Source organism: Aphis gossypii, unplaced genomic scaffold, assembly GCF_020184175.1.
Source record: "Aphis gossypii isolate Hap1 unplaced genomic scaffold, ASM2018417v2 Contig00626, whole genome shotgun sequence".
NCBI lineage: Eukaryota > Metazoa > Arthropoda > Insecta > Hemiptera > Aphididae > Aphis > Aphis gossypii.
The window spans coordinates 1-57,316 of record NW_026083199.1 but is presented as its reverse complement, the minus strand read 5'-3'; the positions used below and the strand labels follow the sequence as shown (position 1 = coordinate 57,316).

The 57,316-nt window shown below is 29.0% G+C and overlaps 3 protein-coding genes, 2 long non-coding RNA genes and 2 pseudogenes across 5 annotated transcripts; 3 read left to right on the top strand and 4 right to left on the bottom strand.

Moving 5' to 3' along the window:
• Positions 1 to 12,805: 12,805 nt before the first annotated feature.
• On the bottom strand, positions 12,806 to 34,804 carry LOC126554850 (uncharacterized; annotated as a pseudogene).
• On the top strand, positions 31,143 to 32,029 carry LOC126554845 (uncharacterized). Its single transcript, XR_007606739.1, has 3 exons — positions 31,143 to 31,334; positions 31,498 to 31,750; positions 31,889 to 32,029. It is a non-coding gene; the product is annotated as an uncharacterized LOC126554845 (long non-coding RNA).
• LOC126554844 (uncharacterized) lies at positions 32,456 to 33,105 on the bottom strand. The gene is made up of 3 exons (XR_007606738.1): positions 32,780 to 33,105; positions 32,588 to 32,693; positions 32,456 to 32,474 (listed from the first exon to the last, which is right to left on the bottom strand). It is a non-coding gene; the product is annotated as an uncharacterized LOC126554844 (long non-coding RNA).
• A 538-nt stretch (positions 34,805 to 35,342) lies between the features above and the next one.
• Positions 35,343 to 43,218, bottom strand: LOC126554849 (uncharacterized; annotated as a pseudogene).
• A 4,243-nt stretch (positions 43,219 to 47,461) lies between these two features.
• Positions 47,462 to 48,996, top strand: LOC126554848 (putative nuclease HARBI1). The gene is made up of 5 exons (XM_050209865.1): positions 47,462 to 47,592; positions 47,689 to 47,827; positions 47,898 to 48,144; positions 48,350 to 48,471; positions 48,709 to 48,996. Exons 1-5 carry the CDS (start codon positions 47,462 to 47,464, stop codon positions 48,994 to 48,996), a joined length of 927 nt encoding a protein of 308 aa, XP_050065822.1.
• Positions 48,997 to 49,155: 159 nt separating this feature from the next.
• LOC126554847 (myb/SANT-like DNA-binding domain-containing protein 3) lies at positions 49,156 to 51,166 on the bottom strand. The gene is made up of 5 exons (XM_050209864.1): positions 51,065 to 51,166; positions 50,250 to 50,408; positions 50,043 to 50,175; positions 49,462 to 49,960; positions 49,156 to 49,171 (listed from the first exon to the last, which is right to left on the bottom strand). The coding sequence occupies exons 1-5, from the start codon at positions 51,164 to 51,166 to the stop codon at positions 49,156 to 49,158; spliced, it is 909 nt and encodes a 302-aa protein (XP_050065821.1).
• A 465-nt stretch (positions 51,167 to 51,631) lies between these two features.
• Positions 51,632 to 52,317, top strand: LOC126554846 (uncharacterized). Its single transcript, XM_050209863.1, has 2 exons — positions 51,632 to 51,921; positions 51,982 to 52,317. Exons 1-2 carry the CDS (start codon positions 51,690 to 51,692, stop codon positions 52,227 to 52,229), a joined length of 480 nt encoding a protein of 159 aa, XP_050065820.1. The 5' UTR covers positions 51,632 to 51,689; the 3' UTR covers positions 52,230 to 52,317.
• The last annotated feature ends 4,999 nt before the right edge of the window (positions 52,318 to 57,316 follow it).

Here is a 57,316-nt window from a genome sequence, read left to right as displayed (position 1 = left end):
TAATAAATGTTGCTCCCGAATGAGTTCGGTCGTCTGCCAGCCACTACGAGTAGTGGGCGTAGCTTAAACGCCGCGCGCTTGCGGATCGCGAAAACACTTAACAGCGCGTTCTATCGGCCGTTGTATACGTTTCACTTTCGGTGTAGCGTCCTCTTAATGAAAACGGATGTCTGGTTTAATTCACTATAGTAGAAAAAAATCTAAGGGAAGGAGGAATAAACAAGTTATCAGTATATATTAGTTATATTTTCAAATGTGTATTTTTGCATTTGCCTTATAATAGTAAAATTAAAAATATAACAAATAAATGTAGGTACATCAGTATTTTGTATCCTTTAGGACTGTATAAAAATTGCCTAAATTTTAGTTCCAACATTAACAATAAATATAAAAAAAATTGCACTTTTTGAAATACTTATAAATAAGATATAACAATAAAACAAGAGGTTACCTTACTACCTATGTCCTATAGGCTATAATAATAAAATCAAAAATTAAAAATACATTAAATAATAAGAATCCCTATTTTTTTTTTTGTAGCTGAGATATTTAGTAATACCTGTGATTGTAATCACACTCTATTTGTTATTTAAATATAATATATACATTAATATTTTGTTGACACAATTTTATTGATACAATGTGATGTTTGTAACATTATTGGTACAACAGATTTGACCTGAGTAGATTAGATCTTGATCCAAACTTGTCTATTGCATCATCCATATTTATGTCAATGTCTGGGTTGCACGATATTACCATGAGATGATCTAGTCTTGCCTCACTCATAGTAGAACGTAAGTTAGTTTTTATAAATTTTAATTTAAAAAAACAACGTTCAGCACTAGCGGATGTTGGAGGCAATGTACAAATCGATTTGTAAGCCACACTTAAATTAGGAAATGCTGATACCATGCCCATTTTACTTAATTTTTGTAAAATATTTGATACTTGCAGTATGTCTCTAAAATTGTCTTCATCTGAAGTTTCTGAATCACTTTCACTATTTTCATCAAAAATTCCAGATAATGAACATTTTTCTTCGATATCTTCAGGGCCATCTTTCATTAAATTTTTAAAATTTGAAGCAAATAAAAGGTATTCTGTAGTTAATTTTCTTTCTCAATTTTAAATGCTGATAACCAATTACAAATGTAGTCGAATGAATCAGGTATAGCTGTGGTTTGATTTTGTAAATGTTCAGGAGAAAAAAAATATATATCATTAAAATTTTTTTCTGCATTAATGTATCGGTCTTCAATTTTGTTTATAGCAATGTCTAGTCACTAGTGTGACATTGTATACTTCACTAATGTAACGTTCTTTTGCTGAACTAAGTCTTTCATCGTTTTGGTTTTCACCAGACATTTTTTTTTTTTAATGAAACTCGTTTTTCCTGCAGGTATTTTTCTTCTAAATCATGTTCTATAGAAAATGTTTTTGAGCTACTGAATATATTTCCGTAGGTTTTGTCAATACGCATTTCTTGTAATTGTTGTTTTGTGGCCTTAACAAGTTTCATAGCTTGGATGAAGTCCATGTCTGGAGCTCGCAAATATTTAGAAAGCGGTGGTGTTGTGATTGAAAATAATTTTTTCATTAAGTGAATGGTAAGAACAAAATTGAACTTATTTAAGTTTTTAAAAAACTTTTAACTGTATCGCGTGTTTTTTTGTCAGTTTCATCAGTTCTACTTCTAATTTGTTTTAATGTTTCAATAACTGCTTTGTAAGTTTTTAAAATGACATCAATTGACCGTTCATGATAAATCCATCGAGTATTAGAAAAGTGTTTTAGTCGGCGTGAACGTTCCTTCGGATAATATTTTTTTTGTAAATCAACGTAAGTAGCAGTTCTTTTTCTTGCTCCAATAAAAGTAACCAAACTACCTATTACACTAAAAAAATCTCGTACTTGAGTATTAGCCTGGCAAGAATCACAGACAACAAGATTAAGGCAATGTGCAAAACACCAAACATGTAAAGCATTTGGGTTGTCTTTTTGGATAATGGTTCGTAGTCCTTTAATAGCACCTTGCATATTTGATCCATCAAATGCTTGACCAATTAATTTTTCTTTCCAGTTCAATGAATAACGATCACAAATTTTAGAAAATAAAGCAAACATTCCATTACCTGTTGAATCTGCAGTTTCATCTGTACACAAAAATCGTTCATAAACAGTTCCTTCACTTGAACAATATCTGAATACAAATGCAAATTGATCAAGCTTTGCTACATCGGTTGTCGAATCCAAAATTAGTGAATACATATCAGCTGTTTTAATTTCATCTAAATTTTTATCTCTTATAGTTTCTGCAACACTTTCAATCATAGCATTTTGTGAAGTCTTTGATAAAAATGTGAGTGATGACCGTTTAGAATTAGAATTGATCCGGTCTAAATGTGATGCCAATATTGGATGGTATTTAGCAAATACTGTAACCCAATCACGAAATTTCCCTTGAATAAGTGCTTTATTTGTTTCCAAATGGCCTCTGTATGCATCATTATGCTTTTCCAAACATAAACCAATGTCCATTAGTACTTTAACTACTTCTCTATTTGTAGCTAAACGGGTATTTGATGATTTGACTGTCAGAATATCAATTCGATTATTTCTCATATACATGGCACGACTGAGTTCAGATTCTAAGTGATCTTTACATGACTCATGCTTATGCATTCGCCCATATACACCACTAAGGTGACCCCAAGCATTACAGCCTGAACTGACTAATCCATTTTTTTATGCACCAGGTGTCCCAAAAAGCCTACATGTCCAACAGTAAATTTTGTCAGTTGAAGGAGAATATGCTAACCAATTACGATGTACAGTTTTTCCGTTCACTAATTTAAAATAATATATCGAATAAAATGAACGTGAAGGACTTGAGGTGTCTTTTGGAAAAGCAGAGTTTGCCAATTCTGATGCAGTAGGTTGGCAAGGACCCATTTCAAATAGTGTTTTTCAAACAATGCGATATAGTCTTGTCAAATATATAATACAGGATCATTACGAAATTTGTTAGGAGATTGTTCTGAATCATATATTGTGTTAGTCGATTCCAAAAGTATAGGATCAACTATATTTCCATCATTAATCATATTTTCATTTGAATCTAGAACAAACATAAAGTTTATGGCGATTCATAAGACATAGAAAATCATTATCAATATCTTATATTTTATTTGTCAGTAAACTGTTTAATATTTAATAGTAAAATATTAAAAAATACTGAACTATACCTATTGTATCTTCACTTTCACCAACAAGATTAATAGTTTCTTCACTAACTGTTGTGCTTGCAACCACTAAAATACAAAAATAACATGGATAAGTAAATAAGTAATATAAAAATAAATCACAAAGTAATAAAATTTATCTCAATTATAAACTATCAATATAATAGTAATGTTGCTCACTGAGAATAAACTTTTATATATAAACAGTATCAGTGCAAGTGCCCTCCCCTCCCCTGCTAGTTGAGCTTTTTCTAAGCTCTATAAAAATTAGGGAAAAACATTTTAAGGGCCCCCAAATTTTTTTCTATGGCAAAGCACTATGGTACTAACCTATTATTTAAATAAGTTTAATTTTATATTTGGCATAGAAAAAAATATGTTTTCTTACATATTTTTTTTATGAGTAATTTAATTTAAATTTAAAAATTAGGTTATAAAATAATAGATATACATAAGAGAATAATTGGATATATTTAAAATAAATAAGTTCTAAGATATTAAGTTATACCTAGTTAATTAATACTTTTATAATAGAAAAATTATTTTCACTCAGAGATTAAACATTTTTTCATGATTTTTCATATCACATTTAATTTGCCAAATAATTAGCTAGTAAGAAAATTATTAGAATATATTTTTCTATTTTTTTTTATAGATATAGAAAGAAAAAATAGTTAATTTATTAACAGTGTATAAAATATGTATACTTTTAGCTATATATGCTTTTAACAAAGAACCTATGTATAATTCTTCAAACATATATCAATAAGTGAAGTAATATTTGATCTATGAAATCATTTTAATGTGAAACACTCATATTTTAAACATGATCCTGCATAGACTCAGACTCAGATTTAGTATGCATATGCAAATGCACATAATTCCGGTCTCTTATAAAAATATAATAAATAATATTAAAAAAAAAAATAAAATACCTGAATAATTATTAGTGTTCATCACTTCAAATACATTGTCAGTAGAGGAAGTAGAAACAGACTCGGCCATTGAAGTCGAGGTTGTAGTAGTAACAGACTCACAATTATTAGTAATAGTATAAGAATCACTTCTGTATGAGTTTTCTTCTATAATTTAAAAAAAATATTATTTTAAAATTGTATGAATAATGCAATTATTATTAATTTAATATATATTACCTGGATTATTATTTGATTTTGGTTTATTCTTACTGATGGCCATAAAACTACTTTTCTTACTACCTTGTCCTAAAATGACAAATTTTAAATTAATTTCTATTATATAGTTATTTTAATTTATAAATTATTTAAATGATTTCACCACATTACTAAATACTAAATAAAGATCATTAATAATTATTAGGTACATAATGTAGGTATACCTCATTATTTTATTTAAAGTAGAGAATGCTCTCTATATTTATAATTTAACAATAAAGAAAATTAGTAAACTTACCAAATGAAATAGAATCACCTAATTCCAGCTTGGGCTTTTTAGGATTACCGAAAAAATATTCCATCGACCTAGATTCATCTCTAGATTTCCTGATTTTACACGAAGATGTATGTCGAATCCAATTAGTAGGGTTCATATCACTTTTATTTTTTCCACAAGCACATGTTTGAGGTTTTGTCATTGTAAATAATATTGTAATTTATATTTTAAGTAATCACTATTTAAACAAGTAATATACTATTTAAAATTAAAGTCTTCATACGAACAGTAAATAAAATACAGACAAATTTTATAATATGAAACACTGATCTTATCTAGACCACCATAAATGTTCAATTGGCCGAAATAAAAGCAGAATGCATATTATGATTATTGAGATAATACAATTTGGAAGCTATTTATAAAACATTTTCCCATTGCTGCCTAATGACCGACGCCGCTCGCTATGGCTACTAATAGAATGATAACATTTTATTTATAAAAGTTAATACACGTATCACAAAGTCACAACTCAAACGGCAATATAATAAATAGTAATATATTGTTTATAGGAAAAAGTAAAATAATACCACGAACTAAGATAATCTTTGTCTGTGAATAATACTAATATAATATTGGTATTTTGATATCGAATATACAAATACAACAACGTTCATTCTATTTATGACAATATTCTGTCAATAGGTACTCATTACTCATGAATTAAAATATAATACAGTATTATAGTAGGTACACGAATTATGTAATTAGGTATTGGTGACATTGTGATTTGTGACAATTATTTGCATGTTGTAAATTGTAATTGATTTTTACTCCAAAATATACGGTGTTCGCGCCAAGACGATTCGTGCGACTAAATTTATTACTGTTATATAGCGATATGCCAAATCGGCGGGTTAGCGCGAGATGCTAATGACCACGACGCCGGCAATCTCCTTGTTATCTCCCTTTTTTTCTAATCATTTGCGATATCATTATTATTATAGTATTGCTATTGTCGTTGATTATCGTATTGGTTAATCATCTGTTCTTATATCTCTCTATATTGTTATTATTTTATTTTGTTTTTATCATTATTGTCTTGCGGCCAACGCCCTTATTATTATTATTATTGTTATTGTCGTCGTTCGATTAAAAAAAAACCGTTGTTCGTTGTGCTCGCTATTGCAGCGTTTTGTTTGTTCTATATACTTTATATTAAAGTCGCATTGAGCGCATCTTCATCTGATCATTCATTGTTATTAATTTTTCGTACCCTTCTATGAACTTTCTTAGTCCGCTATTGCGGTGAAAATACAAGTTTTTGGGATCTGTGTGTATGGTGCACAGTATCGTCGTCAGGTAGGCCATATAAATCTTTGTAAAACCGCCAGCACCCGCCGTGGTTTGTGAGAGGCCGTCCAGATCACCAAATCGACCGACACGGCCCGTTGCGTAAGACCGCCAGCACCCGCCGTGGTGTGTGAGAGGCCACCCAGGTCTTCTAGTCAGCGCCATTCTAGTGACCAGTTCCAGTTTTTCATCGTCTCGAGTCATCGGTAGTTTATAAGTTAGTTTAAGGCCCCTATGTTGTGAGCTCTTTGGTCATTGCACCAAATCGATTCGACCACAGAGCATCCCTCCCCATAAATAACCTGTTACCTCCTCATTCCCGTGTAGTCCGTTTCCCTTCTTTGTCGTCGTTATCATAGTGCCCATTTAGTTGCCTATCCAGGGTTGCTCTAAGGCTGAGTCAATTAAGTTGCCTATCCATCGCTCCGTCTAAACCATATTGACATTGTTGGTTTCGGATCATACCGAGTGATTCTTTGAAAGCCCCACAGTGTTGGTCGCATACATACGGTTTAATATTATATTATTCTAGCACTTACCTTACCCAGTAAAATATATACAACTTCCAGTCCGCGTAGTGAGTAATAATTATGACAAAAATTGATCTTCAATAGCCAAAAATAATTTACAAAAATAAACACTTAACAAAAAAACCCAATGTTGTGTTAAATGTAAATAATTCGTTAATTATACAACAATATATACCTCATAGTTGTAAAATAAGTGTGTCGTTTAACGTATTTTACTCAGTCTCGTTTATAATTTTACAATTTAGTATTTACCTATTGGTGAATAATAAATAATTTGTTTTTTAAAATAGTGATTTTTAGGACTTAAAATGGAAGTTTCAAAAATTAAGATTTTAATGGAACAGATATACCTCTCCTCTACAATTTTGTTCATAGATGTTTTTACGATGAAACCACTCAGTAACCCATAGGCCATATTCTTGAAGTTGGAACGCGCAAACATGTTTTTTAAGGAATTTTCGAGTAATTTTTTCCATGACGACTGAGTACTGACACGTCCTCTTAACATATTTTAATAATACCATCTTTAGACTGTAATCATATAATCATTAATCAGCTATAACAATGGACTATACTACTATAGCATTCTATAAGTATAATATCAATATCATCATAGTCCGCATAAACAAGGTAGTAATATTAACGATAAGTCGATAACAGTTTCCTAAAAATGTACAAAAATACACCCACCCCATATTTTTGGAAGTGCAGTGCACCTCTTGTAATTACGTCCAAGCCGCCTCTGTTCACCATCATTCGTGACACATTGCATTTATCTATACCTAATGCTGGTATTAAAAAAAAAAAATGAATTTTTTACATATAATATAGGTACTTAAAATTTGAATGTTATATTTTTATATGATTAATGACAAATTACAAATTACAATAAGTAAGACAAAAACTAAGTTCTCCGAAATGTTTCCATAATTCCATAATAATAATATTACCTATACGCATATATTTAATTTGGACTATTGTTTATATATACATTATATAGCATATAAGTACCACAATTGCGTAGATATACCTACTAGGAGTATTGATGTATACACGAATACGATAAAGACATTTTAGATACTTTTTGAAATCTATACTTAATTTTAATATGTGAATAAATTTAATTGTAAGCTACCTACTAATATAATTATCACGCTAATATTGCTAATATGCTATACCATTTTGTCATACCTAATAATATATTTGGTTGGGGAAGAAATTACGCAAATGTAACAATTCACATTACCCTGCGCCATGCTTTCCTATCTTTAGAAGGGCCTATCATAGTGTTCAATGCTTCACCTAGTTCAATCCATTGTTTGGATACAGTCGAATGTGTGAAATTGTTTGTTAATTTTCCTCTCGAGAGCTCTGGGTGACTGTTTAAGTAATCAACCATTGCTTGTTTTTGTTTATTAGTCACTGACTGGCTTTTGGTCTTTTTGTAGTTGCCTTTGTATATTATTAGGATATTAGAAAATTTTTTAATGTACCTATATTAGTTATATTATGGAAATTGAAAAGAGAAAACTACAAATAATTACCTTACAATTTAAAAAAAAAAATTAAATACGAAATATTTAATTAACAGATGGCGCGCTTTTTCTATTTTGCTATGAAATTTACAATAATATTGTACATTTTAGTAGTGTTACCATCCTAATTTATAATAAATAATAATTCGTGTGGAAATATTTCCGTGTAAGTGAAAATTTTTCCAAATACGGATAGTTTTATTGAAAGAATACAATTTTTCGTCCGTATACGAAAATCAACCATTTGGAACGTTCGTATACGAATTTGAACCGTATGATTTCAAGAATAACCCCCCTAATCCGATTTTTCCCTGTGACAGGACAGCGCCTATTGCGATTTTGCTCACATCTATCATAATTTTGAACGGTAGTTCAAAATTTGGATACTGCAAAAGAAAAGGAATGGGTCTTGGCTGCTATCTGACCAGATGAATGGTTGATTTTGCTTTAATAGATTAGTTAGTGGTTTAGCCTTTTTGCTAAAATCCTTAATGAACTTTCTATAATATCCCACTAACCCTAAGAATGATTTGAGTTTCTTTGCATTATCGAGTACCGGATAGTTAACTATACATTCAGTTTTGTTTGGATCTGGCTTAACGCCATTTTCCGTGATAACATGTCCTAGATAATTTACTTCTTTCCTCAAAAATTCACATTTTGGAGGTTGGAGTTGTAAATTGTACTTTCTTAGTCTATTGAACACTTCCCGTAATTGAATTATATGTTTGACTAGTGTAGTACTATTAACTATGATGTCATCTAGATAAACAAAAGCTTTGAACCCGTTTATTCCTTGAAGTACTCAATTCATTAGCCTCTGAAATGTCGCTGGTGCGCCTTTGAGACCAAAACACATTCGTTGGAATTCGTAATGACCTGAATAACAGTACTAAAGGCTGTTTTTGTCTATCTCGCGGGTGAATCGGTACTTGGTGGTATCCGCTAGCCATGTCGAAACAAGTAAAATATTTTGCTTTACCGAGTTGATCCAAAATGGTTGTGACATCCGGCATAGGAAATGCGTCTCCAATTGTAATATTATTTAGATTTCTAAAATCTACTACTACTCGATATTTATTCTCACCTGACGCGTCTGCTTTCTTTGGAATAACAAAAATAGGAGCATTCCATGGGTCGTCACTTGGCGTTATTATACCATCTTGTTCTAACTGTTCTACTTGCTTCTCAATCACTGTTTTCTGAGAGTATGAAAGACGATATAGTCTTTGGAAAATTGGTTGTGCGCTCTCTAGAGTTTTTATTTCGTGTTGAACTACTCTTGTGCCCTATATTTTGTCTATGTCAAGGTAAAATATATCTAAGAATTTGAAACAAAATTCTTTGATTGCCTTTTTCTATTCCAAATTCATGTGGTCACATCACAATGTTTCCTTTAATAGGTTTATACGATTTTGAGGATTTTTGAAGATTTCAGAAATTTTTGGTGTCCTGATTGTTTGGATTTCTTCAGTAGGATTTATTACGCTTATTAGGATTTGTACATTTTTTTACATTATTTGTATTACCGCATAATATATTTTTACCGAGTTCTTGTGCATGAATCAGTATAATTTGCTTATCCAATAGGTCTTGGCTATCAATCTGAATTTGAATGATGACCTCACTACGGTCTGGGATAGTGTTATCTTGGTTCTTCGCAGAGGTTAATTCACTTTTATTGACATCGATAATTATATGGTTTTCTTTTAAGAAAATTATTCCCAATATTCCATCACCAGTGATTGGAAAAGATGTATCCATTATTTGAAATTAAGTGTCATACGTTTTATCGTTTATCTCTACCGTTAATATTGTACTACCCAGTGTATTAACGAGTTGATCATTGATGCCTTGCTTATGGTAGATTTTCTTTTCTGATATAAGAATGTCATTTTGTAATGAGTCTAATTTAATTAGATTGAATTCTGCTTCTGTATCAATTAATAAATTGGCATTGCCGGAGATACACTGCGGTATGTTGTATTTGGTGTAATTATCTGTTAATTGAGTTTTGAAAGCAATTTTTTTTTTTAATTTAGGGCCATTGTTTTTAATTCTTAGACCGAACAAATGCCCGACAAGCTCAGTACCGTTCCATTTCCCGAAGTAGATGGTTGATTTTGTGTATCGGATTTCATTTTCCTTCTATCTGCATTCTTCTACTGTGTGCCCAGTTTTTTTGCAATACACACACCTTGGTTGCTTGCCATCTGTAGTTTTATTATTGTTCTCTTTGTTTTGCTTATTTTGTTGGCCCGTGTCATTATACCTGCATTTATTGGTGTTGTGATTATTTTCTTTACAGTTTTTACAATATTTGTTGCCATTGTTTCTATTGAATTTGTTATATAATAAACGCTGTGTCCCTTTATTAGATTGGTATATTCTGTCCTCTTTTAGACTATCTTTAATAGCTTCTTACAACGACGTGTGATTTTTTGCTTTTATCACTCCACGAATAGGGGATGGTAAACTTTCCCCATATGTGGTCAAAGTAGTCTCTTTTATATATTCATGAACTGCTTTAGCGTCCGTGGGAGACCTTTTGGTAGTGCTGACATTACACAGTTCGTGTAAAAGTGCTTCAACCCTTGAAGTATATTATTGAATTGTTTCTCCAGTCTTGTGTTTAGTTGTGGTTAATTCCAATTGCAAATATCTTGGAGTTCTCTTCGCACAGAATGTTATCTCCAATAGTCCTCTTAATGCGTCCCATGACTTCACCTCTCGGTGTTGTGTCGTTGCGAAAGCATATCCTGATAGTTAAGTTAAAATTTCCTGTAAAATTAAGGGATGATAGTTTTCATTAACTGCTTATTACGATGTCGCATGAATAAAAATGGATACACTTTTTTTGAACATTCCCCATTAAATTTAGGTATGAGGTTTCAAAAGATAACGCTACTGATGTCATTATGGTTTCTGGTTTTAAAAAAGGAGTATTGTCTTTTAATTGTATTAAAGAAATAATGGTATCTAAGCTATTGGAACGCCTACGTAAGTTTTGTGTTTTGGATCTCGTTTCCCTATTAGAAATTTCTGGTGAATTTGCTATAACATTATGGGATTGAATATAATCAGGATCTGACTCAGAATGACCGGTATTGCTATCGTCATTACTACCTGTGTACGTTGACATGCAATTTTATATTTATATGATTTAATATAAACAGAATGTATAATGTTTTCGTTTTATATATATATATAATATGTGTGTGTGTGTGTGTGTTTAGTTATTTAAAGTATTTATTTTATACAAAAAGAAATTCGCTTATGCTTCTTTTGACTTATTGAAAAAAGAAATTAATTACTTACAGTAACATCCATATCATATTTGTATTTGTACCTCACATATTGTATGTGCTCTTCTGATTGACGCTGCTCGACACTGTGACCCACTTACGCTTGTAGTCAATGTCAAGGTCGATCAAATTAATGAAGTTGGTGGCGATTCTGAAGATGATGATAATGCTAAAGTAAAAATCTTTATAATCTTACGGTGTAACGTATATGGAACGAAAGTTGGTGCCGTCCTCGCTGGAAATGTTTAAAGTGCCCCTGAGTGCAGTGGTTATTAGATGCCACAATCCATAATTTGGTGAAATCAGCTGTGCTTGTCGTCATACAATTCGACGAATTATGCTGCGTACATACGCGTGCGATGTATAGACGTATTTGAAAAACACTATTGTGTGTCGATTTATAAAGAAATATTTATACGAAGATATCTATTCAACGTGTTTTGAAGACACCTAGCGGTGTATGAACGTGTGTTTTATTAAAATATATTAATGTTTATGGTGAATTAGACATCTCACTTTTGATGACTGTGTAGTGTTGAAATTTTCCAAAAGAGTACCGCTACCACCACTAGTTGTGAACTTATATACGTATTTTATTCTTGTAAATGGAAAATATGGGTACCTACGTAATCTTGTCTAATACTTACGTTATTCAATATTCATTATGATTTTTCATTTTACATCTATTAATAAATTTAGATAAGAATTATGTACATTATATATTTTACGTATTACGCATTAACGCGCATATACTGGTGTTCATTTATTTCGGATATAATCTTAACTCAAATAATTTTCTCCAAAAAAAAAATTGGTAAAATTTCATATTTTATAGGTACCCATATTTTCCATTTACAAGAATAAAATACGTATATAAGTTTTCTGTAACTACTAATTATTGATTAATAATTACCCTACTAATAACCTACTAAGTAACCTACAATTTACAAATAATTGCTGTATATATTAAACTAAAATAACTTACCTTGTATAAAAATTTATTTTGAGAAGACGTGTACAGTGCCGAAGTTTTCCTTATTCTTAAAGACAATAGTCACAATAAAAATAAATAATAATTTATTATGGTTTGACAATCGAGTAAGGTGCGTGGTGTTTGATCTGATATCAATGACTATAATATTATTATGTCTTATTCGTATTAAAAATAAATTAACGCAATCTAACCTAATAATATCGTGTTTTCTACGTTATTTTTTATCGTTGTTTCAATCCATAGAATAATAGTAATTACTCTATGTTCCGATCGACGGTCGAGCGTGCAGGGAAACGGTTGGGTGACAGTTTCTTTGAAATGGTGACCGTAATAATATCTTCAAAATCCCCATAAAAATGTATAATTTTTTATAATACAAATTCTAATTTTTAATACATCAATTATTAGTATTGATTATTAAAGGTTCATATTATTATATTTTACTTATACACAAGTTTCGAGGCTCTCATAAAAGCGCGAGACCCCGAGCAAGGGCCATGCTCTCCCTTATCACACATTAATTTGTAATGGGCTCGTCCCAACTCATGGTTTTCTTGAGTTCTCAATTCATCAGCATTGTGTTTCTCTTGAGCACTTTAATCTTCATTTTCAAAATATTGTATTTTTCTTATCAAATATAGCTTTTTCAATGAATATTTTTTCACACTGTCCCCTAAAGTGGTCTTAATATTTTTTTTAGTAGCAAGAGGGGTCATTAACTCCGCACTTTTATTATTTTTTAAAACTTCCGGATTCCACTTTGCCCACATGTGTTGTTGTTGCTCTGTATCAGATGTGACAACATCCTTAGGGTGATCCATAGGTTCTACTACCTATAAAAAATGTAAAAACATTATGACCAATTAAGAAAAATGGTAATTTTAATAAAGAACTTACTGTATCAGATGTGATAACTGCCACAGGATTATCCATTACAGTTGCATGATGACCCATATGTACTACCTGTAAAAAATGTAAACAAATTAAAGCCAATCAAGATAAATGGTCATCATAATAAATATCTCACTGAATTATCATTATATGAATATAAAAATTCATCTTCCAAACTATTTATTCCAACAATTTCTATCTTCTTCTCTGTATTAACTAATGGTTTTCCTAAAATAAACAACAATTAATAAGCTAGATAATTCTAATGTATTTGGTATGAAAATTGTATAGAAACCAGTAATAGTTACCTGTTTTGTCTTCATTAAAAATGTTCACTAGCACTACTGCCTCTGTCCCTATGATACAAGCAACATATTATGTGTTGGCGAGGGTGTTGTAGTGGAACGTGCAGTTCCGCCTCCTGTTCTAAAAATTTCCCTTTTCCTATCCACTTCTGTATTCTTGGCTTTTCTTTTTAAATTTTCATACTTATCTTTTAAATTTCGTACCTGTAAATAGAAATCAATATTTTAGCACTCCAATATTAACTTAAATATTCCAATTTAAAATTAATCATCTGTGAACTGTGTACATTTTTATACACCTGTTATGGACCACGTAGGTACTGTCCGTACTGATACTAAATATAAGGTGGTGTGATGACACGTTTACATTTAATAATTAATACAAATATTCGTGAACAAGAGAGTATGGAATATCTTATTAATAAAATAATTTAACAATTAAAGTAGAAACCTGAAACACACGTGCATAGACAAGCATACATGTATTTTTGCTAAAAATAAAACTCCATGTTTCTTCGATAAGAGTCGTGTATAAGAATACACAAGCAGTCTTTTCGGCACCCATTCCTATATGACAAATCATATAAAAGCGAAACCGAGACAAGAGCTCAGCAGACGGTTAGACAGTTAGGGATATTGCTGACACCACGGCTATACTAATATCTATTCTAGTATCTATCTATAGCCGTGGATGACATTCAGAGGCAGATCGTAATACTACTCACACTCTATTATATACAGAGTGATTCTTTTATCATTGAACACTCATTATTTCATTATGTGTTGACTTTATTCAATTTTAAATTCTGAACGAAGTGATGAATGTATTGATTTTACAATGATGTGTGTTTTTTTTGTGTCTGTGTACAGCATAACTAGTCGAAATAATGCTTCAATTTCAAACTTCGGGGGTGGTTTCCGATGGAAAAGTGAATATTCTTGGTGCATTATAGAGGTAAACATTTACCAACAGTTTTCAAAAAAATCGAGAAAAACAAAAAAAAATGACGGAAAAACGGGAATTTTTACGCAAAACCAGTTTTTGACCGAATCGATTTTTTTTATGGTTGTAATTCAAAAACTAATCACTGAAAATACTTGAAATTTTCACCAAATGTTAATATCAGTGGTATCTGTATATAGTTAAATTTTCAAAAAATTTTGACTTTTTTTGAATTATTTATAGACCACTGAAATTTTCGATTTCTTTGAGAAATTTTTTTTAAAGTGTCGATAAAAAATTTTTGGACGACCAAAAAGTTTTGAAAATTTGGTACAAGGTTCTCCATAAATTTTTCTTCAAATATCTGTAAAAAGAACTCTACCGGATTCAGACAAAAATTTTTATGAGTGTTTGAAATTTAAATTTTTACAAAACCGCGTTAAATAACGGTTTAGCCTCAAATGATTTTTGATATTTGTTATTATTCAAAAAGTATAAGTCGTAGATACTTGAAAATTTTACCAGTTATTTAGATTGGCATTTTCTTTACATGATTTAATTTTCAAAATATTTTGAGTTTTTTTGAGCTATTTATAGACAACTGAAATTTTCAACTTTTCTGAAAAAGTATTTTTGAAGTATTGATCAAATTTTTTTGGTCCTATAAAAATACTTGTAAATTTTATACAAAGTTCCTCATATGTTATTCTTATAGTGATTAAAAAATTATAAGAATACATAGGCACAATTTTTTTTATTAGCATTTGAAGTTTAAATTTTGACGAAAATTCGTCAAAATCATGAATATTTGCAAATAATTTTGTAGTTCAAAATTCATAAAATTGTTTGTATTTATATCTAATGTTAAAAAATTCGACACTATGTTTTCCATAAGTTTTGCTTCAAAAAGCTATAGAGAAAATTTTAAGAGTCATTATAGGAAAAATGTTTTGAGCGTTTGAGTTTTAAATTTTTATGAAATCGGAATATTTGTTTCAAAATAGAATATATGACAATATTTAATTATAATATATTATAGACTGACAAATCATCTCCGTTCAGAATCGTTTTTCGTATACAATGATACATATCATTGCATTCAAATTTAATCTACCCTAGTCCGAGGTCCACCCCACCCCCTAATGTACAGCAGAGCGGTACCCACTTGCCGACTTTTTTTTTTTCAAAATGTTTAGTTTTATGCTTTTCTAGAATTATATAAAAATTTTATTTTTTTCACGCTTATATTTAATAGTGAAACCACCATCAACTTTTGATTTTCAAATGGCAACTTAAATTAATAATTACATCAATGAATAAAGACATTTTTTTCATGAATTTTCATTGATCCGTCGGCGAGTTATAGCTGCTCAAAGTTGATTGGTTTTAGAAAGTTTTTAGGTGTTATACATCAGTACTAATTAATCAGAACTGGGATTTTTATTTGTTAAATCCAGTAGCTATTATAGTAATGAATTCGATATCATTGATCCATGGTGTAGCGGAGAGTGGTGATAATATTAATTTTATACCTATTATTACCTGCTATAGCTTATTATAAATTGTCATTTAATTTATTATAATTAATTGGACTAAAATTACTACTATAAATACTATTATTCGCTTATCGCTTTCGATTAACGACACCGACAACGATGCATAATAAGTTATTCTAATAATACCGATTAGTGTTTATGAAAAGCCAAAAGTTAAGAATACCCCTGTATTCTGTAACTCCGCCCAACCTATAACATTCAATTTATGAAGCAAAATAATAATCTTGCGTCCTGTATAATCACAAATTAATAATACCAATACCATAGACCTTATACTTATTACCTAGTATTAGATTCATGTTTATGTACATATCCGAGATCGGCAATTACTGGCAAGCTATCATTCAGATTTCAGTTATATAATGTTTTATGATTACACGAACCTCGTGACAACTGACAACTTTACTTAATTACTAGTAACTAGTAACGTCTGACAATACGCCATATTGTACTATATAGTATGACTATTGTAGTAATCTAGTGATGTATAGTACATCTGACATCAGCATTATAATAAAATAACATGACATAATAGTTAATATTATATTATAGTAATATGTCATGGTGCGTTGTTTATAATATATTTTATTTTATTTGTTAATTTAATTAAACATAGAAGTAGGTACCTATTTAAATTGAGATAACGCGTGTGAATTGGATACTTGGAAAGTCCTATTAAATATTAGTAAGTATTACTTATTTTGTATTTATATGTATGGTGACCAGATACAAAAATTTAAAAAAAGTTCTTTTTAAAATTTAGCTTCTCCTCTGTCATAATTGCCAATTGTAGTAACCCGTCGCTCTCACCGCTGGGTTGGTGCTCGCTTCTTTTACGACGAGTGCACGTTCGCTGCTACTTGGAGTGGAAGAGGTTGAAAAGATGTATATAATAAATATTAAGACTTTTTTTGATTTATAAACGTTAAGTTACAACTGTTTATTGAACTGTATCAAATTAATTAATATATTTATTATAACTAGAAGTTTTACGACAGAATAGTATTCTACCGGAGAATAAGTGTTGTGAGAACGTCTCCCTAGAGGCTTCGGATAAACATAGGTGAGACGTTGTGTGTAAGACTTGTAAGACTTCTCTGACTTCTCTGATCAGAGCTTGTGAATGGCTCCTATTTATATGGAGACATTGCCCTGATTAGGAGAGGAAGTATGTATAAAAAAAAGGTTATATAAAAAAAACAACAATACAATAATAATTATAATAATTTACAATAATTTAATCAGTGGCCTGTTTCTGGTGACGGAATGTTGTTTTGCCCTATACGTTTCCCGTACCTACGTCAGCTTACTACACAATGCATATACCCATTTTGCAAATATCACAGACCATAAGTCATATATAAAAATTGTATTTTTTTTTAAATTATTATTACTAAAAAACTAATTATTTAAAATAATTATGTCAACTCATTAAATGTGTGTCTTTATGATAACAATTCTATGCAATTTAAGTACACTTAAACTAAAGTATCTAGCTATAAATATTTTAGTTATTTTTAAAGGTAAAATACCAAGTGTAAAATTTGAATAAATTAATACAAAACTTTGTTAAAATGTAGATTACAATTTCATATAATTAATACTATTTCATTTTTAATGACATTAGGACTTGTTTCAAAAAATAGTATTTCTGGTCACCATATTGTTATATGTAAAAACTATAATAAATAATTCTTGTTATCATTATTTTTAAACATTTTGATTTCAGTTAATACATCAGCTCTATACAATTTTTGTTGCAATATATGGACTATTGACTTGTTAATTATTATTTCGGTCAATATGATTAATATTTTGATAATACAATCTAGTAGGACTATAACATTGCTAGTTGCTCTATAGTCAAAGTCATTTCAGAAAATCTATACCATACTAAAATTCTTCATAATAATATTCTAAGATTATATGTATTCACTAAAAATAACCAGATGATTTGAATGATAAATATTAAAACAATATTTCAATTTGTAACTGAAAACAATAAAAATAAAAATATTGGATTTTAATATTTCAACAGACAACAAAATTAAAAATATGGTTTGTACACTTAGTACCTACAAAGTTTAAGTGAAATATTATTCAAGTTACCTATTAGGTTTTTATTGTAATTTTTTAGATATCTTATCAACTAATTTGAAAGAAGTGTAAACAATTGAGTCCAACCAACATTCCAGAGGAAATCTATTACCAATCATTATGTATATAAAACTAAAAATTGAAAATGAAAAATATGTATTGTAATTTGTATGATATTTCATACTTGAATTTAAATAAGGTTACAACATCAATCATTTAAGTTTTAAACCTAAAAGATAAATATGAAATATTATAGCTTGCTGGTGTATTGATTAGCAAAAATAAAAATTTAGGTATTGTTAAATTATTTAAGTGAATATTTGTAACGAGGCAAGATAGGTTAGTATTTATTTTTATGATGTATGATTAATCATTAATGTTAATATAAAGTATTAAAAGAACATAACATATTGTATTTTAATTTTAAATTGTATTGTTTTACATAGCAAGATGCCAAATACTGATATTAGACATTTTGTAAAGGCAGATGCAGATTAGAGAAATGGGGGAGACAATGATATTTATTAAGTAAAAAAAAAAAAGATTGTCTATCAGCAACTGTTGCATTGCCTCCTTTGCCCTCGGCTTGTATCTGCCTTTTGGTAAATTATGGTATTGAAGCCTATTTATTGTTAAATATTAGAAATAGTTTCTATTAAAGTAATAAATTCAAGTAATAACATTTTTTAGTAAGTAATTACATACTTGCATATAATACATTTTTGATGCACAAATAAATTTTCCTAAAAACTGGGAACTTTGTGAATTTCTAATTTGTATTAATATTATTAGAGCCACTTTTAAATTTTACTATTGTTTTAGATCTGGGGTTATTGGAAAATAATTTCTAATTTCTTGAATACATAAATCATTACTCATATTTTGCATAACTGCATAACGAAAATTTTGGTTTAACTGTATCATCAAGTTAGAAATAAATTATCCATAGTCCTGGACTTAAAATGATGGTACAATTTTATAGCGGCTCATAATAATATTAATAGAAATTATGAATTCATAACGGGCCTGGTTTTTATGAAAAATTTATTATATATGAACTTATTTGTGCATCAAAAATACATTATATTATGCAAGTATATTATTTAACTAAAAAGTGTATCAGGTATTTTATAAAGGAAATTATAAATGTATAAATGTATGATTGAAAATCTGATCAAAATTTAAATAATTCTGCTTCAGCAATATTGTAACTATTTTAAAAATGTAGAACATATTATATTAAATTTTTCTAAAAGATGAAAAAAAACATTAACTAGAATTAATAAACTTTGCATTAAAAATATTAATAGATATTCAATTAAAAATATGACATGTATGCAAAATATAAATTTTGAAAAAAGCTTGGCCTTAGTGACATTAAAATAAGTTGTTTTCTTAAGATGTAATTGTGTTTAAAATAATTTTAACAAACTTACTTTATTCAAAGTGTATGTGCTTGTTGTTATTTTTTCTGTAATCCTACAATGTTTTGTTATGTATAAAACAAAATAAAAAAAAAAATTGCAATAAAAAAATAAAAAATTCCAACACATGCTCATTAAAAAGTAGACTAGTTTTGTAAAAGTATACCGGTTTTATTTATAATTAAAAAAAATGATTTGACAGGTTTTTTTTTTTCAACTCCTCTGCATATTTTAAAGCAAATAAATATTTGTGACTTCAACCTGTATTAATGTATATTATATTTTTAGTAAGTATGAACATGTTACAAATTCTTGTTAATTTCCACGTTAAAAATTAAACTGAATTAACAGCCATGTATATGCATTCTTAACTCCAAATGGATAGGTTACTTAGTTTGTATTGAAGTAAATCGTTATACATAAAAGTAAACTATTTTTATTTTTTCTATATGTCATTTAAGACATTAGACCTTAGTTTACTCAGTCTACTCAATCCATATTCTATAAGTGTATAGGTTAGGTTATTATTTATAATAATAATAAGATACAGACTGTCTACTACAGTAACAATAACAAGTTTTTATCTGTAACATATATTAACAGTTACTACCACGGCTATAGATACTATGGTTGCGTGACGGCATAGTGGGTTGCAGAAAATAACGGCGTTAAATGTTCTTATCAAAAACCTCCAGATTACTAGCGCTTTTAGCGGAATTTGTGATATACCATACAGTCATATTATTTTTCAAATCCCGTTTTTTTTTTTTTAAATTACGTTGATGTATAAAAAATTAATCATAATTATTGTTTGTTGATTACTGGTATTGTTTGTCGCAAATAAATGAGTATTTATGATTTAGTGGACTATTTATAACCACTTATCAGTCATTACTATCTATTATGTTCTGGCTTCTTTTGTTATTTTATTATTTTTATAGTAATAGACTATAGAGTACTACATATTTGCATTGTATATTAGTTTATTTCGTATTTTAAAAAAACAAATATTTTTTTTTCAAACATAAATATGCCAAACTATTGTTGTGTGCGAGAATTTCATACCATCTCCAAAACTATTTTTAAAGTACCACAAAATGAGGAAAATATGAAGAAAAAATGGGAAGAAGTGTTAGGATTTACTATTAAAAAAAGTTACCATTTTTGTGCTACCCATTTTCAAGACTCTGATATCATCAGTAAATGGGAGTCTGGTCAAGAGTCTAATAAGTACACGATAAACTAATTTTTAATATTATTTTCACTTTTCATCAGTCGTTAAAATTACAATATTTTTGTAATATTATCAATATTTAGATATTTTTGAAAAGATTTAATTTAAAAAAGGAGCAATTCCTGATTCTTGTAAAAAAAGATTTATGCCTCTTTGGAAAGTATAAAAGTTAGTTAAGTTTTAAATATAGTAATATAATTATAAATATAATACAGCATTAATATAAAATACAATTACTTAATTTATCATAGGATAGTGAATTAAATAAGGCATGCACATCTAGCTTGGATAGTACATTAGATCTTCCTCATACGGATACCTTAAATTCATTTAATTTAAGTTCTCCAAATATTGATTTAATAAAACATGATCACTTGTACTGTATTCAGACATCATCACCTAAGAAGAGAAAGGTAAAATAACTAACTACATTTTGTTATAAGCAAATCATAATTTGTACTTAAATTTTTAACTTTATTTTAAAACTATGTTTCTTGTTGGATAGAAAATTATTTTTATTTTACTAAAATTAAATTGTAGGTATAAATTAGAAAGTTGTATTATTATTTTTGTTATATATATGTAAGAGACGCGCTCTGGCGGACTGTGCCATAGAGACGCGATCGTAATAAAAATGTGCGTTACGTTACTGTGGAGCTAACCACGTTATTCTAGATGTAGACGTCATGTTAATATTATAATAAAAAGTTTATATAATTATTATTATGTGTCGTCTACCAGTTTATTTTATTAATGCGATACATAACAGTGGTTTAAAACACGCACGCGTAGTGAAATTGACACGGCGTCAATAACGTCCAGGATTAAAACGGATGAAAATCGGTGACGTTTTGTCCATTTTTTTTTATACAAATAATGGTGAAAAAGGGAAATTCAAACATGGCCAACAACCAAGGCGGTTCATAAGAAATAGCTACTGTTAACGAAGTATACATGTATGGTACAATTGGTGTTCTTTCAGAATTTAAACCAGACGGTGATTGGACAGTATATCAAGAACGCATGGAACAGTATTTTCTTGCAAATATGATTCCCGAAGAACGCAAGGTACCACTTTTAATTACTTGCATGGGGGAAAAGGCATATATTATGTTAAAAGATTTATGCGATCCTTTACCACCAGCCCAGTGTACTTACGCTCAATTATGTACATTATTAACCAGACAATTTGCACCAAAAATTTCATTTTTTCGTAAACGCGAAGAATTTTATTCATTACGTAAGGATTCACACGATTCGGTAAACGATTGGTACATTAAAATTAAAAATGCTGCAGCACAATGCAAATTCGGAAAAAATTTAAATTTTGCTTTAAAAGACAAGTTTATCACTGGTCTAAATGATGGTATCATAAAAGACCGACTTTGTGAAGAAGATTTAGATAAAGAATTAAATGAAATTGTTGAACTTGCGTTAAAAAAAGAAGCGACAATTAAGACAACGCATATTACGGCTGACATACATAAGATTGAAAAAAAATTCAAGAGAACCAGCAACTTCAAATCAAAAGGCGGAGGCGGTCAAGGAGGCACGACGCAAAACAGTCAAGCAGGTACATCAAAGAAGTCAAGTCAAGGTAAGACAGATTCAAATTTAGCTTGTTACTACGCTAATGTGGACTGTATGGTATATATAGGTATATGGAATAATAATGAACAACTATGTGCTGGTTGACTCTATGCCGGGTGGCGGCCTACTATTTTAAGTAAACAATATTATAAAATAATTACAGGGGCACAAAGGTGCCGGCCGGCGTAGGGCTCTTAATAATAATACACAAATAATAAAACATAAGAAAGGGAAAAAAACTAAGTATAATAAACCGTGATAATATGGTGTTGGTGGCTGGACAACTGCAACAGGGCAACGACGTTCCTGGTGAGCGATGGTGTTTAGCGGATAGTGGAAAAAACGGCAGACGTGATGGTGAAACTCGGTGATTGCACGGTGCCGGTGATCGTTACGAAGTGCGCTGCGCGGTGACGGTAAATTGACGGTGACAACACAATATAACATTAAAACGATGGGTGAAAAAAAATGGTTCGCATCACACGCGCGCCAACAGGTAACAGTCCGAGGTATCAGGTATGGCTTTTGGACGGTATCTTTATCCACGCTATCATAACTAGTTGCATAACGCCCAAACAAGCTTGTTTCCACTGTGGAAAAAAGAATTATGATTTTTCTAAGTGTAAATATAAAAATTACAAATGCAAACAATGTTCTAAAGTTGGTCATTTAGCAATTATATGTAAAAGTAGTATCGATGTTAAGAATATTGACATTAAGTCAGATAATGTATTTAAAGAATTTGATTTATTTAATGTTAATAGTTATATTAGTTTTGTACCTCCAGAAATTATTAAAGTTAAAGTTAATGGTATAGACATTGAAATGGAATTAGACTCAGGGGCAACCAGTTCTTTTTTCACTGAAGAGATTTTTAATAAAAAATTAGGACATCTTTGTTTAGAGTCATCCAATGTTAATTTAACCTTTTTTGACGGTTCAACATCTGAGCCAAGTAGCCAACAGGTAAATTTAAGGCATTAGTTGAGTACAAGGATAAGGTTGTGGAAACAGAATTTATAGTTTTAAAAAGTATTAGAAATTTTATGCTATTGTTTGGTAGAGATTTAATGAAAGCATTCAACATCACATGGTCACAAACAAATTTTGTTAAAGGCGATTATGAGTTATCGGGTTTATTAAATGAATATAGTGAGTTATTCGATGGTGGTCTTGGTGAAATAAGGGTTATAATGTTAGTTTGGAATTGAGTGAAGAAACTAAACCAATATTTTGTAAGCATCGCACTATTCCGTTTGCACATAAAATGGCAGTAGAGAAAGAATTAATAAAATTAGAGGAAGCAGGTGTTATTAAGAAAAATGATGATTGCCAGTGGGGCACACCTTTAGTCCCAGTTTTAAAACCAGATGGTTCTATTAGGCTGTGCGCTGATTACAAAACAACAATAAATAAATACATTAAAGATATTCATTACCCTTTTCCTAGGATTGAGGAACTATTTGCTATAATACAAGGTGGTGAGACATTTTCAAAGCTAGATTTCAGTAATGCTTACAATCAATTAAAATTAGATGATAATACTAGTAAACTTTTAGCATGGAGCACACACAAGGGGACTTATGAAGTGTTACGTATGCCGTATGGCATAAAGCCTGCAACAGCAATTTTTCAAAGGGAAGTTGAAAAAGTTTTTAAAGATTGTCCCTATACTGCAAACCTATTAGATGATATCATTGTTACAGGAAAAAATCTCAGTGAACATTATCATAACTTAAAAAATGTGCAAGAACGTTGCAAAAAAGCAGGGTTTAAATTAAACCGCAGTAAGTGTTCATTTTTCCAAAAGCAAATTAAATATTTAGGGCACATAATTAATAAAGATGGTTTACAAACTGACCTAGATAAAGTAGAATGTATTCAACATACTAAAATTCCAACTAATGTTACTGAATTAAAATCGTTTTTAGGTATGATAAACTATTATGGCAATTTTATTCAGAATTTATCAACTATAGCAGGTCCATTACATAATCTTTTAAAAAAAGATGTGGTCTTTAAATGGAACAATTCATGTATGGAAGCATTTAATGAAATTAAAAACATTCTAAGTTCAAATCAAGTCTTAACTCATTTTAACCCAGATCTTCCAATTGTTTTATCTACTGACACATCAAATATTGGCATAGGTGCAGTATTAGCTCATAGATTTGCAAACAATGTTGAAAAACCTATTTCATATGCGTCACGTTCCCTTACAACAACAGAAAAAAATTACTCATCTATACACAGGGAAGCACTTGCTATAGTGTGGGCTGTTACTAAATTTCATCAATATCTGCTAGGGAGACAATTTATAATTAAGTCAGATCACAAACCTTTATTAGCACTTTTATTATCCCAAAGATGGCCGCTGGTCGCATCCAAAGGTGGGCATTTTTTTTGTCAGGTTTCAACTATACAATTGAATTTATTAAAGGTGTAGATAATCTTGTTGCAGACAGTTTATCTAGATTAATATTAGAAACTAAAAATATTTCACATAATAATGAAAATTCAGATGTAGTGAATTGGGTAATAAAACATTTACCAATTGATTTTCTTCAAATTAGAACTGAAACTGCTAAAGACTTAGTTTTAAAAAAAATTGTTACTTATGTTTTAAGTAATTGGCCTCACGTTATAACTGATCACATAAAACCATTTTATAACCGTAAGTTAGAATTACATGTTGAAGACAAAGTTTTATTTTGGGGGTATAGAGTAGTAATTTCCACAAAATTCACTAAACTTCTATTAACTGAATTACACAGTACGCATCTAGGTATTGTTAAAATGAAAAGTCTAGCTCGATCATATTTTTGGTGGCCCAATATTGACAAGGACATTGAATTAATTGCAAAAAGTTGTGACATTTGTATTATGCATAAACCTGAACCTTTAAAAGTAGTTTTAACTAAATGGCCTAGAACTTATAAATGTTTTAATAGAATTCACATTGACTATGCTGGTCCAATTATGAATAAAATGTTTCTAATTATATCTGATTCATTTTCAAAATGGCCAGAAATATTTAAAGTTAAAAAGGCTGATACTAGTAATACATTAATTAAATTAAAAAAGGTTTTTGCCAGGTTTGGTTTACCTAATACTATTGTAACAGACAATGGTACGCCTTTTACATCCACTGAATTTAGTAATTTTTGTCAATTAAATGGTATTAAACATCTAACTAGCCCTCCATATCATCCATCAAGTAATGGTGCAGCAGAAAACGCTGTAAAAATATTTAAGTTGGGTTTTAAAAAAATTATAGCTGATAACAAAAATATATCTATACAGTCAGCACTATGCAAATATTTATTCTTTTACAGGAATACTACCCATATTAGCACAAATCAAACTCCAACTAAAATGATGTTCGGGAGAGATGTTATAACACAGTTTGACAGATTAAAACAAAATACATTAAATTCTAACAATGAGATGAAGTGTAATAATGAAATGAAAAATTATAAGGGTAAAATTAAAAAAAAAAATTTTGACATTGGAGAGGAGGTATTTATAAGAGATTATACTAAACCTAACCAGAGAGGATGGAAATTTTGTAGGGTAGTTGAGAGCTTAGGTAGATCAGTTTACTTGTGTAAAGATCAAACTAATGATAGTATACACAAAAGACATGTAGATCAGATTATTAAAAGTGGTAATTTTTACAATGAAATTTTTAATGAGAGTTTAAATGAAACATTTGATGACGAGGACTTTAATAATGTAAAAGATAATGTAACCGATAGTAACAAGGAAACAGACCATAGTGAAACTCCTGAGCCTAGTTCCACTCGCATAAAAAGGAAATGCATTTTACCTGCAAGGTACAGATCTAACTAATCTATATTATAAATGTATTTTAAATATTTATAAATTTGAAATTTAAATCAATTATCAGTTGCGATTTGCACCTTACCCGTTACACACGTATGTTATACGCTCCTATAATTGTTGCGATCCCGTTATCATTTCGTGTTCGAATTCGACAAGTTTACTACCAAAAAATTCACAATCGCCTAGTTTATAATAATACTTAACTTAAAAAAAAGCGCAAGTGCGCTCAATGCACGTCGTTTTTCAAAATGTTAAAATAAAAATTGTGCGTTTAAAACCAATCAATTACTGCTTATACAACAACATTCGTCGCGTATCGCTCCAACGTGCACGACGACCTTTACTCTCAAGATAATATGTCGCGGCCTCCTAATCTGCCATTGAAACAGAAAAGCAAAAATAAAAATAGTGATAATACACAATCTACACATTTAAACACAACTAATGATCATGAAGACGTTGTCGAAAACATAGATGACGACTCGATGAATTGGACTTTGGTCCAATCAACAAAGGATGGTAAACGTTATCATTCTAGTTCGTCTGAACAAAACTCTCCACAAACTCCGGTGAATAAAAATAAAAAGTTTTTTTTTTCCGCAAATCGTTACGAAGTTTTATCATCAAATGATCACGAGCCAATACTCCCAACGACTGACTCAACTAATAATAATAATAAAAAACCTGAGGCTTCCCTTAACGTTGAACCTAAGACCGCCTTACCCCCACCAATATTCTCAAGACTACTACATGTTACTTTTACTGATCTGTGCACTAAGCTCATTGAGATAATTGGTGTCGACAATTTTCACTGCAAAGCTCTGGCAGACCGCCTCAAAATAATAACAACCAATCCAAACTCATACAGAACGCTGGTCCGCTTCTTAAGAGAAGAAAAAGCTGAATTTCATACCTTTCAGCTTAAAGAAGATAAACCAACTCGTGTTGTCATTCGTAATCTTCATCCAACTACTCCACTGGAGTTAATCAAATCAGAGCTCGAACAACGTCTTTTTGAAGTCAGACAGGTATCAGCCGTCCTACACAAAGTAAATAAAAATCCACTACCACTGTTCTTTGTGGACCTTGAACCAACCAGCCAATCCAACGACATCTTTCAACTCACGTCACTTCTCCACACAAAAATAAAGGTGGAGGAACCATACAAGCCTAAAATTATTAGCCAATGCACTAATTGCCAAGTATACGGACATACTAAATCCTATTGTGGCTATCCAGCTAGCTGCGTTCGCTGCGGTGGTCATCATTCATCATCAGATTGTCCGAACTCCCGTGATGCCCCATCCAAGTGCGCTCTCTGCTCTGGCGATTATCCATCTAATTACAAAGGCTGCACCATCTATAAAGATCTACAACGAAGAAAAAATCCAAAATCAAGTAATCACTTATCAAATAAATTTAGCTATAAAAATACCAATGTACAAGATACCCACACAGTGAAAGCCTCCACAACACACCCTTCAGAGTCGACTCCTACCTACGCCCAAGCTACTTCCAATTCTCATTCCAATCATACGGTACCTTCACCTGCTCCAGACATAAACAAAATAATGTCAACCTTCATTGACGAGTTTAAACAATTAATTAATCCTCTAATTGCCCTACTAACCAAAGTAATCACAAAACTTCTAGACTAAAAAAAAAAAAACATGTCATCCCCTACAAGTAACTCACTTCTAATTCTCCTATTTAATGCTAACGGCCTAAAAAATCACCAAAATGAACTACAGGTAGTACTACAAGAAAAACGTATTGATATTGCTCTAATATCTGAAATGCACTTCACCAAATATTCCCATATTCCCATACCTGGGTATAATCTCCTAAAAACCAACCACCCAGATAATACTGCGCACGGAGGTGCTGCAATTTATATCAAAACCTCCCTGGTATACCAAGCCCTTCCTAACTTCTGCCAACCAAATTTACAGTCTTGTGCCATATTAATGTACCTCAACAACGTACCGACCACAATAGCAGCAATATATTCTCCACCACGACATAATATGAACTTTCAAAATTACGTTGAATACTTTACCACACTTAGCCATAATTGTATTATAGGCGGCGACTATAATGCCAAACATCACAGCTGGGGCTGCCGCACAAATAACCCTAGAGGTAATGTACTTCACAATTTCATAACACAGAAAGGCTTCAAAGCTCTTGCTCCCCCTGGACCAACTTATTGGCCAACCTCACTTCGCAAAAAACCCGATATACTTGACATTTTCGTTTCTAACACACCGAGCAACATTTACTATACAACTAGCAACCTACTTGAACCTAGTTCGGACCATTCCGCTTTCCTTTTAACTGTTAGTGCTGCTCCTCCAATTCGTTCCTGTCCACCAAAGCTTTTCCACTCGACCACTGATAAGCAAAAATTCCATGACTTGGTTAATCGAAACATTAACCTTAAAATTAGCCTTAAAACCACCCAAGAAATTGATGATGCCATTAATAGTTTCACGAATGTTATTCAAACTGCAGCATGGGATGCTAGCACTTCACACAGACAACACTTTAACCACTCCCCCTCGATCCCTGAATATATTCGCATATTAATATCTAACAAACGCAGAGCAAGGGCCCTATATCAACGATATCGCCTCCCATCCCTCAAGCGTAATTTCAAAAATCTGGCAAACTCTCTAAAAAAAATTCTTTCGAGCCACAAAAATCAAACACAAGCCAACTACCTTGCAAATTTGTCATCGAAAGACGGTAGTCTTTGGTTAGCCACTAAAAAGTCTCTGCAACAACACACTCCAAAGACTCCGCTAATAAACCCATCCGGTGGATTAGCATTTTCAGATGTTGACAAAGCAGAACTGTTAAAAAGTCACCTAACAAAAATTTTCACGCCACATTCTGATATACAAATTCCTCAACACACAGCTTTATTTAATAGATCTTTCAATAACCCCCTACCACCTACTCTTCTGTCGAAATATTTTACTCCTAATGATATTAAAATGCAATTCAAAACTATAGCCTTAAGAAATCCTTGGTTATAATCTAATCACAGCGAAAGTAGCCAAATGACTTCCAAAAAGAGCAATTGTCCTGTTAACGGTTTTGATAAATGCCTCTCTAAGATTAGCTTACTTTCCACAACTTTGGAAATTTTCGACAATAATTGTATTTCCAAAACCAAAAAAACCATCCGATATTCCCTCTTCATATCGACCTATAAATCTTTTGCCATTTTTTGCAAAAATTTTTGAAAGGCTTATTCTTAAAAGAATTCTGCCATACATTTCTTCAAGTAACATACTTCCGAACACTCAATTTGGCTTTCGTGCCTTTCATTCTACAACTCATCAACTACATAAATTAGTGGGTACCATTTCGTTCTTACTTGAAAAGAAAAAATACTGCTCGTGCGTGTTCCTTGATGTCTTCAATACAAGCCTTCGATAGGGTTTGGCATGAGGGGCTACTATTTAAGATAAAAGCTTTTCTTCCCTCAACATATTTCTTACTCATTAAATATTACCTTACGGATCGTCACTTCCAAGTCAAGTTTGGCTCTTCCTTTTCTAATATTGAAAAAATTAGCGCAGGAGTCCCTCAAGGTGGCATTCTCTCACCTATACTCTACAATGTATATGCAGCAGACCAACCTACCTCTCCAACAACATCTGTAGCTGAATTTGCGGATGATAAGGCAATTATATCAGTACATGAAGACCCTCACATTGCTTCTTTAAACCTTCAAAACCACCTTGACCTAATTTCTGTATGGTATGATAAATGGCGAGTTAAAGTCAATCAATCAAAATCCATTCATACTACATTCACTCTTCGTCTCCCTCCCTGCCCAGAAGTCTTTCTTAATAACATACCGATCCCTTCATCCCAATCGGTTAAGTACTTCGGCCTAATCTTTGACCGTCGCCTGACCTGGGGACCTCATATCAAAGCTAAAAAACTCGCCCTAAATGAACGACTACGCTCAGTTAAACCACTAATATCTAACAAGCACACTAAATTAAACACCAAACTTCTCATATACAAATCATTAATCAAGCCCATGTGGACTTATGGCCTACAATTGTGGGGCAATGCGAAAGTAACTAATGTAAATAAAATCCAAACCGTTCAAAATAAAATTTTAAGATTAATCACTAAAGCCCCACCATATGTCTCCAACTACTCTCTGCACACAGATCTAAACATAAAAACTGTTCATGCTGAAGCCATAACATATTACAAAAGATTTCACAACAGACTTCCATATCATCCTAATCCCCTTATATCCAACTTAGCTTCTCGCACAATTCCAGGCAACCCAACACGTCGACTAAAAAGAAATTGGTGTCGTGATTTACTAAATGAATAATCCGAATAATTAAAATATATATATATACAATTAGGTAGTGCCTTCACTGGTTGGCTTCTTCCCTCATGATTTCATGTACAAAATATTATATCACATATTCTTATTGTGCCTAACGGGTACAGATTGTATATATCTTATAAAATTAAAAAAAAAAAAAAAAATCAATTATAATAATTAAATTATGATTTACTTTATATTCATTTTGTTTGTTATTATTTTATGTATAATAATTTTGTAATGTTAATTTATTATTTATTTTTTAATATTCTTTATTATTCTTGTTATAAACTAAAAGGGAGGTAGTGTTATATATATGTAAGAGACGCGCTCTGGCGGACTGTGCCATAGAGACGCGATCGTAATAAAAATGTGCGTTACGTTACTGTGGAGCTAACCACGTTATTCTAGATGTAGACGTCATGTTAATATTATAATAAAAAGTTTATATAATTATTATTATGTGTCGTCTACCAGTTTATTTTATTAATGCGATACATAACAATTTTTATAGATTGATGTAATGATGGTAAATTCTGTTTTTCAACTTATTTACCAAAATATTCAAACAATACATTTACCAAATAACAGGTACTGCAATAAAAGTATAGAATACATAGGATATGAGCCAGTTATTGTATTTCATAAATTAAGTGCTTTCAAACCTAACTATAAAAGGCATATTGAAAAACAACTTGTTTTAAACGAAGGTATAAATAACAATATTGTTTGATTTGATATATAATAAATGTATATTTAATATATAACTAATCTTAAGAAGAAATTAGTTAAGGAAGAGTATTTTATGGACTTATAAGGATGATGAAGCGATCACTCTTCTTAAACAATAACAATGTAATTTTACTTAATTAGGTTGAAAAGTAATTCTACATATCAATGATAAAGAGATTACACCATCAGATATTGGACTACCAGATACTGTCATAAAAAATATTGAAGATTTAAAATTATATTTGTACACTCTGGATGAAATTAAGTTTTGTCAAGGAGCTGTTTCTTCCATAAACTATCCTGATATAAGAGCATCATTTGGAACTCAGTATATAGAATCTAATGGTTATTGGCGACATAATAAATGTTTAATAGTACTGAACGATGACAATAGGTAGTATAATATACCTAAATATTTAATACTTTAATATATTGTATTTATTTATAAAAAAGTACATACAATATAATTATAAAATTAATCTTATATAATAGTTTATATTATAAAATATTACCATTAAATTTAATATTTTAGTAAATGCAATGTTTGTTCTTGGTGTAAACGTTTGGTATACTCAATACAAAAGAAACATACAAATTTACTTAATAAAAAAACAATTAGAACATTTTACTCTCCTAATAAAAACAAAATTTACTAACGACTTTTAAAATCAACCAACATCATAAGGAAAAAAAAATAAACGTACACAAATAAAAAAAGAAGTATTGCAAAATCAATTAAACCAAATGAAAAATGAAATGAAAAATATAACCGAAAAGAATCTTGATGAATTGTTGATGAAATCAAATATTTCCCCGGGTCAATGTGAAATGGTAAAGGAAATTTATTCAGCATCTAAAGTCAAAAATCCTAAGAACAGACGTTACAATGAAAATTGGATGCTTTTATGCTTGTTGTTTCAGATTAGGTAAACAAAATAATATTAATTTAAATAAAACATCATAATAATATAAAATAACACGTTTACCCATCATAGCTTCCAGGAGGGTATAAGTTTCTCAGAGAACAGAATTTGCTACTTAGCCTTGCGTAACAACCCTTAGAAAACATCTATTAGCTGTTAAGATTGAATGTGGGTTTGATGAAGTTTTTCAAACTTCTAAAAAAAAAAATTTGATGTGAAAAATAAATATGAAAAAAAGGTTATACTGGTATACGATGAAATTTTTTTTAAAAGAAAATATAAGTGTCAACTCAAAAACCTTAACATACCATGGCTTAGAAGACTTGGGAGATGATTTTGAAAATAAATCATTGGAAAAAGCTAATCACGCTCTTGTGTTGATGATTCAAGGTTTAGCTGAGAATTTACATCAACCTATTGCAGTTTTTACATCAAGAGGATCAGTGAAAGGTATCTAATTATAATTGTAATTAATACAAATAAACATTATGATTAATTACCCAATTATATAGGAATCGATCTTGCTAAAATAGTCACAAAAGCCATACTGCTTCTTGAAAATGCAGGTGTAGAAGTATTAGGGATAACGAGCGATGGTGCATGTACCAACAGAACATTGTGGAATGTTTTGGGTGTAAGTGGGAAACTAAATCAACTTCAAAATTCATTTGTGAATCCATTTGACAACACCTGAAGAGTGTTTGTGTTTTCTGATGTGCCACATTTACTAAAAACAATAAGAAATCGGTTACATGCTAAAAAAACTCTCCAAGTAAATTATACAACATGCATTAATTTAATAATATTGTGCTTGTTATAACTTTATATTATGGTTTTATATTTACTTATTATTACATTTTATATACCTAGGTGTATAATAATAATTGTTTTATCAAATACAAAATATTAATAATTACTCACCTGTTACCTATTATTACTAATCATAAAATTAATAACTTTTTGGGCTTGGCTTTAGTATCTAAATCTAATATTTATAGCCGACTGGCGAGTGGCGCACACAGTTGACTACAAGTTCCACTAAAAGCTCTAGCAGTCTGGAGGTTTTTGATAAGAACATTGCACGGTCAAAAAATTGTCATCGTCGTGCAACCATTAATATCTATAGCCGTGGTTACTACTAATATTTATTTTTTTAATAATAGGCAGTATTGCAGTACCTAGTGATAAACCAGCAACCACGGACAACGGGTTATAAGATAATTTTGTGAGTTTAATTGGGATCGTAAGCGATAATCGACAGTAGCAGTTCAATTGGGAGTTTATCTATAGCTAAAGTATTATCTTTTGTTACGTGGTTGTTTAGGAGGTACTTTCATAATATCATGAAGACATGTTTCATATTATGATATTGTAATCACTAAACTATGATATCAAAAAATTGTAAAATATGTTAATGATCAAACTTTGATTATAATTTGACTGTGATATCATATATATCAAAGTCCACTACAACTGTCTAAAGTCCATAATCCGTATTCGTGTTGTAAGTACCTTTTAGTAGTAGTGGCAGGTACAAAACTATAAAGATATTATTACCTGGGTCGAACAAACAATAATTGTGTTTTAAATTTTAATCAATGTAATTAGCCGTTATAACCTGTGAGACACTGAGACGAACACCTGAAAACCTAAAACCATCTAATTTTGAGCAGCTATAACTCGTTAACGATTAAATGGAAAATAATAATTAATATGTTAAAATTCATAAAAAAAATAGCCCTATTATTATATGACGTTTAAAATATAGGTTGCCATTTGAAAATCAATAGTTGATAGAGGTTTCACTATTAAATATAAGTGTGAAAAAAATAAAAAAAATTATAATCCTAGAAAAGCATAAAACTAAACATTTTGAAAAAAAAAATTGAAAAAAGTCAACAAATTTTGAAATAATGAGTGTTCAATGATAAAAGAATCACCCTGTATATAAGCTTATATTATTTTATTCGTGCGAGTTTTTACTTTAATAAATATTTTAAATATACACTTAAATACACGACATATTTATTCCGCACGTTGATGTATATATCGACCGATCGGGACGCAACACACCTTTAAACCAAAGTAAAACTTATTAATTTCTACTTACGTCTCTTGAACTGCCTATTGTGTCAGTAAATTATTCTTGGATTTTCAACTATATAGAAATCATGGACTGCCAAACACTGTGATCCGATTTCTTACATTCCAACACGTTTGAATATTTTGCGACCAATTCGACCAATTTACTTTCTTCCGTTGCAGAAACATTACTACAACGAGGTCTTTCATTGTTATTCTTGAACACCTATCTTTTTTAACACAACATTTAAAGAACGAAACAAACAAAATATAACAATGTTATAATATCGTACCCAGACAGAAAAAGAATATTCTTATAATGTTATATAAATGTTGTTTACAAAACAGTAACATTTAGTAAAATATTTTATTATTGTTACAATAATATTTAAGAATGTTACCTACTGTAACATTACTAAAAATTATTTGGCCGCTATTTTCATGTTATCTTAACAACATATTATCAATATTATCATAATATTTATTACATAATATTCAGTTAATAATAATTTTAAATATTTGATAAACAATTTAACCCAATAGTATTGTAAATTATAATTTAAACATTATAACAACAATAAAAAAATTCTTTTTAATTCTTTTTTTAAATAAGTGTGATTTTTGTAATTAAATAAACAAATTCATCTAAAATGTTAATTTATTGACTCGTATATCATACAATTTTTAAATAATAATAAGATAATATTATTAGCATTGATCTATATATAATATATTATAATATAATTGAAATATCAATATTTTTGTTTATATTTATATATATATTATAATCCAATACATATAAATACAATAAAAAAAATAATAATAACTAGTGAGTATTAATTATAATATATAATATTATTATAACTATATTATAATAACTAATAAAACATTAGGTATATTATAAACTGTTAACTTCAAAATATATACAAATTTAAGAATTTAAAAAAAATGTAAATAATATAATAATAATGATTATAAACTTTATAAAAGGCTTTTCGAGAATTTTTCTTGTTTTTGTGATACCTTTTTGATACGGAAGGGAGCATGGGATATCCAAATTCTTAATGAATTATCTATTTCTTTTTCAGGAACAACACTGAACTTCACGTTAACTCGTATAGCATCTAGAATATTCAATATACAATAATAATAAGATATTAGATTAATAATATAAGAAATATCACATTTGATAAAATGCAGCATATTTCAATATTTAATTATAATAACTATCAACTATCTATACTGATTATTTGTTTTAGTTATATTGTACCAAACAAGTCAAAGTTTAATGTTTTACCTATAATAACTCGATAGGTATGTAAGCCTGAAAAACATAGCTTTGATTTAAATCCATGTAACGAATAGTTGGAGAGTAAAACATCATTTAACATTCTTGAAACAATTCTTCGAACACTATTTCCAAGATCATTAACATCTATTAGCACCGATAACTGAGTTACCTAAAAAATAAACACATTTTACAAGATAATTGTATAATAGAGGAAAATTATAAGAATTAAACAAAATATAATACCAATGTATTTCTAAAGATTTCATCAGTCTTAATTTTGGTTTCCAATGACTAATTCATCGTGATTTTTAATAGGAAATATTTTGTCAAGATTTATGATATTTTTGGGCACGCATAATTTCCCAGAAAATAAATGAACAGAACGTTAGTAATCCAGAAATTAAATTTAACAGAAAAATAACATGACAGAAAATAAAAATTATAGAAAATAAAATTACAGAAAAATAAATAACTGAAAATTAATGTTCCAGAATTGATTTTATATTTAAAATAAAATGAACATAAAATATGTCCCAGAAATATAATCCCAGAAAGTTGAAAACCTGAAACTACAATCACAGAACATAGTTTTACAGAAATTGATAACGTAGACCATAATTTTCCAGAAAATTAAATTCCATAGTTTAAACTTTTAAAGATGAAATTATAATCACAGAATGTACTTTTATAGAAAGCACGTGATAGAAAGTGATACCGTAGGGCGTAGACCCTAATTTTTCAAATTCCAGATAGATAATTAAATCCCAAAAAGTTTAAATTCTGGAATTAAATTACACAATAATTAATTATTTATTAATTATTATATAATTATAATATGTATAATATGTCATATTATATTTATTATAATATAATCACCAACAATTCAAGAATAACTACCTAAATGTATTACAGCTGTGTGCAGTGTGACTGTGTTGTTTATAACTTTTATTATTTAGTTTGTGGCCCGATCACAAAATAGAGCTGTATGATCTAATAATAATAGTTTACAAGTTATGAACGATTGATTTTTTTACGTTAAAGACAAAAACCCGACGTTTATTATGTAAAATGAAAAAGTATTTCAAAAGTATTTATATACATGCCAATTATTTGTATTAATTGTTCTTAAATACTTTCTGAATAGATTTATTTGTATTTGTACTTAAATACAATTTTGAAATCAAGGAAAAAATTAATATAAGTTGAATTAATTTTAATTATTTAATTTACTGTTTTTAGTTTTTAATTTTAATTCACAATTAATTAAATGAATATTTAATAAATTATGTGTTTAAAAAAAAATTCTTTCATGTGTATGTAACAACTAACAAGTAGGTAGCTAATTAAGAAATTATTAATTATTACATGAGTCCTGTGTGCATCTGGAGCAAGCCGACCAGTAATTACCGACACCCCGCCCAACCCTTTGGAGAAACTGGACTTGTCTATTAAACCAAAAACTATCTTCGACACCTTGGACATGTAAAATGGGGCCAGTCCCTAAAAGTAGCATGTCGCTTAGAATTACTTATTTGTAATTCTGTTATTAAGCCCATATTATTATGTTCTGCCGTTTTGTGGGTGGATCCGATATTCGATGTCTTTATATCTTCTATGGAAAACACGCGAATAATATTGTAATGAATCTTGATTTAAATTTTATAAAATAATTTCTTCAAACAACGTTTACTGTATTAGTAGATTAGATGATTAATGAAGTATTTAATACTTCAATTAAAATACAAATTTTTGGAGGGGCTAATCCTCCCAAGTCCCCCCCCCCCAAATTGCGCCTTCAATACTACTACATACAGCAGAAAAAGGTTCACCAGTATTTTGTATGATAACTATTTTTTTTAAAAAAATAATGTAATTTATAATTGTTTTATAAATATTAATTATACCTCCTTTAACAGCCCTGCACAAATTAAAAATTATTCGGAGATATTGTATATTATGCTTCTATACCCTTGTTCACCGAAATCCTAAACGCCTATGTTACGTTTCAAACAACGTAGGTACCTATAGGTAATTATTATAAATTACAAAATAAGAACATTGTTAAAATTAAGCATAAGTCAACATTTAGTTAACTTCGCAGAAAGTTTAAACAGAGGTAATGAATAATGATATACTTATATTTTATATTAATAATAATAAATAAATAATTTTAATTTGACTAAACTTCTTGTTAAGTATTAACTACTGTTTAATTTTACAAATCATGTTTATTTTGTTGATTTAGATATTGAAATTTATAATTATGTGCATCGGTACTAGGTATATATACCCAGTACTTACCTACCTACATTTTAAATGTTAATTCAGTTTTCATTTTTTATATTTATAAAGATTAAGTAATGACAAGACTTTTATATCTTAGTTACCTACACATAGTGTTAAAAGTTAAAACGATGTGTTTTTGGTGATGTATCCTATAATTTTACTAGTATATAGATACCTTTTTTTTTTGCTGTTTAAATCGACGACCGCGAGGGGACTGCTTTCGCATTACTTCCTCCTACTAGTAGATACCTAAGTGGCTAATAAGCTACACTATTTGAACAAAACTTATACTTATAAGTAGGGCGCGGAACTTGATGCATTTGCCTAATGCTATGTAATTGAGCATTACCTAACCTAACCTATGCTCGTCTATACAGAAATGTTATTCATGAAGTATAAAATTTAATGGCACAATTTTTTATTGCATTTTTAGGGAATTTTATGCTTTCTGGTTATTTTATAGTATTTGTGTTGCATTTTATTCATTTTTGTACTTATAGATTCTGAACGGAGTGATGAATGTATTGATTATACAATGATGTATGTTTTTTTTAAACTTCGGGGGTGGTTTCCGATGGAAAAATGAATATCCTTGATGCATTATAGAGGTAAAAAGTAAACATTTTCCAACAGTTTTCAAAAAAAATCAAGAAAAACAAAAAAAAATGACGGGAAAACGGGAATTTTTACGCAAAACCAGTTTTTGACCGAATCGATTTTTTTATATGGTTGTAACTCAAAAACTAATCACTGTATATACTTGAAATTTTCACCAAATGTTTATGTTAGTGTTATCTATATACAGTTAAATTTTCAATAATTTTTGACTTTTTTTGAGTTATTTATAGACCACTAAAATTTTCGATTTTTATGCGAATTTTTTTTTTGAAGTGTCGGTAAAAATTTTTGGATGACCAAAAAAAAATTAGTACAAGGTTCTTTATGAGTTGTTCTTATTGTAGCTAAAAAAAATTAAAAATCGTTAGTCACAATTTTTTTTTATAAGCGTTTAGTTCAAATTTTTACGAAATCTGTCGAAAACGCGAAAATTTGCAAGTAATTTTGAAGTTGAAAAATCATAAAATTTTTTTCTTTTATAACTAAGGATTAAAAATACAACACCAAGTTTTTCATAAGTTTTCCTTCAAGTATCTATAGAGCAAACTCGAAGCATCATTATAGGAAAAATTTTAAGTGCGTTTGAATTTTAAATTTTTACGAAATATCGTAACGATAACGATTTATCCTCAAACGATTTTAAATATTTGTTATTATTCGAAAAATATGTCATAGATACTTGAAAATTTCACCAGTTATTTAGATTGGCAGTTTCTTTACATGATTTAATTTTCAAAATATTTTCAGTTTTTTGAGCTATTTATAGACAACTGAAATTTTCAATTTTTCTGAAAAATTTTTTTTGAAGTGTCGATAATATTTTTTTGACCCTCTCAAAATACTTGAAAATTGTATACAAAGTTCCTCATATGTTATTCTTATAGTGATTAAAAATTATAAGAATACATGGCCACAATTTTTTTTTATTAGCATTTGAAGTTCAAATTTTGACAAAAATTCGTCAAAATCATGAGTATATTTTGCAAATTAATTTGTGGTTCAAAATTCATAAAATTGATTGTATTTATATCTAACGTTAAATATTCTAGACTGACAAATCATCTCCGTTCAGAATCGTTTTTCGTATACAATGATACCCATCATTGCATTCAAATTTAACCTACCCTAGTCCGAGGTCCACCCCACCTCCTAATGTACAGCAGAGCGGTACCCACTTGCCGACTTTTTTTACATGTATTTGCATTTTTCTTACTGAAAGATACATTTTAATGTAACACATGCAGTTTCCATTAGCTTGTCGATTATCAACGTTCATTATCTTTTTTTGTTGTTATCACGATCTTCATATTTTATTTAATAATCTGTAGTATTTTTTAATACATAGTTTTATTTAGTTAAATAAAAATAATTTGTAATAAATAATAGAATAATAATATAATATAATAATTTTAATATTTTAATTTTTGTATCAAAACAATACCTATTTAACAATTTTTACAGTAAAATATACATTTTTAATATCATTTTTTAACATTTATGCATTTTTTATATATTTTTAGATCATCAAGTCCCGGGCCTTATAAGTTGTATAATCTTAGATCATATTATTTACCTTATGATACGTCGTATAGGTATCATATTTGTGATCTAGTATAGTTCACCTATGTAATAAATAATAACAATATTGTACACCAAAATTGTATAAAAAAATGAAGTTAGGTATTATATTATATTATCGTTTTAACGCTTAATATATTTAATAAAAAGCGGTTAAGTGGTTCTGTGGATGTCGCACTGTTGTACAGTAAATTACAAGTGGGTCACTGTTTATTGGATGGTATAAATCTGAATTTAATGATTTAATATCATTGTATACGAAAAACGAAACGTTTGATAGCTATCGTAAAAAAATAATTTTTCAAAGTATCACATAAAAGTATTGAGTATTTTTTTACAAAATTATTTTATGAAATATTCGATACATTTTCTAAAAATATACCTATCACAGTATCACGATACACGATATTAGATACTTCATAAAATTGTATCGAGATATTTGTATCGACGATACTGTCCAGTGTCTAACCTTGACCAGGGGTAGATCCAGAAATAGTGGATGGATGAGGTTTTGGCTGTATGTTACTTGCGTCCCAAAAAAAAAATATATTTTTCAGGTAGTAAATTTGACCGGTAAGTTGCGTCCCGTTTTGGGGGACGCAAGTCAGCCATATTATTATCATCGATATTATCTTCAAAAATCATTAAAATCGATAATATCGTGTCACTAAAATCGATAATTCATAAATTGTAATGTAATAGTATATTATATTAATAACTTAATTAATACATATGTCTTAATTAATAGCGTTAATACTCAAAAGAAAGATTATAGAAAAAAAAACATTTAAAATTAGATTACTTAAATAAACAAATTGAAAGTTTTAAAATAACGATATTTCACCATTAAATTTTATAATTAACGTTTCATTTAAATTTCAACCAATATAATAATTTATAACATATGATTTTTTTATTATATTATACTATATTTATTATGACAAAATGTATAACATGAATTTTTATATTATTATTATTGCAATTGAATTGAACTGATAATTTATTATAACCATTTTTATTTGTATTAAATTTGTATCATCAATGTACATTTTTATATCGATTATATCGATATTTTCGGGACGCAATTAGGTCATAGAAAAAGGTATACCGGGACGCAAATACGCTATGACCTTTTTGAATCTTTTTTTTGCGGGACGCAACTCACCTACTGATAATAATTTCGGACGCAAGTAGTATGGTCCCGAGGTTTTTGCACCCTCTATCACTGTATACCCCACTACTATCCCCTGTGTAATAGAGCCTGTCATGTACATTGATTTTACGAGCATTTAATCATGATAGTAGGGGCACATTTTATCAGTCGCAATGCCGCATATTATCCTGCGCAGTGGCGTCATTTCAGGTTTTAAAAGGGGGGGGCAAAAGTTTTTACCGGCCCATAATTAAAAAAAAAACTTATTACATAAAAAGTAATCCGGAAATGAATAAATTATAAAACTGAAAGGAACGTCAAGTATGAATAAGGGCTAGTCGAACAGTGAACCAATAAACAATAAACAAGGAAGGTTCTTATTACTCTGTTTAATATCCACTATGATAACATAAAATAATTATTTTCAATTCTATTTTTAAACTTATAACAATGAGTTGTCAACAAGCCCGGACCGGACGAACACAAGCCGGTCACGCATTTTAAATTAATAAGAAATCTGGGTTTTTATGCTGAATAATATTATATACTTATAACTTATTAGTTATTCGATAACATTTTAATTAATAATTTCACAATAATATTAATAAATATAAATTTTATACGAACAGCGGCCCACAGGGAAGGCGGGAAACCCGGTATCCCGCTCGTCCAGTCCACAACTGCACATACACAATACAGATGTCAGATACCTTATAATTATTTACGTAAAAAGTTCGAACCACGAATCGTGGTTATATTTTATTTAGCAATGACATGAATGTCATGAATCATGTTTGGGGGCTTGCGACCCAAAACTAGCACCATATACCCGGCCCAGGCCAGCCGGGTCGACCGACCCGTTAGTAGGCCACCAGCGGCCCGCTGATGACAAGGGGGGGAGGCAAATGCCCACCTTGCCCCCCTACCAAATGACGCCACTGAATTCCTGTGTCCCTGCTAACAAAATCTTTGCACAATTGTACGCCTATGCACTATGCTGTAGGTACTCACTACTCAGTTTACCTACATGAAAATATTTCATCCGATAATTATTTTAAAGAAAATATTTTAGAATGTTAGGTTATACTTTTTGGATAAACTACGTTTTGGGGACATTATTTTCCAACAATTTATTTTCGGCTGCTGTATCATTTTCGGACATAATGTTTTCGAATAAAATATTTTTCGTGTTTTATTTCCATACAAATTAAATTTCGGATATTATACATTTGTATTGAAATATTTTATTTAAATAATGAATGAATGATTAATGATATATTATTGCGAATTAAAATTTAACAAATATATTACAGTGACCCCTACTCAGTAGTATAAGTATGCGGAGATGAAAAAAGTTTGAGGGGGTATTGTCCCCTTGCAATGCAAGAAATTCCCGCTGTAAAATGAAGCCAGTCGCCCCACGTTGTTTCAGGGAAACCATGAGGCGTTTGGCTCCATTTTTATAAGGACACGAAAAATGTTTAAAGCGGAATGTCCTTCTTCAGTATAAAAATCTTCCTATTACTTTTACTGAAAATAAAACATGATTAGTTATTAGTTAAACGAATCATTTTCGTTTACATTTCTGAAATAAATAAAATCATTTTTTTTATTATCATTTTGTTTATTTATTTTAAATTAATTAATAGTATTTAACATCAAGTATTTTAAATAAATCAGATTTTTAATATTATTCACACTAGTTTTCTTACTTCTCTAGTAAAAGGTACATATTCAACAATGCGATCATGAATTAATAAACAATAAGCAGTTACACCTGTAAGAGATTCCGATGCTTCAATTTCCAATTGCACATCTACTGATGATGCTGTAGCCGAATCGTTCTGTTTTGAAGTATCGATAACTACAATTGGAGCGTTCGATAGAAAAGTAGAGGGACTTAATAAGGGGTTTCGTATATTTTTTTTCATAGTACCATTCTTGAAACGATGTATACATATCATATAATAAGGTGAAATTATTTTTCGTAAAATCTAAATTCAAATTATCATATGGATAAGCTATTGAGTTAAGAAATACTTGAACGTTTGTTATATTACAGTGATCAAATATACTACAATCTTTTTCTAACGAATTTTTACGTCCTTTTTGTAATCCAATTATGATAAATCGTGGTTTTTCTAATTTTGATGCTGTCTTCAAGTTCCACACTACTTTTTTTGTGGTTCCGAGTTCAGGATATTCAAAAGTTTCAAAAGATCTGAACGGGATAAACAAACTTTTTTCTTTTTCAATAAGTTTTAATAATTTTAACCTTTCTTCATCATCAACAGTAATATGTGGAACCTTCCAAACTATTTTATTCAAATCAACTTTTCCAGAATTTGTACTTGCACTGGTTATTACCTTTAGAGCGTTTAAATCGTTATGACATCGAGTTAATATTAGTTCTAATCTAGAATTAACTAATATCTTTTTAAAGTCTTCAAATAGACCTAACCAATATTTCAACGGAATGCATGCACTAAATTCTCCATTATTATTTGCTGGGTTTGAACTATTTTTAAAAATCCAACCAGCATTTTCATAACAATTATAATTATCAGGTGTACCTGATAGATAACCTTTTAACGAACTGGTAATACCAAGTACACGTGTTCTATCTACTTCTATTCCATTGATTTCAAGTCATATTTGATCAAAGAGATAGGAAAAACCGTTATTAGTAAGTTTTACTTTTCCAGCATCTGATACTTGACCTTCTAAATATATAAAGCTTTCATTCAGATATGGATAAACATCTGTTTGTTGAATTGATATACGTATTTCATCGCTATTATTAAATGAAGTTGTATACGGTGTATATGAATGATATTCGATTTTCGTAATTTTAGAATCGGTTTCAAACGGCGAACTTATATCTAAAATATCACTTTCAGGCATTCTGCTTTAATTTATAACCTAAAGCCTTTAAAATTGTTTTATTTTTCGTTGTTATTTTTTTACTTTATTCGATGTTACCGGTACCGCTTTAGTCTTTTGACTAACAAGATTTATTTTATGTAATGGGCTTATATTAAATTTTAATCCCATATTAAGATCCGTAACGTTTAATATGTAGATTGATTATTAATTTCTCACCTAAATTGTTTATTGGATTATGATCTTGATCAACTAATTGTATAGTTATTGAATCGATATTTGTTTTATTTAATTTGTAATATATTAGGTTATTTGGTGTTTGAATCAGCTTAGACCCTATTTTCTCACTAGGGGAAAACTCATAAATTGAATGACTTGACATGTGGTTGTTGAATGAACCTTGAGCTATATTACACATTACTTTTATTGAGTTAACACTGATTAAATTTGTCACTTTCTGTGATCGATGACCCTCAATGTGCATATTGTGTGGTTCATAATTTTTTTTTTCAAACCCCAAAAAAGTCCTATACTGTTCTTTACGTTAAAACGTATTATACCATTACTGAATATGGTTGTTCTAAAATCTATTTGATCAATCCCGATATCAAAAGTTATTTTCTCTGTCGATTTTATTCCAAAGTAATCTTTATCAAAATTTGATTTTTGATATCCTTAATATCGTAACACCCCTTTTTCAGTGTGATAGAACAGATTGGAAATTTATTATTATTTAGTAAACTAAACGATTGGAGTTTTCTAAATATATTTCAAAGTTGTTATTAGTTTCGTTTATGTTTGCAAATGTATTATATGTTTGCAAAATAAACAAAGCAATTTCCGAGTCATCGTATACATCAATTGGTGGACAATAACCTATAGATAATGTGGTTTTATTACCAGATAAACTTAAAGTAACTGATTCTTGCATTGTAAAAAATTAAGACATAAGTGTCCACAATTAAATGAATTAAAATCTTGATAATTTGTGTAGTTATATTTAATTTTGTTTCCTTTAAAATAAATTTGTAGTTAAATCGGTGGAGGTAAATCACCGAAGCTATCAAAATATTCAACCTTATCTTTAATTTTATAAAACGCTACCCAATGACTTCCATTACCGGAAGATACGTCTAAGTTTAATATACCACATTCGATTGCGAGAGGTTTTTTAGGTAGGTTATCACGTGAAAATACTCCGCGGAAATGACTGATATTAAACTTTGCAACATATTTTATAATATCTCTAGAAGTTAGTGGTCTGTTAGGTAGCGTATTCATCAGTTTTTTTTCCTTGATCCATTATTATTTAAATATAATCCATTACCTTTCTTTCTTTTTGAATTTTGTATTGCATTATACACACTGGCACTTCCAGACATTAAACTACCAAGTGCTAATAATCCTGCAAAAATAGGTATTAAGGGAATTGCACCTCCTGACTGACCTGGTGTTAAAATCAACCTTTTACCAACATTTTTTTTAACGTATTTTTTTTTTCGTTAACAGTATACCATTTCTTTTTCTTTTTGTAGTACGTTTCCGTTTACGTTTACAACCCATTCCTATTTTTCTTTTAGCTTTCATTGCGTTTATTACGGTGTACGCAACGATTTTCTATTTCTAGGTGTATCTTTTGCTTTAAATCTTTCCCAAGTCCGAAGTTCTAACACTTCATGTCTATCTTCTAAATGTTTTCTAGTTGCATGCAAAATATCGTGATCGTAACATGCAGTATCCAACGGGTTTATTCCTTTATCAACACAATCTAGTCACTTTTTTTAATTTTGCACCATGTCAACAATATTTAATAGTTTGAAATACGAGCTTCAAACGGATGCCTATTTATAAGTGAGTTTACAAATCCTTTACCAGTCTTACCTGATTTACACTTATGAGTTGAACGTATCATTTATAACTGATTATAAAGTAAAAATGCATGAGTATTTATACGAAAAAATGAACTTGATTGAGCAGAAAGATAAATTAGATATTACAAATGTTGATGTTCAGATAGAAAAAAAACCATCAAAACATGGATCATTATTACCTGATACCATACGTGCTATATTAGTTTGTCCTAGTGGTTCAGGAAAAACAAATATAATGTATAATTTAATTACCCATGAAAGCGGGTTAAGATTTGAAAATATTTATCTATACTCTAAAACCTCAAATCAAGAAAAATATGTTTTGTTAAAAAAAATAATAGATGATATATAAGGTGCTATTTTTTTCATTTTTACAAGTGCTGATAAAGTTATAAAACCAAACTTAACTAAAAAAAATTCCATTTTAATTTTTGATGACGTCATATGTGGTCCGCAGTCAGTAATCAGAGAATACTACTCAATTTGTAGACATTCAGGTGCTAGTTCAGTATTTTATTTAGCACAAACATATTCTAAAATACCAAAACAGTTAGTAAGAGATAACTCAAATTTTTTAATAATACTAAAACAAGAAGATACAAATTTACGACATATATTCAATGATCATTCGTCTACAGATATGGATTTCATTGAATTTCGGAAAATTTCTCATTTATGTTGGAATCATAGTGATTATGGGTTTATGGTTATTGATAAAACTCGGGAAATGAATGAAGGAAGATATAGATGTGGTTTTCATACTTTTATTAAAATAAAATAAATGTAAGTATAAATATAAATATAAAGTATAACTGAAATTATATACATTGTGTTGTCAATAGTCATACGATACAGTTATATTCACATTATTATTTGAAATGATTAAAGAAAAAGTTTTATTGGAAAATTTAATAACCTCAAAAAAAAATATAAAACGAAAAATAATGGAAATGAAACGTGGTATCATAGATTCCGACAACTATTTTCGTGAAGCATTTAAACCAATAATAGAACCATTGAGCAACCAAACAGAAAAGAATACACAACCGGCTGATGAAATAAAACCGGAAACTTCAGACGTTAGTGATGATGATAATGATAACGAATAAAATTCATCATTTTCAAATTTTTTCAATAAACGTCCTACATCAAAACGATATGATAAATCATATGGTATGTATTATGATAAAGCCAGTGATTCATATAAAATAGGAGGCTACTCTGTAACTTTTATGCCCAGTTGCATGAAAATTTACAGAACCGATAAGTCGTTATCGGTTCTGTAAAAATAAAACCGTTCTGTAAAATCGATAAATAAAAGACCGATAAACCGTTATCAGTTCGATAAGTTATAGGTCTGAATTCGGGTCTGTAAAATTTGCAGAACTGTTTAAATTTTTAATTTAAATAATTAATTGCAATGTCTTCGTCATCGTCGTCTGATGATTCTGATGAAGATATGATTCTTCAAATTTTAATAAATCTTCCAAGACCAAGGCTGTTTAGGGATAGGTCTAATCCGTTGCAGGACTATGACGACTTGGACTTCAAGTATCGCTTTAGGTTTAAATTTTTTTAAGTCTTTTGTGTTCTCATTTTGTTGAGTTTTATAGTTTTTTAATTAATTGTGTCATTCGCTGTTAATAGATTGTCGAAAGAAACATTTATGATACTTTTGCATATGATCGGTGACTCTATTAAACATAAGACAAATAGAAGTTCATCTCTATCACCTGTACTTCAACTTTTGATTGCTTTGCGTTACTATGCAACTGGAGCATTCCAAGTATTTTTTAAAAACAAAAATTGTATAATTTATAAATAAGAAATACAGTACCTACAATTTTTAATTATAGATGGTGTTAGGTGATCATATTCAGGTTCATAAATCTACTGTTTGTAGAGTTATTAAAACAGTGTCCATAGAAATTACTCGATTACGTCCACACTTTATCCAATTCCCTAGTAGTGTTGCAGAGCAACAAAAAGTTCAATTAGGATTTTTTAGATTACATCAATTTCCTCGTGTTATTGGTGCACTAGATTGTTCGCATATCAGAATACAATCACCTAAAAGTGATATCGGCGAGCAGTTCCGTAATCGTAAAGGGTATTTCTCTTTCAATGTCCAAGCAATATGTGATAGCAATTTAAAAATATTGGATATTGTAGCGAGGTATATTAAAATTTTTTTTAACTTCATTAAAATAATCATCCATAATTCAGTTATTTGTTACTTTCCTATTTTTATTTAGATGGCCTGGATCTGTCCACGATAGTACTATTTTTGATAATAGTTTTATACGAGCAAAATTTGAAAATAATGAGTTTGGAAATTCTTATTTGCTTGGTGATGGAGGTTATCCTTGTCGAAATTATCTCCTAACTCCTTTATTGAATCCAAGAACTGACGCAGAACGCAAATATCAAGTATATTTTGAATACATTTAAACGCTAGCAATTGCCACACTTTAATTTAGACCTCCTATTTTGTGTGGTCAGGTTAAGTTTGATTTACTTTTACATTCAATCTATTCTGTGCTTTTACCTAAAAGTGTTCTAATTTATAACTTACAACTATAGTCTATAGGTATCTACATGGCTACTGCTATGCCTACCGCCACTGCTTTTTTTTTAAAAAAACTATTATTTGTTTTGATATCGTAGAAAGCTCAAATTGGTTCAAGGAATGTGGTGGAAAGATTGTTTGGGGTTTTAAAGAGAAGATTTCCTGTTCTAGCAGTTGGAGTTCGTACAAAACTAAGTACTACTATGGCTACTATCGTTGCTACGGCAGTTCTGTATAATTTTCTTCTAAAAGAAAAAGATGAGATACCTCCAGAATTTGATAATCATGTAATTGATATTGAATTACTTCAAGAGATACCAACTTTGCCCATTCATCAGTTAGGAAATGCTGAAAGATCACATTTAATAAATACTGTGTTTTCTTGACATAAGCATTAATTTTTAAAACATTTTTTGGACTAAACAGTTTATTATTTATTTTTTAGATAACTCCTTGTAACAAACAATTTAAATAAAAATTAACTAAATACCTATAATATAACAAACTAAAATTAAGTAAAAACTAGATGTATAAATAAAAATAAATCATGTTAATAACATCCTATTCACAAAAATTTAAACAAAATAATTAATAAAAATTATAAAGTAATCAACATAATAAAACTTATTGTTACTATAAACTATCATCATTTTTTTTGTACTTCTTTTATAACTTAATAAAAGATTATTTGAAATTTTTAGGTAATTTTCTGTTTATAAAATTTAAATAAAAATCAACTTGCAATGCCTATATAATAAAATAACAAACATACATAAATGAACAACTTATAAATTATTTATAAATTAATTATTAATTGTTTTGAAAGAATTGTTTTTTTCATTTTATTCTGCCTTAGTTCAGACTCAAGAATTTGTTCTTTTAATTTGATTTGCTTGAGTTCTGAAGCACACTTTTGTTGCTCAGTATCATATTTTAGGACCATAATCTTTTGCTCCATTTCTGTAATCTCTAACTGTAGTTTTGATTTTTTTAATGCTAACAAATTTAAATTGTCCTTTAGCTTTTCTTTATTTTCAATAATATCTAAATGTTTGGAAGTCAAAAGATTTAGTCCTTCATAAACCTTTTTTGCAGAAGACTCGTGCTTTTTTTTTATATTTTGTTCCACAGTTGCAGGATGACTAGTGCTGACGTTATGAGCAACAGATTGTTTGTCCAATATTTTTACCAATTTGTTGCTCGGTGCTAAAAGTATTTCTGGTGATCTTTTTTTTGTCACTGGTTTCTCAATTAAATAAGAGTTTTCATCAGAGTTGCTAAGTAAGTCATCTGATAGATCCTCTTCATTTAATGTTTGAATTATGAATTCATCTGGTGGGTTATTAGCATCTAAAAGTTATAAAATAATAGTAAAATATACCAATATTAACAGTTAAGAATTAATAACTGTAATAAAATTTATTATACATACTTGGATAGTCAGAATCACAATCATATTGGTTAGATAAAGGTTCTAAACGATCACCTAGGAGTCCAATAACTTTGTCTGTTGTACTTGACAACATTGATAAATTACGACCCCCACCAGTTTTATAAAGTTCAACCTAAAGTGTTCAATATTTTAGTTTACATAATATTTCAAAACAATAAATTAATTGAAATAATTTTAGATAAGTACCTTATAATCACTTTTGTCTTTTCGAGCCTTTCTTTTTTGAACATCATACACCGATTTTAATTGGCGAATGGTTCTGATGCCAGTTATTTGTTGGCAATTGTATGAATTTGCAATTTCACTCCATGCTGCATCTTTTTCTTTATTTGTTGCACCATCGGTCTAAATATTGTATTATAATTATATACATCATAATATTTGTATAAAGTATGATACTCAAGTAAGTAGGTTTGTACTAAAGATATAATATGGTATGTCATAGGGTGTTCCTTAATTTTGATTTTAAAAAATGTTTGGTCTCCTCCCCTATATGTGTGCGTATATGTATTAAAATGAATTGCAAAAAAATTTGAAACCAATCGGTTAAGGTTAACCCGTGCCGACTTGTAGTTTAAGTTTGAACTCCTTAAATTTTTCAATATTTACGAAAATTTTTCACATTTCCGTAAGTATTTCGTTAACTTTTAGAAATATCGACATTTTCTATATTATAATATATTTTAAATTAAATTAAATTACCTATAACTTTTATAATATTACATTTTTTAATATATCCAATGTTTCGTGAAGTATATGGACTCGACTGTAAAAAAGCACTATATTTTTGGAAATACGAGTAACATAGTAACGATTAGTAATAATAAACAATTTTATAGAATCAAATTTTTTGCACTTCATTTTTATACATATACGCACACATTTAAGGAGTGAGACCAAAAATATTAGGATATTTTTTTTCATCATGTATAAGTAAGAATCATATAGGTAGAAAATATAATCAATAAACAGTAAATAATAATAAAGCATGTTATGCTTACCTTGATATTTTCAATAATATGTTTGTATGGCAAAATAAGATCAATTAAAATTGATTTTTCTGTTTCAGAAAAGTTCTTGCCCCTTTTTTTGTCGTCTTCCATATTAATTATATAAATAATATTTTTAAATTAAACCAATAAAAAATATTTATTTAATTTATTTATTTATTTAATGCAATAAATTACTATAGAAAAGTAAATTAAATCAATTCAATGACGTAAAAAAGTATAAAATACAATAGAAAAATTATAATGTAACGTAAATCACTCGAACAAAAAAAAAGAGAATTGAAAAAATCAAATTAACGGACAAGAACAAATGGGAAAAACCATAGACGTATTAATATATCTATGGGGAAAACCTTGTACTACTGAATACCTGATAATTGGTTATAACCTGATAATTTGATACAATTTATACATCTTTCATGAAACGCAATCTGTTCTTTAACTTCCATTATTATACTATCAATATATTATCGGCCCAACAATTTACGGAACTGTTTTCATGCAACCGGGCATTAGTCATGGTAACTTACAGTTATTTAATAAATACTATCCATGGACTGAAGGACTATGGTCTTTACTATGTGAGAAAGAACCAAAAAATACAACTCTACAAGATATGGAATCTTATTACGACATTTTAAAAACTTCACGAGCTCATTTAAAAGCAGATGGGAAAACTAAAACCTCAAAGTTTCATAAATGGACGAATGTTGTAAAACCTCTATACGATAGAATGAAAAATGAGGAAAAGCAATTAAACGAAGAAATAGATAAAATTAATAACTCAAGAACTCCTAGATTAAGTTTAGCACAAATTACCGATCATTTATCTAGATCTAACACTAAACGTAGTAATATTCATAATAATACAACTATACCAAATGATCCATTTGAATTTCGTCCAACAGCAAACAGTTCTATGACTACAGATCCAAAGAATGAAAAAATGTTTAATTTTACTGCAACCCCAAAGGTTAAGAGAGGTTCTGGTTTATATAAAGATGTAATACCTCAAACACAATTAGTTTATTATGACGATCCGAATGAACTAGTAACTAGATTAAATCTTCTAACATCATCACAAAATGTTGGTAATACTGGTGTCAATAATGAAATTATATCAATTTTAGAAGAATTACACGAGAGAAATAAGTAGTATATATTTGTATGTTCTGAGCACCTTTTGACTACGGAGATTTCAAAATTTTAAGGGAGACTTTTCCCCTCAAACTTTTTTTTCTCCGCTGTACCAGTTAAAAACACTGATTTTCAAAAACCATAATGTATGTTCTGAGTACCTTTTTTACAAAGAGATTTCATAAATATCAGATAAATCGTGATTGTAAAAGTAACAATCTGACTACTAAAAGTAACAATTTACAATTTATTTATTACTCATACATGTTGGCTACACTGAGCTGTAATTCTTTAGTAACAAAATTATTTTTTTCTTTACATTTTAGTAACTAATTAACCATCGTTAAACCAAGTTGTGTTTTATGTTTATTTTTTCTATCTCTTAAGAATATATTTTTTATAGTAATACATTTTGATTTTCAATGCCATTTAAAAAATGAACTTACAAAAAACTAGCAATGACATTTCTTCATTAGTTTCTTTAGTACGAAACAAATCATTCCCAACATATCCGGAATACATTACATTTACATCCAGATTAAAAACGTATGATATATTACCATCAAAAATACCTTAAAATAAATATTTATTGGCTGATTGTGGTTTCTTATACAGAGGAGTAAAAGACGTTGTAGAATGTTTTTCCTGCGGACTTGTCTTACACGATTGGAAAAAAGACGATATACCATGGATTGAACACTCGAGACATAATCCGGAATGTGTATACTGTATATGTATTATTATCAAAAGGAAATCACTTTGTTGAATATGTAAAAATCAAATGCGGAAAAGCTAAATGTAATTGTGAAATTGAATCATATGATACCACTTGTTAGTATATTAAGATTTATAAAAAAAAAAAATGTTATATAATAGGTATCGAATAAATTATCGAATTCTATTAAACAACTTAAATGTGTTATTATTCAATCCTTTATCTTGTAAATACATGACCTAATGGATAAGGCGTGAAGTTCTGTTTAAATAATATAAGGTTTAATTTCAGGTTTGATACAAATTAATGTAAGTATATAATCATTAATAATTAATAATTCTTCTCACCCCATCCACACTTATAAATTAGGTCACGTATTTACTTTTACATTTTTTTTTTTTTTTTTTTTTAATAATTTTAGTCATAAAGTATAATTTATAGGGGCGTCTCTATATACTCTATGATTTTTAGTATAAAATGTTGTTATATTTAGCAATATTATCAGTATATGATAAACTTTCTAACAATCATAGCACTACTTCAACAAACGTAATTCATTAGAATAAAAAAAAAAAAAAAATCTATAAGAATTTAAAGACCGCTAGCTACAATATGATTTTACCAGTTGTTTCAAAGTCAGTATTCGAAATTCGACCGTATGGTAAAAAGAGTGTAACAGTTGGATTGCTTGTTAACAAAAAGATTTCAATCGTTATATTATTAGAATGTAAACTAACTAAAAAGATTTTAAACCTTGATCTTGAACAATGGCATACATTAATGTGTGAAAATAATTACAATGCAATTATCGATAATCTGCAAACTCGATGTAAACGTGTAAGAATAACTGACAATTTAAGTTATTCTGTTAATGTGAAACAGTCTTCAATTATATTACATTCTAATGAAAATTATATTACTTTATCACATATCGATTTACACCGTTTGAAACAATTGCAACACTGTATTGATTTATATATTATTGAAAAACAAAAAAAATTGTCAAGTTATCAAAAGACTTTTGACACGGCATATTCACTAATTATGGCAGATGTAAATGGGTTACCTTTTTCTTGTCGTCGGAATGAATTTACAAACCAATATATTCAGAATTATGACTTAAGTTATAGTAATATGGAGTCTAACGATATTTCTTTTATGTATGAATTATTACAGTATCATTATAACTCACTATCAGATATGATATTACAAGACTTAGTAGTCTAATTTTTTTTTTCAATCAGCTGTTAACCAGTAATTTATATTATTATTATTATTATTATTTTTTTTTTATTACTACTTTTTACTACATTTTAAAATAAATGTACGATTAGTTTTTGTTTTATATACATAAATAAAATATTTTATAATATAATATAATATTTAATTGATATACAATGTGAGTGATGGTATAAAAAAAATAACACAAGTATATTTAAACTGAAATTTTTTTTATTTTACATAGTACATAGTACTATTATATATTCAAATTTTTTTTTACTACTGTCATTAATAAATACATTATTATGTCTTTGATAATTTAGATCTTGTTATCTTCCTCTTTGGATCAGACATAAAGCGTGTGAATATTTTTTGTACAACCTCTGTTAAATTATTCTTAAGTTCTTGATCTTTTGTTTGATCGGTTATCGTTACTTTAAGGCTACATTCAGCATGTTTCCATCTATAAAAAAAAAAAAAAAAAAAAAATATAAATTTATTTTTTATTTTTTAATCTTACTGTAATATGATTATATGATTATTAAAAAAATTTATTACAAGTATATTATATTAGGATCTGGGTAAAGCGGATAGCTGGACATAGTGAATAATGTTAATACATTTTTGAATATTGGTGATTAAATAATAAAGAGCATATAAGTTGTCAGCAATGTGTATCGTCTTTGTAGGGATAATGATTTAATATCATTCACTAGTTTACATTCGTTATAAAAGCGTTTATCCGAAAGTAGTCCTGGTCTCTCCGTATATAAATAATATAATATATTATATTACCTGTTCTTGCTATCAACATTCTTAATATTTTTGATCTTATAGTGGCTGATGGTCCAGTACTCGGAACTTCTTTCATCAGTTGGAGATTTAACATTTATCAAATCATCATCTTGTTTTACCGTAATAGTATTTATGATATCAGTTTCAATCTTTTCATTTTGTAGTAATTTTTCAATATTATCCAAATATGAAATATTCTAAAACAAAAAAAATAAATAAATAAATAAATAAAAATGTTTTTTTTTTACTTTACTGTAAATGTTTTGTTTTACTTACTTTTTTAGCCATTTTTTTATTCTTATTTGATTTGACTTGTTTTATATTTTTATTATGTCTTGTTTTTTCACTGATTTAAATGATTTAACCTCATCATTCATACTCATATTGTTATAATCGTTCTGAAATAAAATAAAATTTGGTAACTAAAAATCTAGTAAAAATATATACGCTACACCTATTTATTTATATCTTTAAGTACGAGTATAATACCTCGAACCAACATAGTTCAGTATTATACAAAATAAAAAAATATTGTATTTAGTCATCTTCAAAATATAACTAATAATTATAAATTATATAAAAAACATATTATTTTGTACTTACATCACTTTCGTTCATCGATTCTTCGTTACTACTATTTACTGAGCTAACAAATGACATTTTTTTTTTATTTTTTTATTCAGTTATAACTTGTAGCTATTAAATGGATTTACGTACTTTCTCTAAAAGTGACTTGCTATTTTGTATTGAGTGATATATTTTATACATTTCAGTTGAAGCACGCTGAAACGGAAAGGGTAAAATTATATTGTTTGATAGAGATGGTAAATTATGTGCGACTATATTTTTTATTATTTGACACCGAATATAATATTTTTATAAATATGCTAATTATTATAATGAGATCACACCGCTCTAAAGCAAATCAAAATTATAATTATTATTTCATAAGACGGAAATATGTAGATTATTATAATGAGATCACACCACTCTAAATCAAACCTAAATTATAATAATTATTATTTCGAAAAGTACCGAGAGTAAATGTGTCGTATCATCATTCACCTCACACTGCTCAGCACATAGACGACACACGGAAATTTTTTTAATATTTCAACTTCTCAAAGAACATTGTAAGTATATATCATTAAACGTAAAATATAAAATAGTTATAAATCTAAGTTAACTTTTTTTTTTTTTTTTACTTATATAATATGAACAGTTTTATCGTAAACATTGAACAACGGTCTCACAAACTTTTAATATATCATACATTCATACCCATAGACCTTATACTAATAGACTGGCCCTTCGTACCCGTAGAACGGTCATAGATAGAGGGCGCTTTTCATGAGTTACTTGTGACTGCACAATAATTAAAATAATCGTATTATCGTAGTCTATTTTGAAAATAATATTTTCATTACTCCAATATCGGTTCACCACGAGCTCGTTTAATTTTACTTATAAGTTATAATAAATTATTTTAAATTTGTTATAATGGTATATAAATGTTACATTTGTAAAATTGGTTACACACCAGGATTAGATGTCTCTTTACACAAGTAATTATTAAATATTTGATAATTAAAATGTTAAGCATGTAATAACATTTAATCTAGTCAGGCTGTTTTTTTGCCATTCGAATAAATAAATAATCTAGCCAGGCTTTATTAGAAGGATTTTTATGTTTTTCATCACAATCTATTATTATCTACCTTCCATTTTAAATGTTTATAACAGATTTCCCAAAGATGAAGAATTAAAAAAACTCTGGCTAGATGTATGTGGAATTAAAAACAGTAAGCCATCTCATAGAATTTGTGATAATCATTTTACTGAAGATAGTTTTAATGAAAATGGAAATTTATTAATGAAAGCTGTACCATCTTTATCACTAATTAAATCAATTAATAAACCTTCTGATAGGTAAGTAATTTGTGTATTTATTGTAAATTTTATTTAGATAGGTATATATTTGTTATAGCTCTAATGGGTGTAAGAGAAAATTATCTTATGATAATAGTGTACTATCAGAAAGCGTTAAATTTATTAAAAATACTGATGATATATCTGTAAATAAACCAAACCAAATGGAAATAATTCAAAATACAACTATGATGTAAGTATATAGGTAAAAGTTATTTTATTTACTAAATACTTGTATTGTAAGTGTATACCTAAATTTTCAGTACACCGCCTACACCAACTTCTAAAAAGTCATAATGTTCCCAAGATATATTAATGATTTATCAGTTGAAAATTTTAAAACACCCAGAAGAAGACAAAGAAATTTATCATTTGTTAAAAATATATATAATGAAAAACTAAAGACAATTCATAATTTACAAAAGAAGAACAAACGACTGATAACA

What these genes read in the sequence shown, in the direction of transcription:
- LOC126554848 (XM_050209865.1), top strand. Translation starts at nt 47,462, where the DNA reads ATGTCTTCGTCATCGTCGTCTGATGATTCTGATGAAGATATGATTCTT. An exon ending in ATGCAACTGGAGCATTCCAA is followed by an intron (nt 47,828 to 47,897) that starts GTATTTTTTAAA and finishes TTTTAATTATAG; the next exon opens with ATGGTGTTAGGTGATCATAT. An exon ending in ACGCAGAACGCAAATATCAA is followed by an intron (nt 48,472 to 48,708) that starts GTATATTTTGAA and finishes TTGATATCGTAG; the next exon opens with AAAGCTCAAATTGGTTCAAG.
- LOC126554847 (XM_050209864.1), bottom strand. Translation starts at nt 51,166, where the DNA reads ATGGAAGACGACAAAAAAAGGGGCAAGAACTTTTCTGAAACAGAAAAA. An exon ending in AAGACAAAAGTGATTATAAG is followed by an intron (nt 50,176 to 50,249) that starts GTACTTATCTAA and finishes TGAACACTTTAG; the next exon opens with GTTGAACTTTATAAAACTGG. An exon ending in TTGTGATTCTGACTATCCAA is followed by an intron (nt 49,961 to 50,042) that starts GTATGTATAATA and finishes TATAACTTTTAG; the next exon opens with ATGCTAATAACCCACCAGAT.
- LOC126554846 (XM_050209863.1), top strand. Translation starts at nt 51,690, where the DNA reads ATGGAATCTTATTACGACATTTTAAAAACTTCACGAGCTCATTTAAAA. An exon ending in ATCTAGATCTAACACTAAAC is followed by an intron (nt 51,922 to 51,981) that starts GTAGTAATATTC and finishes TTCGTCCAACAG; the next exon opens with CAAACAGTTCTATGACTACA.